We start from the raw sequence: 72,089 nt of genomic DNA, 5'->3' as shown, positions 1-72,089 counted from the left end.
AATATGCACCAGCAAGAAAAGGTAAAATAGAATTGACACACTCACTTTATCTGCTGTTATCTCTGGGAGAGATTCCTCGATGCCAAGTTCTCGCCTCCTTTCTGCTCGAACTTCTGCATAACTAAAACAGCAAACCAAGTATGAGCGCTGTACCCTTCGCTGAATGAAAAAAATACACCTAAAAAGCCAAAGTCCTCAGACACAGCTGCTTACAGGATATCTCTGCAAGATTGGCAATGATTCTTTGTACCACCATGATATCTCAACCCTGCTCTCCTCCACCAAAAAGTACCAACGATACAGTCCCCATGCCTTTAGAATCTCCCTTATTAAAGAATTTCCCTGTATTTTAAAAATAACTTACCTTACAACAGTGTGTGTGCAGACAATAAACTCAGGCCGGGAATTCCACTGGTGGTACGTGATATAGTAATGTGTTTGTAGCCAAATCCATTGCTGTCCCTTTGTAAGGAATCTATAGTAACATGACTTCCCTTTCCCATATTGCATTACTAAAAAGTAAAGAATAAAGTTCGCCATTTTTCTAGTCAGAAAATATTATGATTACATAATTAATATTATTTCTCAAACTCATACACCTCAAATCTATTTCCAACCTGGTACTTCGACAATGATTGGAGAAGCTTTAGGAAACTATTTTTCTACAAGAAAAAATGTGCAGCATTTACCAGAGAACTGCAAAATTCGAAGTTTGTTTAGGGGGTTTTATATGCCTTAAAGAATTTATATGCAAAAAAAAAGAAACACAGCTTTACTTTATAAAGAAATTTAGAGTTAAATAACATTTTTCTCTGTATCATGTTTAGGCATAATAAATACAATTCTTGTATTTATTAAATACCACAGAATCTTATAAATGCTTTTAGAAGACCTAGAGATGTATTAGTCAAAGTTCTGAAGTTTCCACTTCAGTTGGAAAGCGATACAGAACTGGTTCTGTAAATAAAAGGACAGGGACAATGAATGAAGAGAGGCAAAGAGAAAACTGACAGGAAGATGAATGCAGACAAACAGTGAAGGGAGTGAACTGAAAGACTGGAATCAAAAAGGAGAAAAATACTGAGAAAAAAAAATAAAATTCTGAGAAAATGCTAAATTAAGAAAGAATAATAAAGTTATAAAAATGAAACTATAGTATAAAACTTTTTCACAATTTAAGTAAGATTTAGCTCAGCTGTGCATTTCAATTAGCCACAATTATGGATCTAAATTGCAAGAAAATGTTAAATCCTGCAGTGTATGTTGAATAGGAGGGCATTTTAACATGAAATATGTCACAATATTTCACTACTACAACAGCAGTACAATTTAACGAGTTTATAATCGAACATCTCTGAGACAAGTATGGTCTTGTAGCAACTGAATCTTACTTACAATGCTCGTGACATTTTGCCAGGTTATCTAGATCATCCACGTGATAATAATCATAGCCTGATGTTCCCAAAACTTCAAATGGAAGATAGCCTATTATTGGAGGTGCCCTAATTAACACAAAAATTAATGTCATTATTTTCAAAAACAAACAAAAAAGTTTCATCACTTAAATTCTCATTTACAGTATGAACTCTGAAAAAAATTAAAAATTCAACCCAACACAAGCTACGAGTAGTTAATGCTGATTAGTGAACTCTAAATATTACAGCCATTGCTATGATTCAGCTACTATTGCTGCTATACATAGAAGGAATTGCACCTGTGATCCAAGAATAGGAACTTCCATTCTAAGCTATGTCTAGATGTGAACTCTTCATTGGGTTCTTCAACAGTGCACATTTCCTAAAAAGTAAAAAAATAAAAATCTCTCTCAAAACTGCTCTATTCTAATTCATAAGCTCTTTTGAAATTCAGACTTACCTATTAGTTACTCCATTATAGTTATAACGTTATTTTTAGATAGCCTCATTGTTTTTGCATGTTTAGACATGTAACACTGAGGTAGAATCTAATCTCAGCTCTGCAAAGCCAACACTTGGTTGATTTTAAATGAGCGACCCTAGTGCGGGATCAAACCCAAGTCCAGCTCCTGCCACGCTGAAGCGCAAGCCCAAGTCAATGTTCTTGCAGTTAAGCTTCTACTTCCAACAAGCAAAAGCAAAGACAAAACACTCCCGGCCAGATACTGTGATTAAAGTGGCGGACAGCACTCATGAACAAGAGAACCTTTGTATTTCCACTATAAAAGTTGATCGTTGGGATATTCTGCGCGTTAACCACCTCCCACCCATCGGCGCATGTGTGGCTGGTGCACGTCAATCGATTTCTGTGGCTCCTTCAAAGAGGTCTCGATGCCCTGCCAAGCCCTGTGCCTCTTGCTGAGGCAGTGATGGAGCCAAGCACCCAAAGCCCAGCCGTTCTTCCACACCAAACGCCTCCCAAATGCACTGCAAGAAGGAAGCGGCCTTCGTAGCGCACGCACACCCACAGGGAGAGCCCTCAAAGCACTACACACGCAACAGAGATCCTAGGTGCTTCTTTCGGGGATGCCTGCACATGCCCATTGCACTTGCAGGAGCCTGCAAAGGCATTCCCGTTGGCAGGAAAAAGGCAGTCTCTCAGTGATCAGATACCCTACCAGGATCCTAAAGATTGCATAACATGTGGAAGCTGCTGCTGCACGGACATAAACTCATGAAAGTTGAGGATGGATGGACCACGCTGCTGCTCTGCAAATACCTGTAACTGACAGAGTCCTGAGGAAAGGTACATTAAAACTGATGAACTATGAAAAAGAGAGCCATTTAGACATAAAGTGAAGAGACTACCCTCCTACTCACTCCTTCAGATTACAATGCAAACAGTTAAAGTAGATGTTTACCAGGACTTCTAATTTTTAACACAAATGTTCTGCTAGAATCTTTTTGCCTGGATTACTCCTTCCTTCTTGGCAGGAATCAATCCATCACCAGCTGAATTGTGAGATAAAGGCTTTAAAGAATGTTTACAGGCAAATTTTCCCCCCACGGAAGGTATCAGGCAAAACCTGCAGCACATTTTGTCACAGAAAGGACAGTGCTGGGATCATATGCAGAAGGTAAGTCTGAGCATAAACTTTCAGAGACTCCTGTGGCTGTCTGTAAAAGCACTGCATGTCCTTGTGAGGAGAAATTCCAGGTAGAAAGTTCCCTAACTTCAAGCCACCTGAAGGGTGTGGAAGGGGTGGCAGACGAGCAGACCGGCTCCACCTTCCACAAGGCGACCAAGCACCGACGCGCTCGCCTCGCTGCCGCCGCCTCCAACAGCTCTGAGCTGGGGAAGGTCCTGCCGTAACGCTGCTCGCTGCAGCCTCCTCAACAGGATCTGCAGCTATCAACAAAGTCTACAGCAAACATCGCCAAATTAAAAATCTTGCCTCTAATTTTGAAGAGTCACAAGAAGACTTCTCAGAGGAATGGCATCACTTGAAACTCTTAAGAGGGTCTTAAAAACCTATTTAACAAACTTTATTTTTAGATATTGTAGGGTCAGAAAGTTCAGGTATTGAGGAAAAAAACTTTGGCCAGAATATAATCTGTAAGGACTTTAGCCCTCAAGAGGGGGAAAGAGACCTCAAAGAATCTAAATGGATGCTCCTCACGTTCCCAAAGTTCCCAAAAGAGGTAGGATACACATAAGGTTTCCTACAATGCATCCGAAACTGTGAGACTCTCGAGACTTAAAAAAACAAAAATATTTGCAAATACTGCAGTATTTTTCTCACAAGCTTTTCATGAAACCAAAGTCATACATCTAACATCCCCATCAACTCTAGGCATAACAGGAAGAGCAGTATTTAGACCTACAGACTTCTGAGTTGGAAGAATGTTAAATGAAAAGTTTCCACGGCTCCAGGGAAAATAAACCTTCTCTTCCTATATTCTGCATGACAGAACTGAGGAAGTTTATACGGCTTCCCCACAGGCTCCCACAGCACAAGGTATATGCACCATGCCTCCCGAGGCTGCCGCCACCCAACGTGGGCTGGACACATTCAGCTCACGCGCAGAGCGCCCAAGAGCTCAAAGAGGAGTCCTGCATGACAGGCAGCAGCAGGGCAACCATGCGCCATACACGTTTCATGGCATTTCTTTACAACCGAATTGTAACAATAAACATTAAATGCCAGACTATCTGCTCCTTAATACATTCATATATACACTCGCACTTTATTTTTTAACACACACACACACACGTGTTCACACACAAACATGCATTCCTGAATCACAGACTATCCCGAGCATTTATTTTGACTGACTTTGGGGAAGGAACATCTGGTAAATAAGTCTCGCATGTATCCGCTTCATCACTGTGCATTAGATAAGCAAGAGAGGTTCTCTATACTACTGTGTTATTCAATAACAACCAGCAGTGAAGCAAAACGAAGAGCTTTACTACCTCAAACCTGACTCAAAGTGACAAAGCAAGCCTTCATTAAGACCTACAAGATTTGATTCTGTGTCAAACTACAGTAAGACCATCAGCAGCATAGAAGTTCATATCCATGATTCAGTTGAAATTATTAGTTTTTTCCTTTAAGAGTCTAATCTCAATGTTATCTTTGCGTTTACAGTATACTCCTTGAATGTTCTTTTAAATATACTTCTTGTATATCAGAATTCTGATTGATTGTTTAGAAAAGGTGCTGACCATAAGCAACTTAATTTGATGCTTTGCATAACATTAAATCTATCCATTTGTTCATAAGAAGCAAAGGTACATTCAGTTTCATAAAATGAAATTCCTAATAGTTTATATTAATAATATTTGAAGTGTTGTGCTTGTTCACACACTTTCTCACAGTTTCTCAATTCAAGTATATTTAAAAGTTACTGAAAATAGTTAGTCAAAAAGAACTGTTTTTTATATCTTGCATAAGCAGAGGGACCAAGTGAGTGATCCCATTTGCATGTACCTTGATAAACTGAGGTGTAGCTAATCGAACAGTGGCTACGAAACAAACTTTGTCTTCATATGGAGGCCGATGCAATCGCTGAATGGTTCCTTCAAAACCGTTGTGCGCCGAGTTGGGAACTGCGGGGAGACGGAGATGAGGTCAGGACAAAGCACAAAATAAGCACGGAGGACCATGGCAGTAACAGCACTAGACAAATAACCCCATAGTTGGTGTTAGATCTAACGTAGTTTACCTACAATTTACCATGCATTAGGAAAAATGCTGCATGTAGTATCTATGCATACATACATAGCAATAGCAGCAGAATAGTAATGAGAACACAAACATCACTGAACCCCCTCTAAGGAAATTAAAACTGCACTTAACATAGACTAAAGTTACAGTCACCACAACAGTTCTGTTAAGTTAATAACTGTAATCCTTCTTGATAATTACTAAAAGTGACTGGAGCACATCTTCAAAAATGTCTTTTAAATCAGCTTTGGCTAACTTTTTCTTTTGAATTCTCAGGTAAGTATTTCTAGGCTCTTATCATACTCAAATACCAAGAGCTGAAGAAATAACCAAGTAATGGAAAAACTGAGGGCAGAGCGATTATACATATGAAAGAATCAGGACAGCAGGAGGAGAACCAACATATCCAACCTACTGAATCACAGGGCTGGAAGGGATCCCAGGAGCGAAGGATGGATTAGAGCTCAGAGCAGATCAAACTCTATCTTTTGGTGCCAGCAGACACCTGTTCTGCACATCCTTAAGAAGCTCTAATGATGAGGACATCAAAACTCTCTCATGCTCTTCAAACTCCAAACAGGCTCTAGTTCAACTCTGAATTAGAGCGTCTACCATGTAGACTGAAGTTTCTTTATGCAATTTAAACTTACAGTTCCTCCTTGTTCTTTCTATCAGATAAAGAGCAGCAGTATTTTCCTTCCTCTACCTTATCTCTTCTCACTCCTCTGTTCTTCAGTCTCTCTTACCTTTTAAGTGAATATTTTTTAATTTACTACTACTTTCATTGCTCTTCTCTAAACTCTATCCAACTGTTTTACTTCCTTTTACTTTCTCCTGTGGTATAGTGTCAAAAGCTCTCACAGATGAGAACATACTGGTGCAAAGAAATGCAGAGGCATTATTTCACATCTTAGATCATATTTTGGAAAGCTTCTTTTCATTTGCACAACTATTTGGTAAGTACTGATTACTCATGTTCAGCCTGCATTCTACAACAATTCCTTTCTCTACAGGACTGCCACCTACGTGACTGTAAGCCTCGCCCCTGCCCCGGTATATTTATTTTTTTCCTAAATGTAGTTCTTGCATCTGTTCATACTTTGCAGCTCTATTGTTTTTTGCCCCCAAAACAATTTATTTTCTAAATTTCAGATCGGATTCTTATTCTGTTCTCTAGCATTCTTACGGCTTCTTGCATCATGGCACAACGTGTGAACTACATTTAATTATCCAGAACATGACCGAAAATACTAATTAAAAGCAGAGAGTGAATACTAGTAACTTTTGTAACCAGTTCTGCAGATACACACACACACACACGTATACATATACATATATGTGCCACTTTAATGGGGCTGAAATTACTTACCGTTATTTAAACACTTGAAATTTCCTATAAATTTTACATATTCATATGTAGGTTGCTCTTTTGGATCTATCGTTCCTCGCAGCATATGGCAACAGAATTCTAGTTGATTTTTTGCTGAGAAAAGAATAACCAAAATTAAAAGGCTGTGTGGCTGATGATGCACATAAGCAAAATGAAATAAAAAGCAGAAACAATTAAGTTGCATTTTTTTTGATTGTTACAAATGTCTAAATAGCCTCTGCTTTTTACCAACTTGGTAGTAACTAACTTGAAGGAAAATTATTTTAGAATTTTTGCATGAAGGGAAAGAATGTTAATGCTGTAGAAAATTGTTATAAAAAAAAAAATCCAGACACAGCTGTCCCAAACATAACTTTGCTGCAACACACGCCAGTACCCAAGAGCCTGATATATTTTTTTTTCTCTTGACACCTGCTAGAACTTTATAAACAAGTTATACAGACAAGTATTTCTTAATATATATGAAACTCAAGGAGTGAAACAATACAGGATGAACATCTCTTCAGAGAAAGAGCACAAAATGCACATCCATTCAAGCCACATGTTTCACTCTGTAAGGTTCACTTCTTTATTTCTGCTTAAATAGTACAAGAAGAAAGTATTGATAATACGCAATACAGAGCAAATAGGCTTTAGCACTATTACTTACATTTTAAGTACTCTGGTGTCAATGAATCACTTTCCAGCAGATGAGAAGACAATATTTTATAAATTTCTGAATGCTCCCCCTCTGGGATAAAATTGAATATACTCTGATCCACAAGATCAGACTGAAATAAAAAGATATAATTACGCAAGCCATGCAATGTCACAAAGCTCACAACTTCAATGAAAAAAAAAAAAAAGAAAAAAAGAAAAGAAAGAAAAAGACAAACGCCCGCCGCACAGGTCAGATTCAGATAAACAGCTATAAAACATTACTGACCCAGAAAATTTAGCTCCTGGGATACACATGAATATTATGCATGAAGAAAAAAAACAAACTATTTTGACTTGACACTAATCACTATATCACATTAAAGTACACTGGAGTTTATATTAACCTCCACAGGATTTAGTAATTCCAAGGAAAGCAGTATTTGAATCAGAAATTTCACAGTGTTGTTTTAGTGTCAGTGGTGTCCAACACACTGGAGAAATACTTCAGAACAAAATAAACAATCTATCCTGTATGCTACATAAGTTACTATGTTGCTAGTAACTACATACAATTAGAATTTATCTTCATAATAAATTTTATAATCAGTTCTGCAACTACATACACAGAACTGGCAACACAAGGCCATAGACTCCACAGCAAATGTGACCTCTAAAGGGTATTTTACATTCAGCTCTGAGTTATCTCAGTTACGTTAAAGACAGATATTGACGCTGCTCATGTACTTCACAACCCTTCAGCGTGTCAGCTGCAGTCTGTTTCCAAAGGAAAAGTGTAATAGAGGAGACAAACCAACAGCAAGGAATTGTCTCAAGGAGAAGAAGGCAGCTTCAGAACCAAACGTACACGTGTGCTGTAACGCCAAGCAGACTAAAGCTCACGGGCACCCATGGCCAAACGCCACTCATTGACAAACCGATACGCTGAAGCGGTTCATACTTACTGGCAAATGTTCAAGTAAGGGAGTTACACTTTCAGACACATATATTATGCTTCCATCTGTCATAATTGCTAAAAAAAAACCATCAAGAGCCTGAAATTAAACATAATGGGCAGTTAAGTTATATTCAACACGGAAATAAATTTAATCAACTTTAGTTTATTATAAAAATGAGAATACCTTTTGCTGTTGACACTTGAGTCTTGTTTCTAAACTAACATTATAATTTCCATTCTGTTACGTTCTTGCATGATTTCTTAAATGTTTTCAGAAGCAAAACTTTAGTCCCACACATCTCAAACATCGTTTTTCCCATGTCCCACCCTATCCATAGTTTTTAGTTCTATAATCATTTTAAATAACAGAAAAAAAAGACGAATTATCTAAAGGCAAAGGCAAGAAGAAGATGGAAAACTAAAAGGGAAAACCAATTTCAATATTTAAGGCTTCAGTAGTCCCAATCTCACTAAAAGAAACTTACAGTAAGATTTTTATTAAAACTTAAAAATTGTAAGATCCAGTTCTCACTGCTTCATCTTCTACTTAAACCTATTTTCACCAATAACAACAGGACTATCTCATCTGAGTACTATCAGACATAAAAGCATGATAGAATCATATTTCTAAAGGGGAAATTTTAAAGCTCATGTGTCTTCGGAAGAGCATTTTTAATTTATATGACCACATTCTGACTTTATAGTCACTACCTATATGAATGTGAATTTTGTAAAATAACTTGGTGAAAAATATCAAAAGCAGCTACAAATCACCTCCTATAGCAGAAGCAATTAGCTTTTTGGCGGAGAAAAAAAAAAAAATCAACACAGACATTTTAAATACAGAAAATTTGGAACTTCTCACTTTCAAAATATTTGCTTCAATGAACAGGTTTAACTCTGGAATGAAAATAAAGTGTTTTTCCATTTACTTCAATATTTTTCATGTAGGTATTATTGTAAATTGTTTTAATGGTATGGTGCATATCACTTGCTCTCATTTACAAGGAATCAAGAGCTAAACCTGAAAGCTTGTTTCTAATAGTAACCCAACATGTGATGTAATCTTTAGCAAAGTAATATTCATATACTCTGCTTTCCGAAAGTGTAACATGCAAAGAAATTAAACTTTTTTTTTGTTCAGAAGTTGCAGTGGATGTGTTGAACCATTTTCATAGTTAAGATTTTCATGTAAGCCTAACAGTTTTTCATCTGACTAGTACTCTCCTTACAGTGAAAATTTAATACATCAATTTAACTGTGATGGTAAATACATATATTATTGGACTTGCTCTGTTATAACACTTCCTTGAAAATACACTTAAAAGTGCTATTACATATAACCCTGCATAAACAGAAAATCAGGTTGCTCACCTTCATGAAAGCATGCAATTACAATTAAAATATGGAAGTGAAAAGATATCTCATTAAGCAAAGATCTCATCATTTTAATCAATCCCTCTTAGGAAATACCCTGCTTCGAAGAAAACAGAAGCAACGTACCTCTAACATTAACTGTGTGAACTCTTCATTACTAAGGAATGTTGGTTTCCAGTCCTGCCGAATTTCACTGGCATCTGATTGTGCAGTGATTTCTATAATTAAACATACAATATAACTATTAACACTGCAAAAAAATCATTATTTTTGTATTATTTATATTTCAACCTACAAAACAGTAGGAAAAAGCAAAAAGTTTCCACATCTTCTCCAGTTTTCACTCATTAGGTATAATGATCCTTAAGAAGCTGCTAAGTATTCTCTCTACTATTTCATCAGGAGATTGGCCTCCTCTTCCCACCTGTCAGATTGTGACATGGTTTTATCAGATGCCAAGGTAACACTGAAGTTAATGACAGTTAGAACAGTGTGGTAAACAGTAATTTTATCAAGGCAAATAATGCATTCTTTCCTCCAAGACTATATAAAACATTGTTGAGTTCATTAAAATAATGTTTGTTTCAAAGATTTGCAAAACAAAATGACCCGAACTCTTGAAGACCCAGTATCTTGGGCATTCTAAGCTTTATACTAAAATCCTCCCTGTCCTTCCTCTTCTTTCCATCCTTTTCTGAAATCTGTAAAGAAATAAGGTTGCGTATAAAGGAAGTTTAATAAAGAAGACCCTTAGAGAAGGACAACATGAGAGATACCCACTGTGGGACTACTGCGAGTCAGTCTGAAGGGATGCAAAGATAAATTTTGATGTGAGCAGAGATTACTGTAGCCTCTTTACTTCTCTGAAGTGTTAACTTCCCACACATGGGTGAAAAGCAAATGCTGCTAAGCAAAACTAGGGCCCAGGTGCCCAGGCGTAGGTTCTAAAAGCTGATGCTTCTTTTTCAGACACTAACTCAACCAGTAAGAACAAAACTGTTTACCAGTGCTGTTCTGACGAGGAACAAGGTTATGACAGAAGCACTGGTTGCAATAACAACCTTGAATTGGTATCACAAACGAAACACTTACATGAAACGAGAGATGAAAAGTATATCTCAGGCTTTTGATTTTCGAAAAGAAACCTATACAAAGTGTGAAAAGGTGGCTTGTTCGTTCACGAGGCTTTTTTGGTGTTGTTTTTACCTCAGTGAGAAACAGAAGCTGCACTTGGCCAGCCAACAGCTCTGTTCCTCTGGACCTCCTGCCCACATACCAACCTTCGCTGATGCCACAGCAGTTCAGAAAAAAATACAGAAGCAACTCAGTGAATCAGAGGCTGGTTGCTGAACAGGAGGACTTTCAACAGGAAAGGAGCCAGTCGCAACCAAGCAATTCCTGCTAGGGTCACTTGCTTTACCACTACAGTCCCAGGCGCCCCAGGAGGTGAAGCCAGCTCCTGTCCCAGGTGTTTCCACAGGAAACCCTGCAGAGCGATGCCAGTTGGCACAGGCCAACTTCAACAAGAACAGTAATGCAAGAGCTGCACTGGGGTATAACATATGAGGCATATAACCTCTCCTAAACGAATAAACATGCTGTTCATAAATATGCATCTATTTTAAACAGCTTTGCTTATTTTCTCACATAACCTAGTAGCTGCTCCCTTTGTTCCTATTGTTTTCCAGGTAGTATCTGTACTCAGAAATTACTTGGGGAAATAGATAAAAAGCTTGTTTTCCCGAGACAAAAAGGAATTTGGGAGCTCATTTCTGACAGTGAACTAGTTCAGAAAGTGTCACACAGAGAACAGAAGTTTAAGGAATAGGGATTTTACAGAAACATCTGTAATAGCCATAAGAAAGTGTAAGCTTGGTGAAAGCACATTTTTTGGCAACCCAAATAACTATCTAAACAATGTAAAAACTGAGTATCTTTCTTCAGAAATTCTTTAAATTTTCTGATCATTTCCTGAAACAGAGGAGTTTTAAAATGGTTAGTGTTTCTTTGCAGTAAGTGAATATCAAAAATTAAGACCATAAAAATTCTTTCTTGTTGCAAAGAATTACCTTTGTGCTTCCGTAAAAAGTCAATGCTCTTCTGCAGTACAGTGGATTTGTCCATCTTCCGGGCATTCCCTGGAAGCATGGAACCCAGCTCTTTGATAAGTACATTAAATTGATCTCTACGTTTCTTTTCAGACTTGTTTCTAGACACTCTGAAAAAGAAAAGAGAAAATGTTGTATAACAACTATGACTTCTTATAATAACTACTGCATACTACTAACAGGTTTCTAATGCAAATTACCCTTTAAAATCTGCTGTGAGAATTGTTGCAAAAATAATTATTTTCAATTTATTCTTAAGCAACCATTTTTGAAAAACAACCTCTTTGTTCTGGTGGAGGGATGCATCTGAGCCTTTAGAATGAAGTATGCTTTGATTAAAAAAAAACTGAACTACAGTTAAAAATATACAAGACACCAGAAGTATAACAGTAAAGCAAATGCTGATGAATAAGATGGTTAATTATTTATTAGGCATCATATCTTTAGCCTCTCTAGAAACTTTCATTGTAATCTCAGGTGTGTGAGTACAAGTCTTTGCATTAAGTAACTTGAAAACTTACCTTTTTGCTTTATCTTTGTCATCTTCTTCCACCAGCCCATCAAAAATGCTCCCATCATTCCTGAAAAAAAAAAACCACCACCACCAGAAGGAAATAACGTCAGTGTACAACGTTTTCCCTTTGCAGAGGCAATTACAATGAGGAAAAATTACTGAGAAAAGGCATCATCTTGAATACAACAAGAAACAGAAACACTTCATTTCTTGTGTTGTCCTGCAAGGCCCATCACCAGCAGCCTGAACCCAAGTCTGCTATAAGTTCTCTTTTTTAGAATGTTTAATGAACAGACAGGAAGGGGGAAAAAAAAATCTGTCATTTTTGACACAAACCAGGTAATCTTCAAAACTGTGTATTTTTATTGAGAACTCAAAGAATCCTATGTAAACATTTAAATTCTTCAATTTTATTTTTCCATCTTCTTATGTGCATTACCTTGCCCTTTTGAAAGCATAAGGGAGGACACAAATCATTTACTATTTTTATATGCTGTGGTACTGAGAATGGAAAGCTGAGGAATATACTACACATGTATAATTACAACAAAGTAATTATAATTATTCATTATATTTGATTCCTAACCAAATATCACAAAAATTCTTCCTCAACTTAACAACTGTCCTTTCCGGCACTCCCAAAGAGATCTTAATATATCAGACTGAGAATGTATGTTTCTTTCATCCCCTCCAGTTGCCTCAGTGTGCTTCTTGCATCACTTTTGTTTCCTTTTATTTTAAACGCCAACACAAAACTGTCCTGGTTTCTGAAACTGCTATATAATAGACTTTCATGTTTTATTTCTCTGACTTCTTCTGTATCTGCTTCAAATCGCTGCAGCATTGTCCTCTTGCTAGCTTCGTGTTCATTCTTAATTTTTCATCCTAATGTCTTCCTTTCCTTGAGGCAAATAACTGTCTTTCTACAAAGCTTACCTCATCTCTGACCTACACCTGACAAACCATCAAGCAATTGTTCATTACAATAAGCAGGAAGTAATGTTATTGCACAAACCTAAAGCTTTCAAAAGAAATTCATATATTCATAAAACCAAAATTATAGTGCAATTCAGCACATAAGGAAGTAAGAAATCAGACATGCAGTTTAAAAGTTTCACCATTCAGTTGCCTTTGTTATTTACTCAGAATGGGCTCAGCCTTCAGCAAGTTTGATGGAAACTTAATTTTTTCGAATTCTCCAAAAGGACAGTACAAGGCATATTAAGAACAGAGGCTCACCTAAGCTGCTGAAAAAGACCAGGTCACCAAATCTAATAGAAACCAGGTCTCCAGCTATTACTTTTCCACTGAAATAGGTTATCAGGCCACTTTACTGTCATATGCAACATCACTAGTCGTTTAGAAGCATTTGTTTTCCCTAATTAAATACTAAATACTTCATTTTTAAAGTTTGCTTCTTTTTTTTTTTTTTTTATCTTGAATTAAACAAATACTGTTCCATGGTTCAAAACAAGTGATGCATTTTAAGATTCATCTCAAAGAGAAAGAACCACTGCTTCCTTACCTGTCTGCAATGGAGCTCATTTTATGGGTGCTTATGGTAAAGAACATAACATATCACACTTTAGTCTTGTGGTAGACATTTGTACGTTTGCCTGTGAGAGAAGAAAAAATAGAATAAAAGCATGACTTGGAAGAAACAATCATGCTCTTCAGTAGAGTGTATTAATGGCTACATTGGCTCAATAAGGTGCTCTTAACTTTCTCCCCTCTTCCAGCCATCTCTTCTGCTCTCCACCTTCTCTAAGGCAGAACTCATTAGCATCACAGTCTGAACTTGAAGTTTCACTCTACATGACAGAGTTTGAGAACATTGTTTCATTACATGCCACGATGAACGAACCTGGACTAAGTCAATACAAAACCGTCTTCTAACTCTGAATTCAGGCAGAGCTTTCTGTCTTTAGTATTTGTTTTGTTGTTGTTGTTTTTTTTTATTAATATACAAAAAACTTGATATAATTTTGAAGGTTCAAAAGACAAAGTAACCTCCTCAGAAGTAACACACTTCATTTCAAAACTATGCAAACAGAAAGCATTTGGGGAATACTATTTTACAGGTAATATTTATTTCATACTTTAGTTTTTTCTTGACCCCATTGTTTGACATGTGAAAAGCTGACACTAAGATACCTGCAAGAACGTGATCTCTATAAACTGTGCCAATGTTATAGTTCAACTAGTCATTTCTTAAAGCGGCCATTTACTGATAATAAAGTTTCAGCAGGAAAACTGAAATATTCTCAGCACTTATACAAGTCAATGGATATGATTGCAGAAATAATTCCAATGAAACCAATAATCTTTAAAGACAACACAAAAATGACTTCACGTATTTCTCAGAATCAAGGTCTTTCATGTTGTGGGGAATAAAAATAGAACTAAACAAGTAAACACACACACTGCTTCATCATTGCTTCCCAACCAGTGTTGATGATAAAAAGCCGTAGGAATTTCTAAGATATAATTTTACCTTTTACACTTTGTGGTTGTTAAAGTGTGATGTTCACTGATGAAACGCTGCCTTCGGAACACTACAACAGAGTTAAATGTATCCTCTTCTGCAGAAAAGCATTAAATCCTGAACTGTGGAAAATCAAAAAGGAGAGTTTAAGTTTTAAATTAACAGTTCCAAACACACAATTTTATTTGAAAGTGAAGAGTAATTTATAAGTGCAATGTACATAAATAAGTCCCAACTACTACCCTAACAGAATGCACCTTGCTTTAAAGTCTTTCTCTTTGACAAGCAGAATATTCTGAAACAATTTCAGTTCTGCCTCGAGCTCTCACTTGAACCTTGAATCATGTTTACGCCTGCACTCAGCGTCTCCCACACCACCTAGATCTTCAGCCCTGCTTGTTACGTTCCAAATATTGCTTTCCGCTCTCATTTAAACACCTTTTCTGCCGCAATTTGCGAGCCCAGCAAGGCAAGGAAGGCCCAAGCGAGCCTCCTGCTCCCGAGGCTCGCGCATTCCCGGCTCTCTGGGCGGAGTGGAAGCTGCTGCCGGCAACCAGCAGAGTCGCCCAGCCGCGCTGCTGCTGCTCCCTCCGACACAACCACTAACTCCTCCTTTCAAAACCCAGCTCAGAAACACTTAAATATTTATTCCAAATTCACCCGGCAGATGCACTCTTCCTGCAATAACTCCTCCACAGTTTAATTACCACCAGCTTCCAGGCTATTTATGTCATTACTTTGCATGTATATGTGTTTTCTTTTAGTTTCTTCCCTTGAATCAAGTTTCCTTTTAAGCAAACTGAAGGCAGTTTTTTTTCCTCCCCTGTATCCCATTTCTCTCTGCCTTATTTACTGTTCTAAAAATAAATCTTATGTTTTCTATAGAACATACTTCTACCAATACCTTTACAAGTTTTAAAACACATTAAATCTTAAAAATTATCCTGGGCTCTAAAACTAAGCTTATGCTACTCTTAAGTACTATAAAATGCTAATTTTACTGAAAACACTGATTTTACTGAAAATGTCAGAATTGCTTCTTTAAAAAAAGAATATATATATATATATATCTTTATTTGTTTAGAAAAGTCATGTTTCTTCTTCCCCTGCACCAGATGAAGGCTTTTAAATGGTTAACATACTGATGAAAATATTAACATAGGAAATTAAGGCAGAGCAGAATGATCTGAAAAACAATTCCAGCATGATTCAGTGAAGTCACTTGTGCTTTTCTGGCCAAATAACCTGCTGGCCCATTGACCTACTTTTTTGGGTGCTTGCAGCCTCCTCTCCTATTTTGTTTTGTTCTGTTTGACAAGTGCAAACATTAATAGCGACAAAGAGTCCCTTGGACGTGGAGGTTACAGCGATTGCAACATGAAACCTATGTTTTTAAACAGCTCCGAGTAGAACTCTGCCAACTTTCCCAGAGCTCATAGCAGAGTTTTAATGAGGAAAATTTCAGACCTCATCTCTGCAGAATGTGGAGGTATTTTTTTTTTTAAACCACAATTAAACACTTAAGCTAAACAGCACGGAGTGTAAGCACAAAAACATACTCGGTAATGTATAAAACGGAAGCCAAAAAAGAAAAAGGGGTGGAAGGGGGGAGTTAAAGGACATTTCAAAAGGGAATTTAAGAGCAGAGGAGGGAAATACGTTCATGTCATAAATGCACATAAGCAAGCTTAACCCAGACTAAAAAGAAACCTAATCACAGTGGAAAAGCTTCTGCAACCAAAGCCACACGGATCTCCAAGGCGGTAGGAACAGCAGCCCCATGAAAGCGAGCAGGAAGGCCTGGACGCTGCAGCTCAACACCACCCCCGAGAGCCACGAGGGCTCAAAGGTCACGAGCCTCTCCAAAACTTTTCTATTTTTTTTTTTAAATGCACATAATGCGTGATTTTGGTTTTGGTTGCTCAATTTTTGTACACATTCAGTGAATGCTTTCAAACTTCTCTGCAATCAAGAGGACCAAAAACAGTATTTTCAAGAAAGCTTAGTTCCTCAATCAAAACACTCAGCAGCTGCCACGGATATACCAACTATTAATACACCACATTGCTACGAGTGCAGCAGCAATCTCAGCAGCCAGCAGCACGGCAGCTTTTGCATTTACAACTTGCCACTCAGAAGGGCACCAAGGCCCTGGATAGCCAAAGCAGCAACGTCCTGAATCACAGACACAGAGCGAGAGCCGCCACCCCAAGCAGAAAGTCTACAGCACTGGACACACGTTTAGAAGGAATCAGGAACTTCAGTCTATTTTGATGTCTAGATCGGTATGAATATCGGCAATATTATACCTTACAAAAAAATTCAAGGATTGAACAAACTGAAGCTAAACCACAGCCTCGCTCACAAGAGATGTCCTGTCAGCACTAGACTAATAAAGGGATGAGGCAGCAGCAAACACGGTGCCTCTACTTAATTTTTGCACAAGGTTAGTGACCAAAGGACTTAGGTCTCCTCTACTTCACGTTATCAGTAGCACCGCTGAATGTTTTTGAGAAAGAATCTATATTGTCCTTATATTGTGCAAAGATTTTTATACAAATGTCTGGATTTTATAAGCAGTATTTTCATAAACTTACATTTTACAGCCGTTAGACAGGGGGCTTATACTATTAGGAGAAATAATTTTACCAGGAAAAGATCATAGGAAGAATACAAGAAACAATAGAGTTTCCAGCACCAGGTATATTTCAGCAAACAGAAGAAGATTAACACGCTTAATACAACCTGATCTCTGCACCATAATCTTATTTTGCTAGGGGAACAAACTAGTGATTATAACCAGTGCGGATTAGCTTTAGAGAAGATCTCGTACAAGAACCAAAATCACAGGGCACCACAACAGCCGACATTTGCACAGCACCTTGTGTCACGGAGCAGCAAAACACCCTCACATTCCTGTTGCGTGCCCTGGTAAGGAGCCAAGGAGCAACAGGAAACAAAGAAAAAAGAAAAATAATCACACCAAGAGTCAACAGCAGAGCCAGGAACAGGCCCCGACCATACAAGCGCAGCACCATAAATGCTGCTAAGTACAAGCCTTCTTGCTGCGTCTCTGCAGGAGCACAGAAACGTTACCTCCTCGGGTAACTTGGACTGGAGACTGCTGGGTTCTCCTGCACCTCGCACCACGCTGGGCGGGCAGAGACGATCCACAATCTCACGACCCCATTGCTTTACTACTAATCCTCAACCCCCGTTAGTGCCGTTTCTCTCTCACCTTTTCTGTTTTGCTCTTTCCCTCACAGATATATTTCCCCCCCACACACACTATTTTTCTCTTTAGCATATTCTCTTTTAGAAAACATGTGGAGGAAGGGAGAAGGGAAATTTGTTTCAGTTTCTTTCTGGTAAGCACAAACTTTTGGAAGAGAGTGAAGAAATCTACACCCAAGTTAGCCACAACCTGCCCTCGAATCAGGTACAGGTTGGTCCAACAGAACAAACGGGCAGATTGAAGGGAGATGCGTGCTCTTTTGCTTGCAACTGCGCACACTCCAGCAGAAAGCAGATTAGGGTAATGACTGACTGATCCCTTTTCCTCTTCTCACTAATCAAACGCAACCTGTGATAATGTTATCATGTTAAAATTGACATCTGTTGATGTCCGTTTCATTTTTTATCTCAAAATAACATGAGCAAAACTAAACAAACAAAAGATAGGGCTGAAAAGAACCTCCAGAAACGTCATCCAATTTATGCAGACAGAAAGGTTACCCTGGCAGCTGGAAATAGCAGCATATTGCAACCTTTTCCCTGCCCCGCGAACAAACCCAAGGTGAACATCTGGCACTGCAGGTCTGCATTTCTGCAGAAGTAGTGATATAGCCCTTCTTTCTTGCACAAGTGATCTGTCCGCGCCAAGAGAACCAAGGGGAAGGGGCAGGGGGACGATGGCTGCTGGCGTGGGCTGCCACTATCGGAATTAACCATCCCGACCCGCTCTGCTCCTGAGACTTTCAGGAAAGAGGACCACTGGTCCCCTTCCTTCAATAATATATAAAGTCATTAACAAGCATGACAGAAATATTGCTTGTACATCCTGCAGAACTTGTCTGCACAAGAGAAACTGCGGCTGCACCTTACAATCCCACTTGTATAGTTTTACTTCAAAAGCTCCACCCTACTTCTTGCCTATTTTCCTTGACTTTTCCTGGAGGTTTTAACCCCTTTGGCTCCAGCCACATTCAAAAGCAAAATTGCGAGAGGATGCGTTTAAACCACCCAACCAACCTCCCACAATCGCAGCTTTAAATCTAACCTTTATTACGTTGTTCATATTATGTTCTTGTCAAAAAACATGCTTTCTTACACCCTTGAGAATTGGCAAGGCTGCTGAACAGGAATCTCTCGGCTGAACTTGCTGCTGCTGGAATTGTAATGATGAAGCACAGGTTTCTCGTAACGGTACTTGCACATCTAACCACGCAAGGCCTTATCAAACCTGACTGAAAAACATAACTACAGCCTCCTTACACTGTGCTAAGCCAGAAGCAGCTTTTCACAATGTGAGGTAAGACAAATACCCTTATGGTTTTAACCAAGAGAAACGAACTTGTTAATTTTACAATTCATAGGTGAAAATCTTTGTGTGTGTGCAAGTCTCCACTTACTTTAATGGGATTCTGAGCAGAAAGAACAGCCACCTGCACACGGGCAGCTCAAGGCCAGTGTCTAAACAAACATCTCCCAGGCTAAAGTGAAAGGCTCTAGGCTGTGTAAAACCTGCATGTTCTGCTATTAAATTCTCTCTCACGCGAGACATCAAAACTTGGAATATTATACAATGAGCAAATAAAATCGCATGCTTCCAATTCTTTTAAATAGTACTAAGAATGGATAATCGGCAGTTTGTTTTCAGAAGTTCAAGTGGGGGGAAATACCATACACATGCTCAAAAGCTTAAATTGGTGTCTGCAGAATAGAGATTGCCACACATACAGTTTCTATTTTCTTCATTTGAAGATATTTCAAAATTAACAGAATTTGAGGAAAAATACAGAATTAAGATATCAATCACCGAGGGTTAACAGCACTTTGACAGGATATATGTCCATTTACAATTGCATGTTTATGAAGTAGAAAACAGAGAACAATGTTCTACCTATTGCATTTCTAACGTCTTCAGAGAACCCAAAAGCCAACAGATGCTTACCCACTGTGGGACACAGCCTATGCAGGTTATTTCTGTGCACCAGGCCTTTATCATGGGAGTCTAATTTCTACAAAAGGGAAACGGCTTTTAGAGGAGACACAAAGATTTATTCCTAATTTGTGGACAGGACACTCATCTAGGATAAGGGAGAAAGGATTAACTCCTTTCCCCGAGTCAATCTGCAGGTAAAGAATTAACTCATCTGAACGACAGCAAAGCCAGTATTTATAGGTCACACAGACAACTACGCACTTAGAGCTACCAGGCACTTTGCAAGCTAAGATTCTTGGTTTCTGAAAGCACCTTTATCAAACTCGTTGGCTATGCTGAAGTTTTTCATTAGCCTTTGATTATTATTTTGGCCACTCCTGTGTTAAATCCCATCTTTTGACAGCATTAGTATTTGTGTGACCATGCAATCAACAAGAGGTAAAACCTGTCCAGCCTAAAACCAACCCAGCCACTGCTTCATTTAGCTAAATCAGCTATTTTTTTTTGCCATCCAGCTGCTGAAAAGCTGTGTTGGCACAAGGGAAGCGGAAGCAATGAATCACCGGGTTAGACATCTTGTGGTAACAGTGCCACAACAGTGCTCGCGCTGACCTACACTGTGTGTTAAATTACAAGCAGAGAACAAAATGAGGAGGAATGAGATTCAAACCTGTAGCTGCTGCCTAAGAAGCCTATTCCATATTTAGATGGAGCACCTGTACAAAGTCTCCCATGCACTGCTGTGTCTCATGTAACATCCCGTGACAAACGAAGCTTCTGCACAGCAGTTTGTTTATATACATAGATCAGGCTCACAAAAAGCCTCTGAATATGGAAACACAACAGAATTCATTCCTAGAGACAAGGGGAAACTTGAAAAACCTGCGAAGCAGAAGCCTGTATCCTTGATAGGTGCTGCTAAGTAGTCATCAACGTGTCCAGCAACACATCAGCAAGGGCTGGGATTATTGCTTTACACGATCCTTAGTACAGATCTTTGTATGGTGACTATTCATCTAAAGGTAATTGGAGGGAAATTTAATAAAAGAATGAATTGTACATCACCTATCTGTAACCATTAGGGTAATAGAAATGAATGAATGGATGCAGAAAAAAACAGGACATTGGCTAACTGGAAAAACAGAGGTAACCCAGGAAAGAAGACCCGTGTTGCAGAGAGCTAACGGGCTGTCTGAAACTTACTAAACCTCTGAATACAGCTGGATTTCTGAATGCTCAATAAACACTGTGAAAAGGAAATACATTGTAAGTATGAATTAACTATAACATTTAAGCAACTATTTCCTAGTCCTTTGGTTCTAAAACACTAGCAACTCACGCAGATATCAATTTGTTCGTGTTTTTCTTCATTCCCCAGGGCAACAAGAGCAGGCTCCTCCTTTGCGGCTTGCTAGCGAAGCAGGCAGAAACTTCCAGAGCTTCTGCTGACTAAGGTGTTTCGAGAAAAACTACTGAACTCACCTTCTCTGACAGTCACCAGAAAAAGAAAGCGAAATAAAATTAAAAAATAAAAAAATCACACCAACAAATTTGTAGTTTCCATAGACCAGAACAATCTTCAAAACCTTGAGCTCAGCCAATTTAATTATATGTTAAGTTGATAAATTATGATGGCAAAATCTTTCAAACCTGGTCAAGAAATTTATTAAGACTTTCTGAACTTTGCAGTATAATTTAAAATATTCAGAGCAAAAACTTTTCCTCAACCATTTCCCACTCCCCTGACCTTTTAAAAACAAGCTAAGGTCACAATATTTATTGAAAGAAAATATTTGTGAAATTTTTAAACCAAGTTTTTAGGCTTTGTGGTTACCATGTTTGTGATGGGGATTTTAAAACTAGGTTTTAAGCAAAAAAATAAAAAAGGCAATTTTCCAGCTTTAAAAAATGAAGCATGCAAGTACCTGCCCTGGTAGGTATACCTGCCCCGGTATAGGCAAACAGAGAAAGTTTCAAATGAGCCCTTGAAGTTACTTACACTAGAACTGGTCTTCTGCATTATCTAAAGTACTCACCACCAAGTCACAGCAGCCCTTTGGGAACACATCCAGCTGTGACTGATTGAGGTTTTAGACTTCCTTCAGATTTTCCTTTTCCTCTTTTACCACTTTTCAAGCTTTTCTTTCACAGAATAATCAGACCACTCTATTTCTACATACCAAAACACGTCTCCATGTGCTTGCTTCTTGCCCCTTGCCTGCCCTCTCAAGTTCTCAGCACCTCCCGAATTAGTATCACCATGTTTTATTTGCAAACACTCAGAGCCTTCCCTTCCAGGTCATTACTGAAGATGCTAAAATTAGAACTGCTTAAAAACCTGCCATCTCAACTGGCAGCCAGGAGCTAGTTAAACAAATAAGCAGGTTTTGTTAGACTTCTTACACAGTTAATACTTCCAGATAGGGCAAATGAGTTAATTCATTGCATGTATGCTCTTTTCTCAGTCTATTATCAGAACCTGATCCAGATCAGCATTTCAGCATTTAAGTCCCGAAAAGTAACCTGAAAAAGAATGTATACAGGCCTACAGGTTCAACTTTTCAGTTAATACACATCAGTTCACAAAGAATAACAATCACATTTTCTTTTAAAGCGATGACGCTCTCCTGCTCAACAGGACGCTGTGACGAGGGTTTCAGTGGCCTAGAATATTCCTATTTACAAGACCATTTATTTTTCTTCCTTCCTGGCAACACTGTTATCGAAGAATGTTATTACAAATATTCATCCAAAATCCTGAGTAGTCATTGAGGCTACCTACTAACTCTCTAGAGAAAACAGTATTATAATTAACTAAGGCCTGAAGCAGTTTACTTGCGTCTAACCCTAACAAATTTGCAGGAGGAATGATAACGGAATATAAACTTGAGCAGAAGAGGGAAGCATTCAGAGGAAGGCAAGAGCACTTAAAATGATGAAGCCCCCCCCCAAATCTCATTGGTTTACAAATCTCACATTGTGACTTTACAACAATTTTCTTCATTTTAAAATCGAGTCTCATTTCTCTTTCAAGAGCCACATTAAGGCTGACAACTAACAATAGTTTTTAGAAATCATTATAAAAATTTGAATGGAGAGATGTTTCAGCCCGAAAGAACAAAATATGCTATTATGTTTTTGCTAGTTACAATGTGATGGAATAGTTTAAGAAATCTATTTAAATTACACTGCAAAACATTTAATTAAAAAAAAAACACTGGCTTTAATAAAAAGCAAATTCTGAAAAACAGATTGGATAATTTGTGCTACTGCACTCCAAGTTATTAAAAAAAAAAAAAAAAAAAAAAGAGCTGATGTTTTAAACAACCTTATCTGTAGAAATCCTACTTGAATTTCTGGAAGAAAAATGCCTAAAGCTAAGGCCTGGGTTCTGTAAAGATCTAATAAAGAAGAAATGTAACTCTCTAGCTATTAGTCAGAGGATGCTATGCTAGTAGTCGTTGTGCAAAATTATGGAGAATCGATGAGACTAAAGTTGCACTTTTATATGGGACTAAGAAGGAGAACTCTGACAAATATTACTTCAAAATAAAATGATTTACCATAAGTTTAAGTATTAAACTTAATTTTCAAAACTTACTTATCAACTTAAATTTTCAAAATAACGACTCCAGTTAAAATCCTAAACTGAAGAATTCTGCCCAAGGGGGAAAAAAAAAATCCTCTCTTGATTCACAAAATCTTAGTGTAAAGAAAGAAACTAAGAAATGCCATTATTTCTGAAGGCAACTTTTCTTCTTTTTTAACTCTTGCTCTCACTTGATAACTGCTACAAAACTCCAGATTTTTTTGCCAAAGCAGATCAGCAACTAAGCAAAACAGCTGGGATAGGAAGCATACAAGCAGTAACAGTCTAAAAAAAAAACCTAGCAAATTAAGAGACTGATTTTAACAACTTAAGAAAAAAGAAACAAATAGAATAAACATAATCAGAATTTAAGGTAATTATGACTTAGCCACCTGATTCACTGTAATTTGCAGTATTTTTCTGCTTCCTTGAGAGTCTGTATTAGCACAGGCTTATAAAGACCATTCAGGGCATTTAGAAGGGTGTTAATATTAACACTGCCACTTACAAATATAACTGGACTTGGATAGGTTGGTATACATCCCAGGTTTTCATTGCCCTTAGCTATTGACCAATAAGTAAACAATTTTGGCTCTGCCTACCTTGGCAAATAATCTGGAGCAGAAGAAATGGATCAGTGGATCAAAGTATCTGGTGCTGACCTACATTAGCTCTTCAGAGGGTTTGTTTTGGATTAGATTTCATCTGGTCCACAGAAACAAACATCCCCACCACACACGCTGCTCGGCTTTCCGGAGGCTGAATTATGGATCCAGGCTGTACGTGCCCAGGAGAACAATTTGCCTCTGCAGCAAAGCTTCCAGATTAGTTTTCTGGGAAAGGAACCTGGTTCAAATACACTTAACCAGTGTGCCCGAAGGGAGACCTTTGAGAGGGTGTCTCCAAAGCAGCACCACTGCCCCAAACCAAAATGGTGATTTATACACTGCAATTATACCCTACCTTTTCAAGGCAGACTAGCCAGAGCTGGTGTCATCTCCCAGAATTGGGTACTTGAGGGCACTGAGAGATTCCTAATGAATTCTGTAAGCTTTTATTCTTAACTTTATATATATATATATATATATATATATATGTATGTATATGCCATCAGGTTGCCACAATGGGTTTGTGATCTCCCTATTCTAAAACCCAGCAGAAGGCTGGTTAACAACTACCATTAACCTTCATCGCTTTTCATCGTTTTCATGTCCATCCTTTTTCTTGTTTTTTATTTCTTTATTTCCTCTTATTAGCAGTGCTATTAAAAATGGCAACAGCAAATTGAAGTTTTTGGCATTTTTGAACTTGGCCATCAGTTTTTGTGTTGCAATTCACACTGCATAGGCTGAGAAAGTCACTTAAGCACTGCTACTACTTATATTTTGTTTGCCTGAATGCAAACTGAGTTTAGAGTTTTGCTTCAGTTATTCACACAGATCTCAAAGCCTAGAGCTAAACATATTCTGTGTGAACGGAGAAAGAAGTCAGATTAATGATATAGGAACATTAGTTTACTAAGACTGAGATAAGGCTGTTCTAAACATCTCAGATCTGCCACAGAAACATCATGACAGATATTTTAAGGGAAACTAATCAAGCAATTAGTACTAAGAACTTTATTATGGAAACATTAGATAAAAAGCATCGCCTATACAGAGCTTCTTACCCTAGGGGTAAGTCAGAAAGACAATGCACAATCTTTAACTCATTTTTTTCTGAGATATTTCATTTGTATGTATAATAATCTAATCATCTAGATTTCAAGTTAAGTTGTCTGAGTCTTCCTTAGTCTTGTAAGTCATAGACAGGATTTAGTCACTTACAGGCAACTCAGTAGAGTTTTGCTTAGAGTTTAACATTTTGCTTAGAATAAGCAAAATGCTCATAGTCACCTAGTTTCACTGATTTTCATTTTACAGCACTAAAATAAGCTTTCCTAAGATTTTTTTGAAAAACTAAAGAATGAGCTTCACTCTGCATTTGCTGAAATTCAGATGTAAAGAAAACAAAAACAGATCCCACTGAAAAAATTAAGTACAATGCTGATTCTTATTATTTCAGAAACCTCTTTCCGTATCATCTGTATTTCAAAGCAAAATATCATCCACACAGCTTACAGGCAATTCTTGTTTTAATAACAAAACAAACAAACAAAAAACAGATATCGGCAATTTTTATCAAAATTAAATACAATTTACTCAATTGAGTTTAAGTAGCTAGAAAGTTTTAACCTGAAAGCTATATTTTTAATCCACAAATATCTAGAAAGCAGTAAGTCATCTCATTTCTATGCTGAACAAAAATTTCATCTTCCCTGTAAATGATGAGTATTACACACACTTCAACAGCACAAGTGAGTAAAATATTTGAAAATGCACTGCAAAATACACTGTAAGCAAAAGGAAAGAGGAAAGGGAATGCCAAAATCTCCCTCCATGCTATTGGTTCTAGGTTCAGCAAAAGAGGGAAGTCTCTAGCCTGTTTTATAAGTCTGTGTTACTCTGTTTTATAATCTGAATCTTCAGCCATAAAGAAGTTGCTGATTCACCTCGGCCCTACCTGCCTGGCCCTGTGCCTATCTTTGCTTTGGTCAGCAATTCTGCTTCTCTTTTTCATGAACTTAAATCAATTCCCCAGTCCAAATGTAAAACTCAGGACTCACTTTTCCATAAATCACAGGCAGGAATTAAGTAACCATTTTTCAGATCGTTAGCTCTCTATACGCTATTTAACAAATTTTGACTTAATGAGCTGCAATTTTCCTTCACTGTGATGGGCACAGCAGACCCAGCAATTATGGCCAATTTAACTGCACTCACATTTCATATTTTCCATATCCTATGGGTGGAGTCCAGTAGCGTCGCTGCTCCTTCTTATTCCTTGCACTTCCACGGCAGAGACACAAGAACCAATGGGATTAAGATACCGGCTTGAATTTGTTATTCCTGCCGATTAAATGTGTTTTGCACAAGCAGTGACACAGGTACATTTCTAGAGAAGTGCAGACAAACGAACACAAGCTCTGACACATGCACAGAAGTTATGAGAAAATCTTTATTGTTCCTGCTATTTCTACAAGTTAGTATTAACTAACTCTCCACTTTATGTGTCTTTTTCTTTTTCAAAGACACATAAAAAGGCAAGTGGCTAAAATTATAGAGAGGATTTTTAATAGAAATAAGCACAGAACTTTGTGACTCAGAAAAATTTCAAATTGAGTAATTTCAGCGTTTTTATAACTTGGAAAGAAACCCAAGCAAAAGGAATAATAAAAATGTTAACAGAAAAGAAAACAACCTAGTAAGGCACAAGCAGGAAATAAAGCTGAAATATACCCTGCAAAATGCAAATTATTGCTAAAATAAAACAGGTGTCCACAGTGCAAGAAAGTTCCGTGAAAAGCAACACCAAAGATGTATGGTGTCCTGCAAACTTCCAGAATACTCAAAGTTAAATCTCTTGCAGTTTTTAACCAGATGCAGAAAGGACAGAGCATTGTGGAAAATTATGTATTATATAAGTGGGTGTATGAGTTTTTTATATATATATATATATACACACACACACACACATTTAACCCTTTGGAAAGTATAACATACTCCATGACAGAGAAAAAAAAATCAAAGAAAAAAATAGATCAAAGTAATGGAAATATATTACTCAAGGAACATTTTAAGAACTGCAACTGAAAGGAAACATTAGAATTGAGAGAATGTGCATCAAGAACATTGACACCAAACTTAATTCTCTGTGCAAAATTTAAAATCTCAAACTTGTGGTAGGTAACAATGTTCATTATACGTAACAAGAATACAGAAATATTTGTGCCTTTTCTAAAATGATTAAAGATCTGCCATTACCTGACTTCTCATTCCACACATCTTTTTAGTTACTAGAACAATTTGGGCAGCAATGCACAAGAGTGCCAAGAAAGAACACAGCCATAAATCAGAGTGAGCAGTTATTCATTCTGACGGCTCAAAGAGCTCACGAGATAATAGTTCAGACAAACTACCCAGCAGATGCCAGTCCACATAGTCATTAACTTAAAGACAACTCAAAAATGAATAAAAAATTGGGACTGAATTAAAAGCAGAACAAAGGAAAATGAAGCACAGGGAAATCTGCCTTGTCTACCAAGCAAAGGCAGCAATCACATCAGCAGAAACCTACTGACATAACCAGACGAGACTCAAGCAGGCAAAAAACAGGAGCTGTCGCTTATATAAGCATCGCTTCAGACAAGAAACTACAAATCACTCCACGAGCAGCACAGCTAATTAAGGCAAACGTCCTACAGATTTGTGACCTCTGTGTCTTAAAGCTGCCCTGACTTTTCTCCAACAGTAACTGCAGCTTCTGATTGTGTCCCCCCGTCACTCCTACGGGGCGCGATGCAGCAAACGCTCTAGTTCCAGGCAGCGTGTGCGCTGCTAGCTGGAGAGCACGCGTGCTGCCGGCCAGAGCACTGCTGCTAAACTGAACTTACTCTGCTGGGCTTTACCTGCCTTCCTCTTAGCACGGATATCAGTTTGGGTATCTCTAATGCACACACCTGCTGAGTACCACAGAGATCAGGAGAAATCAAAACTTCTACACTGCTTCCAAACACGCCTGAAAAATAAACGAGCAAGATGGACAGAGGGAATCCACCACATCAGCCTGACTGCATCCAGAAATCTTTACATAAATCTTTTCTCTAATTCTTTCTATCAAAAGATAGCAGTGGATGTTTTCTTCACAAGTCACACTTGCCTGAATTCTTGAATAGAATTCTATGATTCTTACCAAATAACAGAGTGAATACTAAAACATTCTCCAAAGAGTAACCAACTAAGCACTCGGCACCTACCGATACATTCAGCTCAGTTGGGATCATGTAAGAAGGTGGACTTGCAAGTCCCAAGTGACAAAGGGCAATAAGGGAAAAAACAACAGAAGACTTTGACTCAGTGAAGTTATATACCCTTACAAGTTACCACAGCTATTGTTGATTATCTCAACTCTTGCATGCAAACTCTGACCTATATCACAGCTATTAAAAGTCCAACATAATAATACATGGTATCTTTATTAGTTTCTAGATGTATCCTATCTTCCTATATAAAAATCACAACATATCTCAAATGGTGTGCTAGCTCACTTAGTGTCGATATTTCAGTTTCCCACCTAAAAAAGATTCTTGCTTCAGTTGACTGCTATGAAACTAATTTGATTCTTGCAAAAATGCAGGCTGCACAGCTAAAAAGTTAATGACAAACCCTCTGCCTCCCATCAGTTACTGTCAGCATCTGTTTCCTTTCCTTCACATTTACAGCAGCCCCTCAACCTCTGCTTTCTACCTCTACAACACCCTCCACATCTTATTCTCTAATTTCTATTTTCTCAGACCACAAGGAAAAGTGTGGAGAGCACTGAATAGAGTCCCTGTACTCAGTGTTTTTACCTAACCATACAGCAGTGTGGATGAGCCCTGTTTACTTCCCACACCCAGGCTAAAACATGCTCAGTAGCTCTGCGGCCTGGTTAAAACAAGAAGGATTGGAAATTATCTACTTCATCTGATTTAGATGGATGACACAGATTAAGGCAAAGCTTTGAGCTGGTACAAGCTACATTTTCCAGAATGTTTATCACACCATCCCACATAAGAGCTCAGGATGGCACAAAACAAACAGTCTGATACTAGAGCATAAAAATTTCAGATTTCTCCAAAACCTCCATTTTTCTCCTAAAAATTCAAGCACTTGGCTCTGACATATGCAAGTGCTCTCAATCTTTCTATTGGCAAGATTTTTATTCATTTTATTTTAAGAAAACAGTATTTCTCCCCCACACCTCATTCTAAGATACAGACTAACTCAGTAAAGGCAGAGCCAAGGCACATCTGCAACACACAGAATTACTGCTCAAATGATTTAAGTCTTCCGGATAATGAGCAACTGAAAACAGAGTCCTTAAACAGAATCAGGTGGCATCCTTAACTGCAAGCACTGCTACCTGCAACTCCATTCACTTGCCTTCACGTGCAACCAACCATCTCCACGCACGACACACCATTAGGGATGTCAGAAGGTTTTCTGTTGTCAAAAAGAAATAATTTGTTTTGAGTGAAGACTAGCACAAAGTCTGTTCTGTCTAGAGTGACTTCTTTTGTTTGCTTCCATTTTCTACAATTCTCTCCAATAATTCCTCATGGTTGGTCCCACTGAACAAGTTTAAAGGTTACTTCTACTTGTAAAGAGAAAACATATAAACAAACATACATGATAGTTACAGGAAGCCCCGGGTGGGAAAAAAGCTGTGATCCTCATGATATATCAAATCAAAAACCCACTCACAAGATATGAACTGTCTTGTATGTTCTGTGCTTCTTTGCATGGCCACAGATGCACAAACCCTCCTGCAAGGTAAGACTTGAATATATTGCCCAAAGACCACACCAAGACCAAAACTGGCATCACCTGGGCTGCCTTCAGTTGGAGAGTACAAAGGCTCTAATTAAAGTGGAGAGTGGCAATCCTTTCATAAACGAGATTGCTACTTGAACCTATTCAGATATATTCTTTCACTTTATATATGTGTGTATATATATATATTCATGCATTACTGTAACATTAGGGTTATCTCTCCTTCAACAAGAATGTCTGCAGAAAGAAGACCCCCACGCACAGCAGCACGCATTCATTCACCACATACCCTCCCAGAGAGATATTAATTCAGGCTTTGGAAACAGTACAGCCACATTCATATGGCACATTGCCGACACCAGGACTGAAAGGAGTTGGATTTTATCCCTAGTAGTTTCCAAGATCGCGATTCTGCATTCCCATGTGCAAGAGGAAAGCTTATTTGCAGCTTATTCTTGTCCCCACACAACATTAACTTCAATTTCAAACGAAATGGAATGTCAGCCTTGCCTGAGGTTGAAAAGATGCTTCTGTTTAAAACATTACTGTGTTAGCAGCAGTAAAATCTGCCTACTTACTTGAATTACCTAGAAATCTGCTGTGCCTTGTAGAGTGGGTGGATAGCATAAATAGTCCAAATGTGATGTCATCTGAGCAGAAGTTTTCTTCACCACAGTCCTCTGAAAAACAAAAGAAAAAAATAAGTTTGATAAAAATGAATCCATTCAAAACAACTTCTACTGATAGTTATATTTCCTCTCCTGCCACTTCAGTCCTTCTATTTCTACTCTTGAACTGTCCACAGCTTCACTCCCCAGCTCCTCTATGCCACTGTGATGAAGTGCACACGAGGAAGAAAATCTTCTAAGTCACATATCAACTTTACCTAGCTCTCCTACTGCATGAAATGCAACAGCAAATATTAACATTACCGTTTTAACACTGCTTAAAAAAACATTAGTGTAGTTTAAATTGCTATAGGATGTATTACGCCCTTTCAAAACATTGTTTACCTACCCTGGTCAAAATTCTGGAAAGAAAACATATCAACAAAATGCTGGTGGTTGTAAATGCCGGATGTACATTATGGTTCAAACAGAACATGTAAGCCACCTCTGAAGATAGTTTCAAGCTTTTGGCGCAGGGCATAGGCCACCATAGAAGAGATCTGCACCTTCCCTTCTCTAACGAACAGCTTTCATTTCAGTGAGCTGTACTGAACAGAAAACTACCCAAGAACAACTTCCCAGCCACTACAAATCACAAGTTCCTCACCTCTGTATCCAGGGAGCACATTTTGTGCACATATGCACCTACCTGACAGTCCTGCAGAGAAGACTACTGCTAGTCAGCATGACTCCTATTCATCACTCCTGGGTGGCAAACTACATCCTTTAAGGGGCACATGAATTTCCCTTTGGCATTCAGAAGGACAGACAGATATTTTTTGACACAGGGTACCAAAAAATGGAATTCCAAGTCCCTGTTCTTCACCACCTTGCTCCCAAAATACATTAGATGGAGGGAAAAAAAAAAAAAAAAAAGCTGTCAAGCAGGAGTCAAGGAGCCAAAGAACGTCAGTATTTGAATGAAACCATCTACTTCAAAAATGCATTTTGTTGGACAAGTCTAACTTGCTAATGGCAATCCATTATCATCTGTTTATGTACTTTTCTATGCAGTGAAAGGAAATATTCTAATGTCAGAAACTGATATATTGAATAAAATTCAAGTACAGATATGGTATATCTGCTCTATGAGACAGGGATCGAGTCTATTTTGAAAAGCAATTTATACAAGTTTATGACATGTTACATTTTATTTCCTATGTCAGCACTGCAAAAAAAAATAAAATAACTCAATATAAACCAACCATAAATTTAATTGTACATATAAAGGTAGTACCAGTTTCACTAAAATCATTATGAAAAGTCATTTCAGTCAATCCAATGAAAAATCAGTTCATGATCCTTTTGACTTGGATAAAGTGGCAGTGACTCAATCATCCCTGATGCCAGAGGCATCTACAACCCCACCTCAGTTGTACTGAAACTTGTAGAAAATCCTCCAGCTTTTACAGACACTGGCAATGGGAATCAGAGCAACAGAGCAAAAATTTAACTTTTCAGGCAGAGTTGCTTGTTCTTGTGCTGTTCATTCTACTGGCAGCCTAAACTGACAGCTGAATTTCTTTGGGGGGGGAAAAAAAAATCTTAGGATTAGAGCATGTACCCAGGCCACCGTGCCAAACCGATCACACCAGCACATTCTCAAGTCCTTTTCCTGTCTCGCCTCTTGTTTTCTTCCAGAAAAGCCAAACGCATCAAAGTAATTTATAAGTTTTTACATATCTTGTTTGCAGCTCCATTTCTTATCATCTTCTAACCTTCACCTTAATTTAGGCTTCTTTTCCTGATTTTATTATGCCTTTCGAACCTCGCCTAACAAGACGCTCTTTTCCTTCAAATCCCTCCACTACTTTGGAGTTATATTATGCAGTGTTTCATTTCTCCGTTTTTAACCTTTTCCTTACTGATCTAGCTTATTCACAACTTAAAATATTGACTTGTTCAAATCACTTATTTGAATCCTTGTCCCTCTTTCTGAGTTCATTTTCCTCATTTTCTGTGTGAGTGAAATTCAGATCACATGCTCTTCAAGGCTAGAACCATATCCTTTCATGCTTCTGAACTGGAAAAAATACGATTTGAAAAAAAATAACTATTGTAATTTAATGAAAAAATCATTTGAAAATTCACATTCATTGCTGTTAGATCAGAAAACCACATTAGAAGCAAAATTTCTGAGATGACAGTGAATTACCATAACATACGCCGAAAGTCTAGTTTCATCCTCAACAATACAGCTGCTGGTAGCAGCGTGATCACACATAACGAATGCTGCTGCTGCGAATGGCAAGAAAAGGTTTATTAAAGCACATTACTACAGTAAAGTTGACAGCAGGAACGCGGGGGGGTTTCTGCATTCCTATTCTGACAGTTCTGGGAAGCTCTGGTTCAGGCTGCAACTTGCTTTTCAACTCACAGACAGAAGGAAATCCGGTTTCCTTTAGAAAAGCACAAAACAAAGCTGTGTAACTACTTTGTGGTTATGGTATTTTAAAACTGAAAGTGAGTCCAAACTATGTTTGAAATTCATGAACTAAAATTTGTAAATACTGTGAAGTTTGTAAACTGTTTAACCACTGTGCATACTGGTTACTGAAGGCTTGCGAAATATATCTGACATTACTAAATCCAAAATTCTCTGGGAACAGCAGAAACAAGCTTACAAAAATTTCTTCAATTTCCTTTAGAAAAACTTCTGATAGACTTAGCAGCAGGATGCACTCAAACTTGCCACTGAAATTTCATAGAATCTTTCAAGTTAACGTAATACGGTGAACACCAGTCTGAGGTTGACTGTCATGAATAACTGGAAATGATTGTATGATTCTAGCGAGAAGACCAACTCCTTTTTCTCTTCAGGTGGGAGACCTGAAGACACAAGACAGGAGTGGGCTTCCAGGAGGTGCCATCTTTTAACTTTACTTGGAGAGAAAATCCTAACCTTGGGCTGTTCTTAAACCAGTTGAATACAGTAACTGATATTAACAGAAAACCTTAAACTGCACTCAACCATTTTTTTCTCTCTGCTGTTAAAAGCACGTATTTACTATGGCCAACTCAATACCTTTAATACGGAAATTTCTTAAGTTAAGGTTATATATTTTTTTCTCTTTTCCACCAAAGGCAAGGTCAAAGTTCTGGGAACACCAGGAACAGGACAGCCCGAGGGTCCCGTCCCTCCTGCACACCTGGCTGTAGCCACTCAGTGATTTCAACTGCTGTGAGGTGATACCCAAGAAAGTGACAGAAAAAAGAGCAAACTGCATAAGCTGCTTTTCTATAGAGAACCAAGCTAGAGAGCTCTCTACAGCTTTCCATGCAGGAAACTTGGTACTTGTTCATCAAGCCAAGGGAAATGAGCAGATTCAGGTGAAATAGCAGATCCAAACACACCTGACAGAGGAGTAAGAGCTGCTAGTATTTCTCTCTGAGATAATTTTGCACCGCAAAAGCCAACATCCCATCTCTGAAATTAAGCGTGTAAGAAAATGAAACAGCCAACAATTGCTTTTAAGTGCCAGAAATGCTCATTTACTCTACCATTAAAAACTTTTACCATCTTGGATGCAATTCATAGAACATAAAAATGGCAACTTCTACTTTATTTACAGAACCTCATACTAATTTCCCCGAGATCTTCATTTAACATGTAAAAATTAATATTTGCCATTTTATATACATTCTAGAAAATTCACACACTCTGTCCTATCTCCTTCCTTCGAGGAAGGAGACACTTGCTCCAGGTCACCCTCTAATACTTTTATGGCTATTTTCCCCCATGATATTTATGAGAAAGCACTGGGATTTTCTGGATAACCACCAGTTCAGCAACTAAAGGGATGTTTTTGGGATCTCAAACTCATATTTTGAAACAACCAAGATATGCTGAGCCAAAAAAAGTCAGGTAGATTTTATCCACAATATAAGGGGCAATATCTTGTTAACACCACTGCATTCTGCTATAAAACAACTAAAATCCATACATTTTACTAGATGATCAGCCCATTACCTGTCCCCTTTCTCGGCCCAGCATCCTGCAGCTCCACCACTGTCACACAAGCAGTTAATGACTAAGTGCCAGGGCCTGATCCAGAGGTGTTAAGCAACACTGCCCTAAACTACAGTCTTCCTCAAACAGGGATTACAAGCAGGGCTCAAAACAGGGTTTTAGGGAACGCAATAAAGAGCTTGACCGAAGCCAGGCATCCCTCACCAACACATTGGGAAAGATTCTTAAGAAAGTGAAGGTAACCAGTGAGGGCTGCCTCGAGCCTTCGCCCCTTTCCAAAGGCCTGCGGCACAGCTAAAGACAGCGCTCGCCACCCTAAGCTGTGGAGGCTTGTTCAAAGACAATAGTACCTTGTTAGCAGATAGTTAACCACAAGGGTGTCAGTCTTTGCAGCAGATGGGGGACAGAGCCGAGAAAGACGAGGACTGAGGAACACCTCCCCCTGCCTCGTGTGCGACGTGTCTTGCCAGAAGAAAAGAAACAAAGCCAGACAACCGCGCAGGTGGCCAGATGCTGATTGGTTGTGCGCTTTGCAACACTTGTGTTAAGAAAGTATAAAAAGAAGTCGGTTTGGAAATAAAGTTGTCTCACTCTGCACCCCAGACTGAGTCCGTTTCTTCACAAGGTGCAACAAATGGCGCCCAACGTGGGGCTCGAAGACTAGCTGTCTCTCCGGTTGCACCGCCCAGCTGAACTCCCGGGAATCACGCTGAAAGGAAGCGTAAGGATCAAGCTGAAAGGAAGCTTACTTTGTGTGCACACTAAAAGCCTCTTGAAAGGAAAGAGGTAAGCGGCTGGGAACTATGGGTTCATACCTAATGAAGGAACAAAAGGACGATTTAGAAGCTTCTCCTAAAAACTTGAAACCGCAAAGAAAAAAATTAGGTGAAGAAGAGCTGCAAAAGGTTCTTGCATGGGCTTCTAAAGACGATCCTTCGGTGAATAGTAAGAATGTTTTTAATCTGGAAAGATGGGACCAAATTGGGGTCCGACTGTGGGATAGTGCCACGCGCGGTGATAAGGCTGCTGCTAACCTGTTGCCCCAATGGCGAGTTGTATTCGAAATATTGAAATCTCATAGTGGGTTGCAGTCGAACATAAATGACGGGATCGGGGCCCCTGCCATCCCCTCCGCGCCTCCTTTACCTCAATCGTGTCCTGATGAGAATCAGAAAAGAAAACGTGCTGCAAAAGCCTTTGCGGTACTGCCACCTGATGACCAGGACGATGATCCTTTTGGTCCGGGTCCTATTGACCCTGGAAAGGAGCCAGACCTATACCCCCCGGATCCTCACGATAAATGGGCCTCAGTAAAACGAGGAGCAAAACAGGCGGGGGATGTGGGCATGCTGAAAGCCTTTCCCGTTATCTGTGCACCAGACCAGAATCCGCGTTGGGAAGGTTTGTCGTATAATCTTATTAAGGACGTGCGACGTACGGTGACAGATCATGGCCTTGGTGCACCATATACCACCCACCTTATACAATCTCTTTGTGATTCTTCGGTTTTTACTCCCCATGATTTTAAAACTTTGTTTCGCCTCATTATGACTGATATGCAATACACGATGTGGGAATCGAAAATGAGAGAGCTTGCTCGAGCTCAGGGGGAGGAAAACCAGCGGCTGTCGAAAAAAGGTCCTTTACGGGCTGTTACTGTGGACGTGCTAATGGGGGAGGGCGATCACAGTGCTACAACAGCACAAGCAGAAATCCCCCCTGAGGGCCTGCAACAAGTTAAGGCACTTGCTCTCCGGGCCCTTAAGGCCGTTCCGGAGAGTGGTAAACAAAGACAACCTTTTGTTAGCATAAGACAAGATGCGAATGAGCCATATATGAAGTTTTTGGATCGGCTTAATGAGGCTCTGGAGAAACAAATTGATAATGAACAAGCACGAAGCTACATTTTTAAGCAACTAGCAGTTGAGAATGCTAACCCTGATTGCCAGAGAGTTTTGCGGCCACTAAAGGATCCTACTATTGATGACATGCTAAAAGCATGTATTAATGTCGGTACCAAACAGTATGAATATTCACTGATGGCCGAAACATTTGCAACAATGTCTATGAAAAGGCCATGTTTTGCTTGTGGCCAATTTGGGCATATTCGTAAATACTGTCCGAAAACACAAGCAAACAAAGGAGCGCCTGGACTATGTCCGCGCTGCCACAAAGGACAACACTATGCTAATCAGTGTCGATCAAAATTTGATAAGGAAGGTCGACCGCTAGCCCCTTCGGGAAACTTCAAGCGGAGCGCGGCAAGGGGTCGCGCCATGACGGCAAATCACCCCTCGGAGTGGCTCCCACCGGGAAGCAGCCGCCGCTTGTGCGCCAGCACAAGCGGCGGCGCCGGGGTGGACCTGGCCACTACAATAGAAGTGCTAATTACTGATACATCAGTTGTGCTAATTCCAACTGGTGTCCACGGCCCCCTGGGGCGAGGAATGGCAGCACTATTGATTGGGCGATTTTCAACAACGAGACAAGGGCTGTTTGTGTTACCTGCAGTTATCAACGCAGATTTCAAAGGAGAAATTAAGATAATGGTATGGACTCCGATACCACCCTGTACTGTGCCAGCAGGAAGCCGAATAGCACAATTAGTATACTTTTTACCACAGACACCAAACGCTGCAAACATTAACCATGGCACAGGCTCTTTTGGGTCCACAGGGCATGAAATTTTCTGGACTCAACAGATAACTATGAATCGCCCGCAGATATCCTGTACGCTACAAGCAGGACTGATAAAATTTAATGTACAAGGAATTTTAGATAGTGGAGCAGATGTTACAGTCATCGCTGCCTCACAATGGCCAAACAGTTTACCCCTAGTTAAGGCACATACATCGCTTTCAGGAATTGGTGGGCAGAGTACTCCAATGCAAAGCAAAAGATTGATAAATATTATTGGCCCAGAAGGAAGAACTGCAAACATTAGGCCATTTATATTGCCTGGATCCATCACCTTGTGGGGGAGAGACTGTTTGAGTCAATGGGGCATGCAGTTAAGCACGGATTTTTCTTAGGGGTCACTATCCAGCAGCAGGTCCCACCCATGATTTGGAAAACGGACAAGCCAGTGTGGGTAGATCAGTGGCCCCTTCCACAAAATAAACTGCTGCAATTACACAAGTTAGTAGATGAACAATTGCAAGCTGGTCATATAGTTCCTACTACAAGCCCCTGGAACACGCCAGTTTTTGTAATTCAAAAGAAAAATAATTCCTGGAGGCTGTTACATGACCTTAGAAAAATCAATGAAGTCATCGAAGATATGGGAGCCTTACAGCCTGGACTCCCTTCTCCAGCAATGTTACCTCAAACATGGACTTTGATAGTAATCGATTTGAAAGACTGTTTCTTTACCATTCCACTTGCACCGCAAGATGCACCTCGGTTTGCATTTTCTGTACCTTCCATCAATGCTATGGAACCGCATAGCAGATACCATTGGAGAGTTCTGCCACAAGGCATGAAAAATAGTCCTACATTATGTCAACAATTTGTGGCAGCAGTTTTAAGCCCAATACGCAAATATTTTGATAATGTCCTCATCTATCACTATATGGACGATATATTGATTGCTGCAGAGCAAAAGGAAACAGCAGAAGAGGCTCTGCATCAGATTACGCGAGCAGCATCAGCTGCAGGATTAAGAATTGCGGAAGATAAAGTACAGGAAAGTCCGCCTTGGCGATATTTAGGATGGAGAATTTCTGATCATCAAATTCGACCACAATCATTGACCTTAAAGACAGACATAAGGACTTTGAATGATCTTCAAAAACTTTTGGGAACTATTAATTGGATCCGTCCCTCCTTAGGGATTTCCACAGAAGATTATCTAGTTCAGTAAATCCGTTCGTAACCTGTCTAGTAGGACAGCCTGTTGATGTTTGGCATATTTCGTTTATTGTTAGTGTGCCTGCTTTGTTTCTTGTTATGTGTTTAAGGATAGATCATTTAATTAAGTCATGGCTGTTCAAACAAAAACAAATAAAGAAGGGTGAGATGTGGAGGCTTGTTCAAAGACAATAGTACCTTGTTAGCAGATAGTTAACCACAAGGGTGTCAGTCTTTGCAGCAGATGGGGGACAGAGCCGAGAAAGACGAGGACTGAGGAACACCTCCCCCTGCCTCGTGTGCGACGTGTCTTGCCAGAAGAAAAGAAACAAAGCCAGACAACCGCGCAGGTGGCCAGATGCTGATTGGTTGTGCGCTTTGCAACACTTGTGTTAAGAAAGTATAAAAAGAAGTCGGTTTGGAAATAAAGTTGTCTCACTCTGCACCCCAGACTGAGTCCGTTTCTTCACAAGGTGCAACACTAAGCCCTATCCTAGATCAACACAGCCTTTCCCTTGGAAAGGGCAGTAACTCAAACCAGCACCACACTACCAGCAGGGAAAGACACCTTTGTGTGAGGGGTTCCAGCATGGGAACAGGGAGCAAAGGAAAGGCGAGAGCCATTCCCTGCTGATGGAAGGGGGGGCACCTCTCAGGCGGCTCCACGTCCTGGCCTTGCGGGGACGTTCTTTGGAGCATGCAGGGAAAACGGGCAGCAGAGCTGTGCGGGAGCGCGCCCGCATGAAAGCTGCGCGCGCGTCTACGGGGGGAAAGGGCTCCCAAAGAGGGAGGCAGAGGCACTGCGGTTTCCAGTCCCTAACAGCACAAAAATTTATATGGAAGAAGAAGATTCTGAAATCGCTTCTGGGACAAAGGCTTGAACCCCATGCCAAGCTTTTTTTTTTTTTTTTTTTTTTTTTTTTTTTTTTTAAAAACCACCAGCCAACTAGACTTTAATCATCTTGCACACAGTGCAAAAGCCGCAAAAGCTCTTCCCGCACGTTCAGGGCTTGGGGGTTTATTTAAGCTCTTTAAAGGAGGCATCAAAACCTGCTCCTGCTCCTCCTGCCGCTCCGCAGGAAAGCGGGAGTCCCGGCGGGGCCTGGACGGGGCGGTCCTGCAGGGGCGGCCCAACACGCCTGCGGGCGAGCGAACGCCCCGCCCGCACCTTGCCCAACCCGAGAGCCCCAACCAGATCCGCACGCCAAGACGCCCGATTTTGACAAGAGTAGGGCAGTTCTGAGTAAGAACAGAACTTTACGGCATTTGGAATAAAATACTAATGAAAACCTAGGACAATACAAGCCTAAAATTTTATTTTAGGTTAGATATCCAAAAAACATCTAAGTCCTAGTTTTGACCCCCTATATTCCTTTATGGATTTGACCATAAACCAAAATCCAATTTTTAATGGCATTCTGAAGACCTATGCACAAAACAAGGCCACATGGACCCGCTTAAAGTGGATTTTAAAATGGCCACACTTTGATCGGGACCATGAAAAACGTCCACAGCACAGACTAACCCATAAGCTCCACTATCCAAATAGTAGTCTTTATGAGACACGATTCTGCAAGAGCCTACATTCTGATTTTAAATCTATATTTAATGAAACGTTAATATTGCTAAAGAGGATTTTACAATATACTCAGCAACGCTCCTCTGAAACCTGTGCAGAATAAGAAAACTGATTCAATGACTTTAATGACGAAATGTAACAACGGGAAGGAGTCCCGAGCGTGCAAAGCTAAACAGCCCAAAGAGTCCAAGACGCAGCGCTGCTTCTACCTAACATTAAATGTATGGGAACTGCAGAGTACTGACAATTTTTACATACCTGATTACACATTCCAAAAGGAACTATAATTAAGAACGATACAACACACAATAAGTCTGGTAATAGAATATTAAGGCTATAAAATCAAGCACTCTGGCCAGAGGCATGCCAATACCGAGGTGGCCTTTGCCTCACCAAGGAGTTTGTGGCAGGGGCTGGGAATGCCACCCCTCAGGGAAGCCCTCAGATGTGGTCATCCTGAGTCTCCATCCTCTGCTGCACTTTTGCACTTTGCATCTTTAAGTCCTGCAACAGGCGAACTGGGAAACGTACAACAACCGACCCTTCCAAATTACTACACCAGCTCACTAGAAGAGCTACCAACACAAAGACCCCAACAGCAGGTTGTTTACCCCATGTGGGCCAACCCCAGGAGCAAATGAGGCAAATTCCCAGAGGATCTGCACAGAGGATCTGCCAGAGCTGCCTGCAGACACCACAGCGCATCCTTCATTCCAGGCCTCAGTACGTGACCAAAGGGGCACTTCCTAAGCCTCTTTATTTTGAAGCACTATTAAATGCAAAGCAGCAATAACAGCAACAACTCGGTATTAGCAGAACCTTGGGGACAACAGGATGGATTGGCCACCGTTTGGTGACAGCCGCACAGATTCTGTAGCGCCGCCAAATGACAAATCTACTTTAAAGCAGCTCGTGCTGTGGCAGCCCTGGTGTCACCCATCCCGTGGCCAGCGCAGCCTGTGGCAGGGAGCACCAGCAGCACAGCCAGGCTAGAAAGTACCCAGCAAGGTAAATAAGGAGGAGATAAGGATGGCAGGAACTGAACTCCAGCGTTCGCATGGAAACTATCACCAAAGTGCTACACTACAAAGGCCAAAACGCTGGCGCCCGCTTTGCTTTACTCCAAACCTGCCAAACCCCCGCCAGCCTTTTACTTGAGAAAAACTAATTCACTAGCATGTGACGAGAAAGAAGACACCACCTTTGCTATGATTTTGCTTCATCCTCCAATTTCATAAATATGGTATTTTTTTAATCAAAAACTGCATTAGTTTTCTGTTCTAGCAGGAGTACTCTCCATATTCCCCAAGCTACAAGGTTAGGAAGCCTCACCTCTTCAGCAGTGACAGACCACAGGTTGCACATCTCTTCCTTAAAGGGAGCACAGCTAAAAAGCAACAGTTTTCAGAAGACAAAAAGCCCTTCATTTTTGAATCAGAACTATTTTAACTCATACTTTTCATTTTTAATAATAATTTAAAAAAATGACAGTTTTGGAAGTTCGTATGAATATTTCACATAAAGAATGTCTGGAGTGGGGAGGAGGTGCTTCTCTACCACAGATTTGTAGCTTCTGCCTTTTGTCCAACTTTTGAGCATGGTCAAAGAAAAAGCAAAAGTTCATAGCTCTGAAAAGCAAAGATCTCCTCAGCAAGATCAGCCCATCCACGAAGCTTCACAGCTTCCTACACTACCAGGATAATTAACCAACCCTGCAAATAAAGTTTGAAGTAATTACAAGACAGATACTTTTTCAATTAAGCATAAAAAGTGCAAAATTAGCCACAAGAGGGAGTTTACGCGGTCCTTAGAGCATTAAGAAAACATTAACAAGTATATGTAAAAAGATAAAGGCAAAGCAGATAGACCCCTCTTTATAAGAGCATAAAGTAGAAGAAGCGAATGAGACACTGCTGAGCGATATCTTAAAGCATGAAAGATCATCCCAGGAGTTACTTTTTTCCTCTTTGAACTACTTCTTAAGAGGAAGTAACTCTCCCCTTATCAGCAAAGTTCTTGTACCTTGAAGACACTAGTGCCCAGAAAGCAAACCACAAAAACCTAACCCAAACACTTATATTTGACAGAGCTGCAAGCACGCTCATTTTCCTTAATACGTTCGCAATCTTGTGATAAAGTTTCTTAAATAGACACGTGTTTGGGAAAAAAAATAGCAGCTATTTAAATACATTTTTGCAGCGTGACTTACCGCCAAAACAGAAGCCCTCTCCCACATCAGCCGGATCCCCCCTAGCCGTAAACCACGGCCGCAAGCCCGGCGGGCCCGGCACACGCGCGGCCCCGGCGCTCGGCGGGGCTTGGCCGCCTCTCCCCGCCGCTCCGCCCGCCCGGGCATTTGCCCAGACACCTCCCTCGCCTCCCGGCGCACCTGCCCCGCGGAGAGACGACCTGGGTTCAACGTAACCACATCAAAAACGGCGCTTAACAGCGGTTAATCTTAACCGGGGGCGCGCGGCCGGGCCGCGGCCTCGGAGGTACCGGCGCGAGCCACGAGCGGGGGCCGCGCACCGGGGCCGCCGCCACCTGCCGCAGCGGGGCCCGTCCCGTGCCGGGCCGTGCCGGGAGGCGGCGCGGGCGGGCGCGGGGCCAGGCGGGCAGCGCTCCCGCCGTGCCCGGCACTCGCGGCGGCACCGAAGTGGGTCAGCGGGCCTGGCGGCTGCCCCGCGCGCGCCGCCGGCCCCGCGCCCGCCCGCTCGCCGCCCGGGGCCGCACCGCTGCCCTCGGCGCTGTCCAACTTTACCGGCCGCCCCCTTCGCCGCGGCCCCCGGGGGGCAGCCGGGCCCGCGCGCTCCCGCGGCGCCGCGCTCCTTACCGGCGCCCGTTGCCCGCTCGCCGCGGCTGGACGCGCTCCGCTCCGCGCTCAGCCCGCCGCCAGCGCGGAGCCTCCTGCAGCGGCAGCGCCAGCAGCCGGGCCCGGGATTCCGCCGCCACCGCGCGTGCGCCGCCGAGCCCCCCGGCGGCGGCCGCGGCGCCTCGCGCCACCGCGCGTGCGCCCGCGCGCACTGCAAGCCGCAGCGCGCCGGCCCCCCCCCACCCCGCGGCCGCCCCTGCGCATGCGCAGGGGCCGCCCGGTCGCTTCCCGCCCGCCGCCGGCCCCCGGCGCGCGTGCGCGCTGGACGCCCCTCAGCGCCCGGCCGGGCGCTGAGGGGCGTCCAGCGCGCACGCGCGCCGGGGGCCGGGGGCCGGCGGCGCATGCGCACTGGGGCGCCGCGCCCGCCTGACCCCGCGCGCTCACCTCGCCTCACCCCGGCGGCAGGAAATGGCGGCGGCGCCGCGGAGCCGATTTAAAAACCCTGATTTACCCCTTAAAATAATGCAACGTTTTCAAGCAGGAATCTGTAACCTTTTCGAGCAGCAGTGTCCGCTGCTTGTGGCGGACAGCTGCTTGATCCTGCCAGCGCGGCCCCGCACGCGGCGGCGCACAGCAGGGAACCGTTTGCTGTAAAACACATTACTCAGTAGTGACAGTATGTAAATATTCCCAGTCCTCTTCCGCAGTTACAAGGATGTTTATTTTTCAGTCGGTCCCCTAAAGTATCTGAAAATGTAATTACAGATGTGTATCTGTAGAAGTTAAATCAGCCTTCTTCCCCATGCCCCTCCAAAAGAAAAAAAAAATGTGTGTAGAATGAAGTAAGGAACTTGATCTGACTGCAAAAATCTCATGGATTTTCCTTTCTGGATTATTTTTCAGGTAGACGTTTCCTGAATCACCATGTGACTGTACAGCTTGAGCAGAGGTAGTGGGGGGAGCAGGAGTCTCTAAGTAGTAACACTGCCAAAGAGCTAAACATAACCTCAGTTTTTCCACAGGAAGACTTTTTTAAAGGATTAGTAAAACCACTTGATTTTTGTTTTTTCATAACTGATTCATAATACTTTCTGGCTTTCAGTGAAGGAAAATGTGGTATAAACAAAATCAAATATTTCGTAACTCATGCAAAGGATAATACTCCTGTGATGAAATGCAGAAAATATAATGGTATGCACCAAGAATGGAGAAATTGCAGGAACAATTTCAGCAAAACTGAAATATTACCATAACTAGAATATGGCCAAGAAAGCCAGAGGCTGAAAGCGGCATCAAGCTGTGTATGTTACGTAAATGTCATGCGATGTATTTGCAACAAGATCTTCAGTAAACAGTAGTAATTCTAAATTCAGTAGTAATTCTAAAAGTCAGTAGTAATCATGATAGGGATTTTTTTTTTCACCCAGAAAGCTTTCAGACACTGCAGAGCAAGTCTTTTGTGAATCACTGAATACTGGAACCAGATTTGTCCAGAAAAGCAGAAATTTCCGTAACCACAGCCATGTTCCCTACCAAGCAATCAACGTCTTGCACTTAATATACTTCAGAGCGGTAGAACAATCACCCACTCTGAAAGTTCCTTTTTGATCCTCACTGGCAAATTTTTAAGATAATCTATCTGAAGATGCAGGTTTCGAATCTAAATTCCACATTTCTTAAAGACAGCACTAGCACTTGTGCAATTATATATTGTGCTTGTGCGGGTGTAACTCCCTGGGGGCACAGGAGGGAGGCAGAAGCGAGCTCCAGGAGAGTAAGCTCACAGGAGGTGACACCAATACTAAACTGAAGGGACAGGGGAAAGCTAGCTAGAATTTTTGATGACCATGCGAACTTTGTTACTGCCACGTTGGAGGATACACTGCCCAAGTAATTGGTACAGCATACTCGTGTGCGCGTGATCCACCTTAGAAAACACATCTCAGAAAAAATAAGTGGTTTGCATTTGCTCATTTGTTTTTTCTCAAGCTGGAATGGCTTCCCAACCAGTTAACCATATAGTCTTATGAAAAATATTTCTTCCAAACATTTCACCTTCTGAAACCATATTTTAATCCCCAAAGTTTGTCTGCAACAGTTGGCAAAGCCTATGGTCATCACACACACAGAGCAATCCAGGTTACACTTAAAATTCATGCGTCTTAGCTAATTAATCCAGGTTACACTTAAAATTCCTGCGTCTAGTTCTAAGTGGCAGATGCATTGCTGACATGCTGAGATACATCTAGTGATCTCCTTCAATCTGCAAAATAAATGCTTCTTGTAGTGATTTCTATTAGTAGATATTTATTAATAACCTAACTGTGCAAACTATTAAGTGAACTGTTTGTTCCATTTTTGTTCCTGCATCCTGATGCCATAAACTGCATCTAATTAAATCTTCATTAGTACATACAGTTTTTTTTTTTTCAGTTTAGTCACTGGAAAATAACATTAATAGTATACAGTTCAATTTGCTCTTCATAATAAAAATAAAATGCTGAATAAGAAGCTTGGTCTCTTCATTCATTCGCATTGTTTCATTTTGCTTATCCACAGTGGCACTGTAATCTGTTTTGCTAATTAGATACTTACTTTGTTAGGAAAGAAGAAGCAACCCAAATGTACATATTCAAAAATAGTGAGAAGATTATCCTTGAAATGGGAAAAGATTACTGCATAAGTGTCAAACTAATATATATATATATATATATGGTTAATGGATTTAGGGCCAACTCTTGCTTTTATGTCACCATACACCGCATTCTCCTTGGGCCAGCTTTTCAGTGGGAGGAACTGAGAAGGTAGTTTGCAAAGCAGAATTCTATCACAGTCAATCATTTTACTAAGGGAATTAATTAACTCAAACTTGCATGCATCCTGGAGAAAAGTAGGAAAAAAGTCATGGAGCACAGCCCACCATCTTCCCTTTTCAATTCTATTCAAGCAGGGTTTGTATGAAATGGAGTATCCAGGTTCTCAGTGTCAGTAGGAGCCTCTCTATCTATCCAAAGCTAAATTTGGGGGTTATTTACTCATTTTTCTTCAAAGAGTCAAAACTAAAAGCATACAAGTGAAACAAGAACTCCTTGTATTGTTCCAGGTTTACAAAAAGAGGAAGGAGCTATTTAGTGCAGATGCACTAAAAATTACTGCCTAAGTAATGTTTGGTTTCATCACATCACTGCTTTTGGTATTGGTGTCCTTGTGAGCAGAAATATTTTGCATTGAAAATGTCATCATATCCATAATGTCCTTTTTAGGATTTTCTTCTAAGTCAGTTTTTATTGCTCCAACTTCTGCTAGTTTCCATTCAAGCTCTGCAACAAACAACATTTATTGCAAGAAATGAGTACAAAGTACATTTATTCAAAGAACATACAAATTATTTTAAAAATTTAGACAGTTGCTAACTACATTTTCATACTGCATTAATCAGAGCTGCATAGAAAGGGCCAGGTGACTCTCAGGAGACAGCAAACCCTCACTTGTGCTTGGGTGGCAGTGCAATGGGTATTGCTGGTAAGAGACAAGGGACTCCAGTTTCTTCCTCCCCTCTGTCTGGAGACCTTCCAATATGAAGGAAGATGTTCCAAGCACAGTGAAAGTATCCCGAGTCTCCCAATCATCGGGCAAGTGCGGAAACAGAGCTTTTCTTTTTGAAAGCATCTGGATTTTTTTTTTAAGCATAAAATATTCTAATTTTAGCCCCCGTTTTTTTCCCTAGAAATACATTATATAGTCTTGTGGTAAGTAATTTTGGTTCATTTAGAAGAGTAGAAATTTACTCTTCATGTTTTTCAAGAAAAACTTCCAAATATGAACTGATACAATATCTATCCAATGAAATCAGTAACAAGGAAAATTGGAGCCATACTAGAAGATGTTGAAGTGATGGGTAGTGGAAAGTAGGCAGTTGTGAGAATAAACAAACATGAAGATATCAGGTTAACAGAACCATATATGTATAGTTTTGGTACATCAGCTACAGAATGTGTTTTAATAAAACTTGATGTGATATAATCCAGAATTACTTAGAAGAGAGAACAGAAGAATACAGAAGTTTGTAAAGCCTCTACAAACCTTAGATCAATACATAGACAATACAATTTTCTTACAAAAATGTTTTAAAATTTTTTCCAACTTTGAGCAATGATTTTAAGTTTTGATGATTATTAATAACTGTCAGATTTTCTATAAAGGAATAATCTAAAAAAATTTCTCTTACCTTCCACTTTAAGATTTATGCCCCCACATTCAGCTACTCCAATGAACCTGCCTTTGATTTGACCAGTTTTATACACAAATATTGTGGGCAAACACCTGTCATGGTAATTCTGAATGCAGCTGTTCACAACAGCTTTGACAAACTTCGCTTCTGGAAACCTTCGGGCTAGCAGGCCAAGATGCTGGTTAACTAGTAAACACATTGGGATGCTAAAAAAAAGAAATGTGTTTGATGACACTTCCAGTGTAATGATTTGTAAAACAACTAGAGTCAATTAAAAAGCAAAGCTCTGAAGAATGAACATATATTTACATGTTGTTAACCTCTGCTTTAGTTCAGGATAGGATTTACAGCACAGATTTTAGCTTTTTTTTTAAGAATATTTTGGCTTAAAGAGCTGGCCAAGTTAAAACTTTGAGTACATATATAATAGGCAGTATATGATGTATGTCTTTAAACCTACCAGAAGCTTCAAGCATTCTGCTTCAATTTTGTTCTCCACTAAGACTTTAAAACTAATTTGTCATTTTTTCCCCCAGATTTTAAAGGAAGTTTTAAATTGATAATATGACCTTTACTGTAGGTTATTTAAATTGCTTTCCAGTTCAACATTCAATGACTTCTCCAGTCTTTTAGTACCATCTGACTAACTTCAAGGAAGCCTTTCAGTACTCATATTATGACCTGCTCATTACTTTCCTAACCAGTGTTTATGATGCAACAATATATTACCCTCATTAAAAAAAAAGCAACGTTTTTGTTGGTTTCTCCTTTAGCCTTTTAAAATTAGGATCTTTATTGTAACAGACCATAGTTCAGAATCAGATTGATCATAGGAACCTCAAAGAGTTCCAGCAGTACCCTCTGGTGGCCAAAGACAGCTAGGGTTGCAGTTCTGGTATAACAGATTTCTTATTTTCTACCCACAATTGGCTTGGGAGATTTGGTACTCATTCCTAAGGAATTACAAATTTCCTCAGAGACTCATATTTATTCACTGATGAGTTGATCCTTCAATAAACAAAAATTAAAAAGCTTCTATTTTGTTTCTTCAGATGCTCAAATTATATTAGATTATATTTTTGTAATTTGAACAATTTAATTTGACCTATTCCTTGCTGCTGGAAAGAATGCTCCATTCCAGTCAAATAAAAGGGGGAAAAAAAAAAACCCTACCACCTCTCACTTCCTCTTAACAATCTTAAAAAGAAAGAAGAGAGAAAGCTGTTCTAATCTGAAAAACATGTTCAGAAGCATTCCATACTCATTCTCAATGCTTCTGAAATTCAGGACATGGTGATAAGGATACACCTTAAAGAAATTTTGGTACAATGATGAAGGTTGAAGGCATTACCTCTCTCAAAATGAGTTAACAAATCAAGGTAGGCTCACTCTGGGATCATTTTCCAGGGTTTCACTGGCTCTGAACAATGACTATTTCAGTAAAGCTTATATGTTTAATTTTTCTTGGTATTGCCTTTTTTTTTTTTTTTTGGAAAAAAAAAAGCAATTACCTTGATCGATAAAGATGAATTATAACCCAAACATCTTCTGGAGCGTTTGTAACTTCCTTTACATACTGCTCTCCACTAATTTCTCTTAGCTCCCCATACTTTTGTCTCCGCTGAAGATGCTTCCATTCTTGCAACCGCTGCTGCCTAATAAAAAAAAAAAGTTGCTGAAAAATTTGAAATACAGTTTATAATAATATAAAGTGCAGTTATTTTAATTCCTTTAAACAAAACGCTTTGAATAATACTCTCTAGTTCAGGATCTTTTAGTATCAGCAGAATATTTCTGAGTTAGAAAGGCTCCTCTGCTAATTTTTATTCAATGGGATAGCATTAAAATGCATTTTCTTCTTCTAAGTGCGTGTATTAATTCCAGACTTGGTAACTTAAGTAACAAATACTACACAAGAGTTTTGATATGGAGACACAGTAAGAAGTATTAAGGAAGGTGTGGGTTTTTTTTATGACAATGAGATTAGTTTGAGTGAGAATTACCAGTACTCTTTGTCTTAATATTATACAATGTAATTTGAAACAATTCGTGGAAAATGTAATGTTAAGACAGTAGGTGGCAGCCTTCAACTCTAAACCTATTGACTACATAGACAATGAAAAATGCCTTAAATTCGCCAAACTAAAAAGTCCTTGATTTTCCTACAGAAGTAGCTTTCTTCTTAAAAGGTTTAATAATATATTTGTAACATACTATAGCAAGAATGCATGATAATTTACATACACAACTTTCACACGATGAATTATCTTTTCATGAGAATACAGGACAAGATATACAGAGTTAACACTGGAATTATTTTAGTCATTTTAAAAAACAAAAACACTGAGTATGGGCAGTCTAGACAGAGGAAACATTTTAAACATTTTCATCATTTCTTTTTCTTTTTAATTCTGCATGTACTGCATATCTTATTTTTCTTAGCGACAGCACCAAGTTCTGCAGAACTAAAAGTGCTTCAGAAATATCTGGGAAAAAAAATACACGTGTGAACATCTAAAATAATTAAGATTACTAAGTGTCCATGTAAGCTGCCGAAGTTTTTTGAGCCTGAAATCATAAAACATACTGATTCTGCATGACATTATAAGTAAAAAGATTGCTATAATCATATTAAATAGTTTGATGAGGATCTGGGTTGTTCTATAGTTATGCTTTAGTATAGTGAAATGTATATAGACTTCAAAACAGCATTTTCCTGAACTAAGAAACAGAAAAGCCATTAAAATGAGTATTAGATTAAAATAATACAAACATCAAGTTTTATATTGGAAGTCCACAGCTGACTTATCAAATATATTTTTAAAATGCACAGCATTATCAACTATCAACAATTCTAGCATAGAAATTGCAGTGTGTGAATTATAAAATTATAATTTATAAAAAACTCTACACCGCATTTTCATTCTGGTAGTACATTTGGAAATCATAATCTAACAGAAATCAGTGCTACCTAAAAGAGATGTATTTTGCATAAAACACTATTTACTAGATTAATTATTCAATTATCAATTGTGAACATAAAGTTTTATTCCAGCACATATTCTTTAGTAGCACGCCACCCTGAATGCAAGTCCTTTTGAAGGTAGCATGCACCTCACGTGCACAAATTCAGTAGCCTTTGAAAAACTGGGGCGATCCATGCACCCTGTTTCTCCTCACATTCTTATGCAACTTGGGATTCTGTAAGAAAGAAGCTCCCAAACAACTCCATTTCCTCCTGATTTGAAATGTACAGAAACTGATATCCAGGAGACAAGAGAAAAAAAAAAAAGAGTTACAGAACTTCTTTCTTTGAGTATTCATCAGCTTTGCTCTAATTCCTGATAACTGGCAGAAAGTGGCACTTCAGAGTGAAGAACAGTTGTGAATTAGTCATGAGTTGTGAATTTACTTGTGTAAATTAAATGTTGTAACTCAGATGTGTATAGAACACTTCAAACGAGCAATGCTTTTCTGCATTCCATGGTAAGGTGTATCTTCATTGACCTAATGGTGGTCTCTTCCTTTAAACACGCAGCTTTGAGAATAAATTAAATATTTTAAAAGGGAAATACACTTTTAAAATGTCAAAGCTAACTACAGTGTAAATTCCCTCTCTTTGCTATTGTGAGTCAGGAGGAATTGGGGGAATTTAACGACATGATCTCCAGAGGTCCCTTCCAACCTCACCCACTGTATGATTCTGTGGACATGTACAGCAGTGACACATACAGGAACTGTATATTCCATCTAAGAATATCTTACTATACCTGTACATTTCAACAGCTTTCATATCAGCCTCGTCAAAGTCATCTTCAGCTTCCTTTAATTCTTTAAGATTCATTCTTTCATAAGGTTTCACTAGGACAAACAAAAAAAAAGTTATCTTTTGTTCTCAAAAGGATAACACTTTAAATGTTTTTATGAAAATTATTATGCAGATACAGAATTAATGAAAGAAAAAATGTAAAAATAATTTCAGAGATTAGCCAATTTTGCTATACACCTTTGCTTAACACAGAAAAAAGGAAAATATTTAACCATATCTGGTATTTACTTGCTTAGGTATTTGAATATTATGTCCTTGGATCCAACTACATCTATCCAACTGCACCAGATTTAACTTGCCTCTCATTCTGGAAGCCTGGAACTTGTCAGAAAGTGAGAATTACTACAGAACATTTAAACAAGAGCCCAAGTGGCTCTATACAAAGCTGCTTGCCTGCAGGAATGAAGCTGCTACCAAAAGTAAGTTTTACACAGAGATGCTACTCCCAGTTCCTACTATGTTTTTAACTTGCTGTGCTTCAAAGGGACATTGTGCTATGGGAAGCCACAGTAACAATTTTCTAATATATACAGGTATCTGCAAAGATTTTGTTTCATGCTCACTGTGGATACAACATGTATGTTTTCATGCCAATAGCTAGGTTTGGACTAAAAAGATACTTGACGTACAAGATTGTGATGACAAATGTAAAAGATTGTCTGTTAATTTGGGTCATAAATCACTAAATATTTCAGAGAAATTGAAAATATTAATCATATGAGGAGTCTTCAGTAATGGAAAACAGTTACAAGAAGGAAAATATTTTGCTGCTGGAAAGGGAGAAAGCAGTTTTAATGAAATCCACATGTTCTTACTGAATTGCAGGAGTGAATTACTACCAATTTGTTTGCATGTGAATCTTGCTTACACTGCTTAGTCCCTGTATTAAAATGATGTAAATGAGTTATCTGTACATTAGTGACAAACATTATGGCATCTGTTCTGGTATGGTATGTTTAATTCAGTATTCTTAAAAAAAAAAGGTGAAAATAATTAAAATAAGAATTATTATGCACTATTTATGGCTCAAAAAGCATTACTGCAAATACGTCACTTTTCAAATGCAGTTGTTTGATTTTACTTGCCTTCTGCTTCTTTCTGCAAGCGTAAAACCATTTCTTCAATTTCATCTTTTGGCTTTTCTTTTGGAGGAAGAATTCCAAAGTCTCTCAATACGTCATTCCATTCTGTATCTTCATTTGGATCCTGTTTTGGTATTATAAAACAAAAATAAAACAATAAATTAGTCACCCATGCCTCTTTTTTTCAAGCCCAAACTAGCCCCTTTTCCGTTTGGCATATAGTAAGGCCATAACAAAGGCAAAGTATTACTTAGAGTCTGCTATATCTTCATGGACCATTCGCTTACCTATAATGAATTTTCATTTAGCATTTTCCACACCTGGACGGACAACAACAAGGAACAGACAGGAGGGGAAAAAGCACTCAAAAATTAAGCATAATTAAACCTATAAGCCTCCAAAATACCTATTAAAGTTTTGTCTAGAGGAAAGGTTCCTTGGAAACTTTCCTCAGAAACCAAAAATGAACCCAAAATGTCACATATACTTACTTAGGGAAATATAGTCATGTACAGGTATGACTTTTGTATTCATATTTAATATTACTAAAACATTTTATTTTAAATGTATGATACTAATACTAATGCATCAACATAAGTTACCTGATATACCATGTTAAGTTACATCACAGGACTCCTGCATGTATATAAGCACATACAGAAAGATAAATAAAGGCTTAAGAATAAGTTATGTGTTCTTCTGTGATTTAAAACCATAATCCTTTGGTAAAAGTAAAAGAGAAGGTCCACATATAATCTCTAAAATAGTCACTAATGGAGAAGGAAAAATCTAGGTGATTTACTGCAGTTAATCTACTTACACCAGAAACCGTCTTACTGTTTGTCTTGTTGCAAGTTTCAAATTCTTCACCAAAGAAGTATTCTTACTCAGATACAGTCAAGATACCAACAAAAAAAAAAGCCGCAGAATTAAGACGGCTACCCTAGGGAATCGATGGAAGAAACAGGAGTGACACACACACACATCTTGGCCTCCATACAAATGTTCTCATACACAGGTTTTCCTCACTTAGGTTGGGATAAATTCTGCTTCACAGAGTGCAAATTTCTCTTTCTACCAGAAGAATTATCAAGGGTTTTGAGACAGAAACTTCAAAATAATCATAACTGTACAAATATATTTCAAAATCATACAAAAGAAAAGGACTAGTGAGACAGCGATAGAGTGTAGGTAGCTTTAAACTAGAAGACAAGCTATGGTCAGTGTTGGTAGGAAAGATTTCAACACCTAGTGTATTTCTGTACCTGTACATCCTAAATTAAATCATCCTAAATTAAGTCTCTCTACAGAATTTTACTTAAGCAGTATATACTATTTCTATTTAATAAGTCTCAACAGGTTTGTGAATTGATTAACTGACTGTACATTGGACTTTTTCTAGGTGCTTTTACATGATGTAAAAGAAGAACTGAATCAAGAAAACTACATTTATCATCACAGTAACATAACAGAGATGCGTCTCTGAGATAAAACCCAACTCCAGTGTGAAGGAATATCAGAAGCTGCCCAACTTTCAACAATTTTTAACAAATGGAGTTAAACCAATGTGTAAGAACCCAAATACCAACACATTAGTTTAAGGGTGCAGTATATGCACAGAAGAAGTAAATTGTGTGTCAAAAACTTCAGTAGATGTTTGACCATAATTGGCAAAGGACTTAAGCAACAGCAAAAATGATCCAACATAAATCGGTTTCAGAGAGAAACCTGGACTACAGAATTACTATTACTGATTTATTACGCAGTATTACTCCACTAGTAGGTCCCAATCCCGAGCAAAACTTCTCAGGATACTTCTTGTTGCTGCCTAAGGTAATGGTAAGGTAATGCTGGAAATACCACCAGCTTTGCTAGGATGACAGTCAGCCATATTCAGTTTGGAACCCCTAGGCTGCGTAATTTCAGTTCTTGGGTGTAAATAACACTCCTAAGCTAAATTTAAATACTAACTTGCAACTTCCCCTTGGGCAAGTGACGGGATGCTTTATAGTATGCTATGATTACCCAGCTACCAAAGTGCAGTACTTTATTATTCTTAAAGGATATTAATGATTAAACAAAAGAATACTGATGATTAAGAGAACTGCTAAAACCAAGGTTATTAAAAATACCACATGGTCTCCATGACGTACGTCCAGGAGAAGCCACTCGCCCGCTGCCGCTCTGACCTGCCGCCTCCCCGGACACCCCGCGGGGCCGGGAAGGCTTCACGGCTCCCTCCCTTGGCCGCCTCGAGGGAGCCCTCGGCGGCTGCCGCCTTCGCCCCTGCCCTCCCGGCCGCCTCCTCGCGCTCCGGGCCCCACCTGCATGGCCGCCGCGGCGCGCGCTCCCCTCACGGAGCTCCCACCCAGCGGGAGGGCGGCAGTGGGGGCGCCGTGGCCGTTGGGGCGCCAAGGCCGTTGAGGGAGGCGGCTCCGCCAAGGTTCTAATTCTAGGTAATTCTACGGATTTTCATCACTGCGATATCTGTATTTTTTCAAAGCATGGCACTTTTGGTGCTTTCTCCTACGCTTTCTTCCTCTGTTCCCTTAATTTTGTCACAGCACAGTAGTATATGCTGTAGTAGAGCAACAAAAAAATGTATCTCATGACTTAGACTTACAGCAGGATTTTACCAAGCGCAAAAGCCTTCATGGGACTTCTGTGGGATTGAGCTCACTCTTAGTCCAGTGGTGAAAGAATAGATGCTGATAAAAACCCCAAAGTCTGCACTGCAAACATTCTCAGTAAAGCAACTCTAACTGAATGCCTTTATTCAGAAGGGAAAATAAATGCACATATCAACACTGTTCGAAGCAATGTGCATACACTGCAACTTTTTCACAGTTGCATTACACAAGTCATAAACATAACACTAGGAAACAAGGAATTTTAATATGCTTTTAATACATTCAAGAAAGTAAAGAAACATTTCAATTCTTAACTGAATCCAATTTAAGAACATTTACATTCTCGTGATTTTTGAAATGTACATTGGTAAGGAAAATTTTTGTAAAGAAAACAGTATGTCCATGGACTCAGCCTTCCTGCAGCATTAGTTCTAGATCAGGAATCTAAAATCCTGAAAAAGGTAAGAAAAAGCTTTAGTTGTTGATACAACGTAACACTAAATGCTTAAAGTATAATAGAGTGTAAAATGTGTTAGATAAGAGATCATCATAATACTGCCAAAGAAAAGCTTGTTTATGACTCCAAAGTGCTGAATTATTTGAAATTAAATGGAGAAGTCGCTGCTCAGTTTCAGTGGGAGTTTCTTCTGTGTAAGAACAGAAGGATTAGCTCCAGAAGGTCAGCTTACTTCCCAGGGTATATTTGACAGGTTCTTCCTGACATACACATATCATTAGTAATTTTCCAAACTATCTACAAATCCAGGTGTTCTCTGTTTCCTGCTGCCTGAAACACTTCCAATTTCTTTGTTGCAGGGAGTGAGCACCTACAGCTTCTCTTCTTTTCAGTTGGAGGAAGGTGAATTTAATGGACCTGGAAAAATCTATCTGCAGAAATCTAAGTTAAAGCACAGTTAAAGACTTTCTGCGTTAAACACCTCTTCTGAACATAACTATGTGGCTGTTTATATAAAGATAAACATATTTAAACAGAGATCTTTATTAATAACATTCAATTAATACCTCCTTAGCGAAAATCCACTGATCTCCTTCCATTGCGTGGCTGAAAGACAAATATTCAACAAACAACCTGTATAACTGACCAGTTTCAATAAGAAAGCCCCACAAAGCTCGGTATATGTAAAATTTCATATGTTTCTCAGTTTTGTCACTGTGATCATCATTAAAGATAAACCTGAGATCCATTATCATTTAATGCATATCCATATTCGGAGGAAAATTACACAGTAACATTTCAGCTTTGAAGTTTGAAGAATGAATTATATTTGTCCTGTATGATTTTGTGAGGCCACAAGAAGTCTAAGAGACCATTACCCCTCATTCTTTTTGTCTTTACCTAAGATGTGCTTACAAATTGCTGCAGGTACATTATAAATGTTTGTGGCAATTAACAAATACATAAAGTTACTTCTGATTATTTTATTTTTAAACTGTGTTCTTTAACATAAGTGAGGAGTTTCTCCTTTTTCACCATGTCCATAGCAGCAAAATTTTGCATGACCTCGGAACTTGATTCACTTTCTACTAAAGCTTGTAAAAAAGCTCTTGCTGAGCTTAATAAGTATGGGCTGCTTATTCTGCTATAGTGACTGTATCATGGATTAATTCATTATTTAACCATGGGTTAACATAACTGTTAACTTTGGCCTATCATGAGATCTTTATGATCCCTGACACATGAGAAATATGATATACAAACATGTCTTTTTTTCACTGTGATTAACCAAAATTAAGAAAATCACTGTTAAGTCTGACTTGACATTTTTTAACTTAATCCATTTTGGATGAACAAAATGAAAAGGCTCTATGGCATGAAAGCTGGACAGAGTAAGGTCATTCTCATGAGAATTGTTTTTATTTATTTTCCAAACTTACTGGTGAAAATAGAAGGAAAATGGAAGGTCGGGCCCAATATCTATTATGGTGGAGTAAGTAAACATGGCATTGTGTTTATGTAATGTATAAACACACTGTTGAACAATACTTTAGAAGAATGTCATATTTTCCATATTTTCTAGAACTTTTCTGAGAATTATACATATAATAACCAACGATTTATCAAGAAATAGCATGGCATCATGTACATATATGTACAAAACCTTCCTACTATGTCTTCTGTATTACCAAGAAATTCCAATCTAGTCCTGCTATTCTTAAAACTCTACAAACACAGATTGTGCCATGCGGAATGCACCTTGTAAAGTCTTGGAAAATGCATTGCTCATCCTTGTAAAAAAAAAAAAAGACAAATATCTAGAATGGAAATACTTACAGTAGGATACTGTAAAAATACCGAAAAAAAAAAAGTTCCCTCATACATTCCCTCAATTCTTGTGCTTACTTTGAAAAGAAAGACAAACAAACAAGCAAAGAAATAAACATACCCTGAAGAAAAAGTAGCCTCTACTTTGAATCCCTCCGGGTCCTTGCAGTTCTTCCTGAAAAGCAAAGTATTTCAAGTCAGACCTACTCTTGTGACTGGGTGCATATGGAGAGGCTGTACATGTACTTATCAAAGCTCTGTTCAGTACTGCCATATACTCTTGCCTCTTCAGGCTCGCCTCATGTATGTTTCTCCATGTCAGTAACAACAAAGCTCCTATTTTCATGCAGAAACTGCCAAAAACACATGAACGAGGGCCAGATTCCACCTCTAGTTCTGGCTCAGTGGAAGGTGCTTTAGAATTACAGCAGGAATGATGAGCAGTCTTCATCTTTCCAGGTTTCATTACTCAGACCCAACCTGACTGTTTCCATAGAAAAACAGAAAAGACTGTTCCTAAGGACATAACAGAATCAGTCTTTGCACATGCCAGGAGAATAATGCAAACCTTCCAAAGCAGAAATACTTGGGCTCCAGCCCGCGAGATCCCACACTATTCCTAGAGATTTCATGATGAGCACCCCCAGATTTAATCCCAAGGAATAGACCAGTGCCTATGATCTTCTGTCCTGTTCATTTTGCACACATTGAGAAACAGCTGCTTATCCATACAGGAAGGGAAGGAGGAGGGAGAGAACAATGAATAAAACAGCAATGCCACTTAATTCTAACAAGTACAGGGCATAAGGTGGCTGGCTTTGAAGACTGGCAAATGCACAAGACTGAACCACAGATCTGTCAGTGTCTGTGTTAAAAGTCAGATTGTCAGTGAGATGACTGTCCTGTAGAAGCAGAAACAGGCCAGCTCAGGAACAAAATAGCGCAAGCCTGTGCCTAGCAGAATGTCACAGAATGTACATGGAATTAATTGTATCCTCCCCTAGCAAGGATGGTAACTCTTAATTAAAACCCGAGGTCATGCAGTGTCTAAAGTTATGGTCATAACCACAGTTGTCTAAGGTAGGAGTCACTTCATGCTCTATTGTAATGCTTTAAGAATTGAAAAATAGGATGCCATCCATCATTTCCAAACACTTAGGAAGGAACTTTCAAAGAAAGTCAGGCTTAAACTACACATCGCTACAGAGTCTTGCCTATCTTAATTTTGACTGCATTTTGAATTCCTCATATACCACTATACCAAGTTTCTTTGCTGTCTGCAAAATGTCTGCATGATTTTTATTTATATTGACCACCACCTTCTAGTATTACCTAGTTTTGAAATACCTGCCTCAGATCTACAACTTATTCAATATTATTTTTTATTTGATAAGACTAAAAATTTGTCTGTCATTGGGTTTCTGTACATTGCCATTATCTGTATTCTCAGATGACACTCTCAACTGAGTGTCTTATAGTTTCTCTGTTTCAGTGTTTTTCTTTCTTTATGCAATGTATGAAGGAAAATAAAAACATAGAAATAAAATGTGCAACTGTTGCAAGTTAAGGAATTTTTGCTAGAATATAAAAGGAATCAAGAGTACAATTAATAATAGGAATTCTGATTTATCTGATAGACTTTTAGCATGCTAATATGGCGTTCTCAACTTCTAGCCAGGCACCTCTTGGAGACTGTCAATTAGTTGCCCTCTGTGATTTCATGTCATGTGTTAGTATTAAAAAAGAACTAAAGCTAAAGTTTGTCTTCATCTTGGCACTTTTCTTTCTAAACTTAAAAGTGTTTGCAGAAATTAAAAAAAACTAATATGTGCAGTAGCATATGTGAGTGTACATTCACAAATCTGTAGATTTGCATAGAGAAATATATATACTACTTCATTTTGTAGACCAGAATGCCTAATGATAGAATATTCCAAAGTAAACAGTCACTTAAAATACATATCAACAAAAATCAAATGCTGTTAATGATTATTAAATCACTATTAGTCATTAAATCCATTAATGATTATTTCACATAATAGTCCAGATGCAGCCTTCAACTCAGAATGTCTCTAAAGGTAGCTGCCAAAAGCCAGGAGGTAACACAGAGGAGCAGTCACTCCCCACTGCTTGTAAGTGTCACTCTGATACGACTGCCACAGCTCCATACTCCATTCCTCTTTTACAAAATCCTAGTTAGACAGACTCTAATTTTGCTTTCAGATTACTATCAAAACATAGTATCTAGAAAAGAAGTCCGCACAGAGAACACAAGCTCTCCCAAAGAAATAATGATCTTAAAAGTTATGCATGGCCTTAAGTATTTAACTCAGCACAGGAACATAAGCATAACATAATAATGGCGAGTTAAAGCATCAATGTTATTGCACTGCAGATTGCTTCCAATTCTAAGTGTTATTATTTCCATGTGTTAATAATCACAACTATAAATAAGAGAAAGACTAACGACCTTTAAAAAATCAGCTATTTAAATTAGCTATCATTGGCCACGATGGAAACACATCATCATACATTCACTTCTAAAATAAAAATCTAACAAAAATGAGATGCCTTTTATAAATATGCTTAATGAAATACTTGCCTTTAGCCCCAGAATTTAATCAGCCTGCTTGGGGTTCATTCAAAAATCATTCCAGCGTTTTGAGGGTTTTTTTTTAAAATTTCCTTTGGAAAAAATACTGCCCTAAAATTACTTTTTCTTACCCCTATGTTAATATTAGCATATGCCCAGGCTTTATGTCAGATAGCAACTATTCTTCTTTTCCTAAGGATCTATAAACCATATGGACCTTTATGTTTTTTCAATGTACAAAAAAGCTAAGACAGACAGAAAAGGAGGAGTGTTCTGGTGAATTTTGTTTGTTTGTTTGTTCATGGATAGATAAATAAACCAAATATTGTTATAACAAGAACTCTGATTTGTTATTTCAAGCAGGATTTACTTTCTGAATCAATGCTGCAAAATTTTTCTAATCTCTGTGGTTTATTTAAACGATTAATCAACTTTCAAGAAATTGATTCCCTTAATACACCAAACTGCCTGATCCCTAACTAAATGTTTCTGTAGGATGAAGCCATCCATAGTTTTCTGACATGTGAAAGAAGAAGATGAAGAATCTTCTCCCTCAATTTACATTTTTCTATCAAAGAATGTTTAGGCTTATAAAACTATTTAGGCACCATGATTAAAATATATCAATGGTGGGCCAAATCATCACTGTTTCTCTAAGTGGACTGTCATGCACTGTGTAAACCTGCTCTCAGAGACTCTCTATAGTTACTCAGCGGGATCCGAGCCAATATCATACATCCTGAGTAGTTTGGGACGCTGGGAACCAATCCAGGAGTGCCTGGGTGATTCGGTTGATACTGAGAGCTTTCTCATCTGTCTTTGACGTTGTTTGCTCTGACAAGGGCCCCCCTTGTATTTTTAAAATAGATTGCCCTCTTTAACAAAGATCTCTTCCAACTTGTTCTTGCTTTTTTCTTTTTTGCTACAAGACGATGAACCAACTGTGGATATGGATTTTTTTCTTTAATATAACTTCACATAACTTCCTGAGATTTCCCGGGAGAAAAGCATATGAGACAAGTTCTTACAGCCAAAACTTCATAGGAGAAAAGCTGCTGGTGATAAACATTATGAATTTTGTGGAGTGAACGTAAGTGATAAAGTGTGTTTAGCTGTTTGAAGTATTTTCCAGAACATACCTGAAAGTAGCAGAGTAGGAAGGAATGAACAAATTATGAAAAAAAGATTTCCAAAGAAACGGTTTCCAACTAACAGAAAAAAAAAAGTCTAGTGAATGATCAAAAATAAAACTGTATTTAAAAAAAATGTATTTCATACAAAATGCTATATGTATGCTATATGTATGCTATATGTATTTTCATTGAAACATGACTTTCTGAACTGTTTTTTAAGAAGAGAATAAAAAAACTGTCAAACTCAGCCTGTATCTACTTAATCAAATTCTTCCTGAGTGCTATACATGCAGCTGAAAACATACTCTCCAGATTGCAACACACCTCTCTTAAGATAGACCCAAATTATATAGCTCCCTCATTCATCAGGGAAAAAAAGAAAAAAGAAAAACTAAAATTTCCTATTGCTCTTCTTTCTGCAAGAACAGTCAGGGGGGTGCTCATTCTTTAATCCCATACTGAAAACGCCAAAATAAGAGATGTTACCCTGTTTTTTTTTTCCACGTACTCTACTCTGAAATATATGCCTTTAAATCAAAAGTTAATCTCAATTTATGCTACTTGAAATGAGAAGATATATTTCTTTTCTCATGTTTTGTTTCTGTTGATGCTAAATTAAGTAATAATGCAGTTAAGGGAGTTTTAAAAGGTGTGAGAGAAAAAATATATTCTCAAAGGACTCATTTCTACAGCTCATAACTCAGAAAGATAAACTTTGTGCAGAAGTTGTATCAAAGAGAACTTTCTTACCTGCACCTTAAATCATAATACTGTCTTTAAGGTACTTGGAAATTCTTAATATTGTAAGTCACAAACAATATGTTTCTAATTAATTGATATGGTTTTAATTCCAAATGTGAAAAAGAGAAACCTCTAGAAAAAAAAAAAAAAAAACAATTCAATTGCATTATAATGGTAAAGCTGAATTTGAACGTATTCTTCATTTTATAAATCAGCTATTAGATCTACTTTTTTCTCTGTTCTACCACTCTCCCACATCAAGATGTATTATTTTAGTTTTCCTTTTTTACATGTTAAATATGAGCAGGGTTATTTCACACGAATTAAAGAATAGCAAAAAAGAAAAAAAAAAGATATTTCTAAGGGAGGTACACTAGTGCAATATTAAATCTTGAAAATAGAAGTGCTATGAGCAGAAGGGTTCTAAAAGGACATTTTCAGGAGAGCTAACGAACCACAGGGAGTGCAATTGCAAGCATGCATAGTTGAAGATTACATACGTCCACTTCGTATCTCTTCAGTCTTCTCTCATTAAGCTGGGGAACGAGTTGCAGCAAGGGATGCAGGACAGACGACTGAGAGGACACGAACACAGACACATGAGCAACAATGAAATCCTGACCTCATGATGCACATCATGGCTCTTCCCACGCTGAAGGTGTTAACTGAGAAACTCATTTCTTGAACACTCAGAATTGACAACATAAAGGCGCCAACATTTATATTTACACTATGAATGTGATGCACACAGGGATGGAGAGAAGAGCTGTGCATCCTCACCTTTATGTCCTGAAAGTTCAGCACAGTTCACAAACTTATTGCCCAGCTAATTGCAATTATTCAAACTCCAATCAGCCTCTGTGAGGCTACAGCAAACATTTCCCTACACCACTTCTACTAACTTTTCTATGATTATCTGCTATGAAAATTAGCATCTTCAGTCACCTTTGTAGTGAATAATTCACTTTAAAATAATTTAAAACACAGAGGGGAAAAAAAAGGATGTTTTGCTAGAAAAATAGTTTACAGGAAAGAACCATTATCAAATAAATTTTGTAATGGTCTGCCATGCAGCATCACTTACACGAGAGAAAGAGGGCGGTCAGCTCTGCCCTGCAGCCAGTGGAGAAGGGAGAACGGGGCAAGGAGGAGGTCACTCACCTACATCCCAGCCCACACCCAGGGCTGTGAAAGAGCCACCTGGAGAGCTGAACCCCAAGGGAGAGCAGTAACCCCTAGGGCGGGCAGGAAAGGCTTCGGGATGGGGAGGAAGAGGGAGGCGGGAGCCTCTTCAGCAGGAGCTCCTTCCACTGGGCCCTGACTATCGCTAAAAGCTCCTCAGCTTTCAGAACTGCACTCCGAGCAGTTCTATTACGAAAATCCCCACTGCAGCATCAACGGTATTCGCCAGAAGCCTAGGAAACAGCTAGTGTCGCTTTGTAGGAGATGCACAGCATATTTCTGAGGAAATGCAGTGAACAAGGCAGTAACACTAACGTTTCAGAATGATTGTTAAGAGATGAGAAGACACGAACATGTTTAACCTCCTCAGTGTCATAGGACACACATACAAAATACCTGATGCACATAAAAAAACACAGTGTGTGCACTTTAAAAGCAAGAGTGGATCATCTTATCTATTAGAGAGTTACTAGTTTATTAATTAGAGAGTTATTATTTTTATACCAAAAAATTTAGGCTACATAAAAAAGCATGGTACTTATCCATAGAAAAATCTGAAATTTTAATTAGACTTTTATACTATTTTGCCTAACAGATATTTATGATTCTAATGAATTAGTAATACCATTTAATTAATAATTAATGCAATTCATTAAAAATAATATTTAAGGCCAGATTCTCACCTGGTATAAGTGAGAGTTGTTCACTGCATATGTTATGCTTACAAAACACCAGAAACAAGCAAGTGATCTTATTCTTTCAGGTTGAAACTACTTAAGATGTAGTTATGAAACCCTATTCAGTAGTTTTGGATTTGCATAAAGTGTTCATTCAGTGTTGCTGATCCTTTGCCATGTTATTAAAACATATTCTATATTTTGTACATAAATTTTGTGGTTTTGACCTTGCTATCCAGTAGGAGAGACTGTTAGCAAAAGGAACATTATCTTGTTTTTAAGTACAAGCACACGTGTACTCACAATGAGGTGCTCTGCAACTTACCATGAGGTCTGAGTTGCCTGAGTCATGAGTCTTAGAATAATGAAATAAGAACTGTTCAAAAAAATTAAAAGTGGGGTTTTACTACAAGACAGGGCAAGGAGGTTATGATTTTCTTGACAATTTTAGTTTACCATAAAACATACACAGAAATCTTACCCTTTTGGTGTTGTCTTTTTCATCTAAACCCTGTGGGAAAAATATTGGTAGAGAGGCTTTTATTTAGCAATGGCCAGTTTCAATTACATTATGAACTTTTTAGTAGTGGCTTGGAACATTTTCAAGTGCTATATATAGCTATATATAAATATATATATATATAAAGCTATATAGCTTTGCTTATCAATGTGAATGCTCTTTTCAGCCCCTGTAGAGGCCACTGATTATTGGAAGAATTGATGGGTTTAATGGGATGCTTCTCTATACTCATATTGCCAAGATTGTGCCATTCCCTCCTTCCCATGGTCAAAAGAGATACATGTAATGTTTTGTTGTTTTGTCATATCTAGAATCTGTGTTTTTATGTTTCACTATGAACTGAAGCTCTAGTTCTAGCAAAAAAAAAAAAGGAAAAAAAGTTGGCAGCAGCAGATTATCCTAAGTAAATTTGTTTATCCATAGACAGCTGTATAATTTGCATATTTTTTCTCATCTAGAGCAATATAAACACCTGAAATCCTGTATCCAAACTGGACCTTATTCTCCAAACACTGGAATTTCACAATTTTCTTCAATACGTGTTTGATTAGGACATACAGTATTTCGGCATCAGAATGGATACTATTACTTCAGACAGTTTGGATATTGTGTCTTCTGAATTCACTGTAGACACTGGCACACTGAGTGAGCATGTTTCAGATACATTAAGTACTTTTCATGTGCTTTACCTGTGGTTTCTGGAGAAATCCCATGATCAAAAAGCAAAGCTCTTCCAGTGCACTGGAAGCCTACAGTAAAGAAACAATGAAATCAGACATCACACTTCCACTCTGCTGTATTTAATAAGTAATATTAAAAACACCTATCTAAGGTAACTCACCTGAGGCTGATAATCTGTGGACAGGTAGGTAGAACATGCATCATCTATCTGTAAAAGTTCACATAGCAGTTATTTAAAAAGCCATATTTAACATAAATACACAAAATATATACATTTTCTAGAACAGTTCAGTGCAACCAAAGGCATAGCAAACTTACCAACCATAGGGAATTCATTTAGGTGCATTCTTGAAATTCAGGAAAAACAACCACTCCTAACTGAATGAACAAATTTACACTTGCTTAATCTCAACACTCTCAACATACCTATCTGTATGCACTATTCTGAAATACCATTCACATCCCTCCTACTTATAACCTTCTCAGACACACTCATAATTCAGAGGCAGATTGTAAGCTTCCGAGGCACGGACTATGGACATAGATATCTTCTGGGATATCTTTTGGTTATATAAACTGCAAAGAAAATGTCAGTACTGAAGTGGTATCCTCAACTGCTGCCTTGCTGCCTGGATTCCAGCATCGCTGCAGGTGTATGACACACACCCCTCTCTCGAGCAATTCGGGTGCTTGCCAGCACATCTTACACATGCCAGTCCATTCGTGTGAGTCACCAGACAGCCAATCTCCAAAGTTTCCGCTGGTTTCATTGACAAATGAAAAGTCTACAGGGTCTTGTTTACAGGAGATGGGTCCCAAATCGCAAGACTAGTAAGATATATATTGAGGATGTTTCAAAGAACCTGAACTCAGACCAAAAAACAGTCACTGCCTTTGAACTTGGCACATCAGCACAAAATGCAACAGAAGTGACACAAATAGACATAACAACAGAAACAACATTCCCTCCCACCACCATAGACCAACCCAAGAAACCCCAGACCCTGCAGTCATTTCATCAGGAACAGAAAAAAGGTCCACTTAGCTCTTCATCTTACCTCCAAAAATGGCCAAATGTGGGCATGCAGGGAAAAGCTTAACAAGTGACCAACTACCTGGTAACAACAGTTCTCTCCAACCACCAGCAATGTGGAGCTCACAAGCTCTGAGTCAGAGGTCATTCCTTTATAATAAAGCTCTGTGGACTTCTGTGCATTTGGCCAGGATCTCTCTAAACCTTTGTAAACTTTTCCCTCGCCAGCATTCCACAGTAAGGCTCTGCTAAGCACTGCACAAAAGACCAGCACACGGTCTTGGCCAGTCCTTTCAAGGCCAGCTTCATGAGCGCTGCTGCAGACTTGTCTTGGAAGATGCCATGGTCCCTACCCACCCTCTCTTTACTATTCGTGACCATAATCATGGCCTCCTTCCACTGTCACTTTTCCAGGCTGAAAGGATTCCAGACTAAAGTATTTTCTGTGCAGTTATTACTCAGGAAGTAGAAAGAAATAGAAAAACAAAACAAACAAACAAAAAAAACACTTTGAAGTTATTTTTTCCCAGCTCAACTGGGGTAAAAGCTCTAAGTCTTTCATAAGGAAAAGAAATAATCACCAGCACTTCAGCTGGAGCTGCAAATTTAATAATAATGTAAAAAGGCTTAACTTTTCATTGTATAATTTAGGAAATGTATCAATAGCAACCCACATTAGAATGCACCATTTTTTTCCACTGAATATTTGATACTGTTAGTTAGATGCCAAAACACTTTACCAATCATTATATTGTTCACAGATTGTTGCAAAAATTTTTTTCACATGAAAAGTGCAGAATACAATGGTCCTTTAGGTTTATTGCAGATAAAAAGCCCTGAACAGCACTCTATAGTGAAGAAAACATTAAATGAAAAAAAAAAGCGATGAACAAATAGTGCATATCAGGGTACTTCAAGACAAGAAACGATTCATTTCTCAGGGGAGAATCGAAGAGAAAGCATTAGCAGGGGTGGTGGGAAAGGTTCCTTTTTCAAGTAGTCTTTGTTGGTAATGTATTCCTTTCTCCGTTCTCTTCATTTGATCCTACACTTGCTTCTCTCTGAGATCCTGACTTCAGCTTCACTACTAAACATTTGAGGTAAGAATATGTTACATAATTTCACATGGAATTTAATGTTTTATGCATACTTCTTTATCCACTGAGAAGAGAAGCTTTGCCTTGGCCCTCCAATAACTGTTGCAGTGAATCTTGCTTTAAAAAGCAAATGAAAGGATAAATGCAGAAATGTATAAGCCAGCATCTTTTAATACAGAACTTAACTCATTTTCATAAACTCTTCTAGCTATTAGGATATTACTTCCCAAGAGATAATTTTTCTCCCAGGAGATAAATATCTTCAGGGCTTGTGCAGGTGCCAGTGTGTTAGTGCTGGAGTCAGTAACTCTGAGGTGAAGGAAGCTGTCAATAAAGGAAGTGTGCCCAGGAAGGCACCAACAGCAGGAAATTTACTCTGTATACCCGAACCCCGTTCTTTCCGTGATGAGTCGTTTGCTTTCTAATGTTATCAGAAGCCACAGAATTAAACACCAAGACAGTCCTTCAAGATGACAGCAGCAGGAGAGCGGCGTGTTTCAGGCCAGCCCTCTCTAAGTGTTAAGTCCTGCGGCTCCATCTGTTCCAAAAGGGCATGGAAGAACCCGCATTAAAGCACATCGGAGCACAATGTAGGTTTAAAAGAGGGGAATGGAGGCTACAATAACCATCAGTGTTAACATTAGAGGAGATAACTGAAACAGGACATTACGCCTTACATAGTAAAGTAAGATGCTAGGATGTTATTAAATATCAGTCCTGTGTGTGGAACTGAAGAAGCAGGAGAGAGATTGGATGAATTGAAACAATTACTATTATCCTGTGCAGACTATAAAAATCCTGCATGGGACACTATTGTCTCCAGAGACAGTGACTGCCTGGTGACTGACAGTTAAATGACAACTGTCTTCAGCTCTCCATTGAGCCAAGACTTCTGTTTTTCCTGGGTGATACCTCACCACCCAGCCTCACCATCCTTCTGGAACTGTTCAGAAAACCCACACATTTCGTTTTTACTTCTTTACTGACACTGACATCAGGACAGGAGGTGAACAGGAGAGGTAGGGCTGGGAGTAGAGGCAGCACCTGAGCTCCACGTGTGAGAAGTGCAGGAGAGCGAGGTGTGAGAGCAAGAACTGGCACGGAAGACAGGGGAATATCCCACACAGCAGCACGCAGTGACAGTGGAGCTTTAATTGTGCATCCCTGGCCTGCTCACAGTGAGCTGCGGGAATCACTGCCAGCCGTCAGTCCCACGGCCAAGGGCTTCTACCCGCGTGGGCTGAGCCACCCTGCCTGCCATTCTTACCTCTTTCCACAGCTGCATATCCTGATCTGCCTGTAGTACTTGGGATGCCATCGGTGCACCTGGAAGCATGAAAAAGGGCTTATCAATACCATACAGAAAGAGTAATTTTTATAAGTTTCCTATTTCAGTGAATGAGAAAATAACTCTGAGTATGATACTGTATCTTTCAAGTCTGCAGGACCCTTGTTGTTGACAGTACAGAGAATTCGATGCTCTGAGGGCATCTCCCACCCCACGTTGTTAGAGTTGTCTGGTAGCTTCTGCCTCCTCTTGGTTACCTCAGGAGCAGCAAGTTCTCTCACAAGGTGACCACAGATAGGGACACTGACACCTCTTAGCAAAAAACAGGGTAGATATGAGCCTGTTTTCGCCAATAGTCAGCCTAGCTTCGGTCCGTTCTCAGCAACAAGCAACAGGAAAGAAAAATGTGTGCAGGAGCCCTTCAGCCTTATCTGCTCAGGAAAACACATTCCCATATTTACAGCTGCCAAGTCCTCAAGCTTTGTGAGAACTCAGCTCATCTGAAGCTGTTAATCTGGATCCTGTTACTTTGGTATATATATTGCAATTAAACATGTGCTACGTAGCCTATTTCAATAATATACACAATGCGCAATTTTTTGAGAAGGAAATACCATATATGTAATTGGCATTGCTTCTTCTATCTGGTGTGTGCTCTATGGAAAAGTTCAGTCTCTTAGAAGATTAAATGTGTTATTTCATTAAGTGGAAAGCTGGAAATGCCCTGAACAATCTGTTTTTTCCTGGAATGTGAAAAACAATAATTTGTAGGAGGCAGTTTGATCTGATCTGGTAGCAGGAGTTGTTAAAAACCACTTTGAGGAAGCTCTTCTGGGTGCCCCTGGGTGCCAGTTTTGCCTGGGGGCAGCTCCTCTTCTCCCTGTCTTCCCAGCTGGGATGCAGACCTGGACTTCACTACATCTGGGTCCCTCCCAGCTCAGCTCCCGGAATATCGAGCTTTCCGCATTGTCAGTATTTTATCTGGCATGTATTTATCTGGTGCATTTACAGTGACAATGCGCTATCAGAATCTCCGTAACTAACAGAGATGAGTGCCAGTGGTTTGTGAGAGTGCCCAGAGGGCAGGTCCCAGTGCCGCAGAACGCTGCACCAGCCACACGCTCCCGGCAATGTGGGAATTTTTGAAATCTCTGCAAGTTCCATGTGGCAAATGCTTCCTAATGAAAAAAAAAAAAGTGCTTTTTGATATTGGTTTTAGTTCAAAGAGAAACTGCAAACAAATTAAAGGTGTTACAATTCTTTTACTGTGTTTCCTATTCTTAATTTCTTAATTAATATCTTCCCATTGGAGTATTGGACTGGCGTCTGGTTTAAGGACCTATTCCGAGCGTGGGGCTGCGCAACACTTCAGATAAACACTCCATCCCCTGAAATCTTGGCTTCTCTGTCCCTGAGCGCTGCTGCTGCCATTGCCTCATTCCCAAGACCCTCCTGGGTGAACAGAAGAAATCCAATAGCCTGAAATCCAATAGCCAATAAAGTAGAGACCAGCAGGTAAGGAAGCCCAAATATTACAGCTCTTTTTCCTTTTTTTTGGTTTTGTTTTCTTTTCTTTTCTCTTTTATGCCTGGAGCAGCTTAAACCTTTGAACAGAGGAGATGAGATTATTCTAACAGCTCCTAAGTTTCCTTGTTGCAGGAGCAGTCCCGTCTGCTCTGTGTCACACCTGGCTCCAAGCAGCGCGCTCCTGCAGGGGTATGGACTGCCCCCATTCACATACCTAACAACACCAACACGCACGGGGAAACAATAAAGTGACCTTGCAAAATACACAGAAAAGCCATAGGAAAAAAAAATGGTGCTATTGAGGAAAGCCAATTCTATTTAAAAGGAACGTAGAAGAGAAAATCATCTTACAGACCATACACTGTCCATTGTATGTCTGCTCTCTTCTCCTTCAAGGCTGCCATCTGCTAAATCCTCAAGCTCCTCCAAGTCAGCACAATGACAGATGCAGATTTTCAGTAATTTTTCACCCTAGGATTCACTTCTTCAATCTTCTCTTCTTCCTCCCACTCTCTCCCTGAATGGGCTCCTTCAAATCTTTTCTCCAAGAACAGTGATAAAATACTGTGTAGCTATTGCTCTCCCTGTCTCTCCTTTTCCTTCCCTCCCCTCTTTCACAACTTTTGGCAGGTTATTCAGTAGGTTGAATTTAGATCTCTCTGCTTCTTCATATTAAAACAAAACAAAAATTCCTAATGAAAATAACTTACACATAATACAGGAAAACAGACATGCTCACTGCACATGGAATTTTTCTGCCATGATTATTCATAAATTCTAAATATTTCTAATATTTCTAATATTTCTAAATTCAAAATATACGGAGTGTGACAATAGAAATCGAAGTATATTTTGTCAAATGCCCATGTCTATGCCCATGCTCTATTTCTGCAGCAAACATTCAATTTCTGTCTTTTCCCACTTGAACAAAATCTATGTGCCAGCCCTCTTCCTAGTGTAACGATGCTTTCGAGCGGCTGCGCTGGGGATGCTGCCCGGGACAGCGCAACCGTGCGGGAACACACAGGGCTGCCCCCGCACCCTGCCCAGCAGCCCCTACGAAACCCCCTTACCGAGACGCGCTCTGCCCGGGTGCCCTGCGCTGCAAAGCCTGAGCAGGCTCCAGGCGGGAGCCTCCTTCCTGAGGAGTCGGGATGCGAGGGGCGCCGAGACCTGCTCCCGCCCCACGCGGGGACCCCGCGCGCCCTTCCCGCGTCCCTGTGCAGGCTCCAGGTCCGCGGCAGCGCCCACCCAGCCTCTCTCTGCGCCTCCTCCGTCTCCCGCAGAGCAGCCTCTGCTCCCACGCCGGCTCCGTGGGGAGGCAGCGGCTGGCGCGCAGGCGGCTGCCCCCGTGCAGGGCGGCTGCGGAGCGGGGCCCAGGGGCTGCTCCTCACCTCGGCAAGCGCACGGCCAGGAGGCGAGGAGGACGAGGAGGAGGAGCAGTGGGGACCCCGGCGCCGTGCTGCTGTCCCCGGCCTTCCTGGGGACGCGCAGAGCAGCGGCAGCCAGAGGCTGCTGGTGGCAGAAGATACCCATGATCGTGGAGTCTCCGGCTCTGCCTCCCTGCCAGCCTTCACTCTGGGCATGCCTCTCTGCCCTCCCAAACTTTTTAAATCTCCCCGACACGTGGATGAGCAGCGGCTTGACTCACGAAGGACACGTCAGCCTCCCTGCCCGCCCCTGCCTCCTTCCCCAGCACCCACTGCAGGGCCTGACCCTGTCACTGCGCTGGGGCGCTGGTGACTCAGCCCCGCTCCCACCGCTGGTGGCAGCTCCCCAGGTAACTCACGGTGGCAGTGCCCCTGCTTGGCAGCAAGGCGAGGGGACGCCTTTGTGCTGAGCTCCCTCTTGGAGAGAAAAAATCCCGCTTTAACACACCTACAACGTGCCCAGCCGTGTTAGCAGCCTCCTGACAGGGCGCACACAAGGTGCTGCTGCTCCCTTACTGCACTGGTCACACACAGTAGTGACGAGGGGATGAGGATGCTGAGCTCTCAGGCCCTGCCCTGTCCCAGCCTGGAGGGCAGAAGAGGCAGGAGTTAAAACAAGGCATTCGCTGAGGGCCCCGCGCACCCACCCGGGCTGCTCCCGCAGCTGAGCCCTGCCCTCGGCCTCACCTCGCAGCCGAGCCCTGCCCTCGGCCTCACCTCGCTGCGGCGCTTCATCCCCAGTGGGTGAAAGCTCCAAGCAACCGAGAATACACTACCCAAACACAGACCCGCTTCATAACCTGAGTCTGAGTGACTTACAGGACTGGAAAGAAGTAGCACGCACAGAGTGACACACCGCGAAACAGTACACAGCAATACGGTGGTATTTGGGGATTCAAATCCTAAAATAGTCACTTCGTGAGGCATTTTCCATAGGCTGCAGCTCTTCCTAGACATTATTTTCTATGTCCTGTCAGATCTCAGAGAGCCGAGACAACTCCATTATAGGATATTCAAAAGCAGTATCAGATCCCCACGGAGACCTCTTGGCAGTGCGGAGCAGCCACCCCGGAGGCGCAGCACAATTCCACCACTAATGGCAGCATCCTGCTTCTCCATCAGATTCAGTAGCGACTCTTCATTAATAAGATAGCAAAAAGAATTAATCTGTTTGTCAACGGGAACTGGCAACTTCTCAGAGTAGCACATAAATTAAGCAAGCCTGTATTTTGTATGTACTACTATATTTATATCTACCTAATTAAAAGAGTGGTTTTAAGCCAATCCAAATCAAGGAGCTGCATTTGGTTCTGGTTTCTGTTAATAAAAACGGAAGACATTTATTGAAAGGACATTATCCTAAATTAGAAGTCATCAGCCCCAAAGAATATCTCCCTGATCTCCATTCATCATTCAAATGCATGAATCTCTGTCCTGAGCACTGGCCTAAAGAAGCATTTAATTTGTTATATA

General features: G+C 39.8%; 3 protein-coding genes across 3 annotated transcripts in view; all 3 read right to left on the bottom strand.

Moving 5' to 3' along the window:
• Positions 1 to 14,668, bottom strand: part of CLOCK (clock circadian regulator) — a 23,247-nt gene extending 8,579 nt beyond the window's left edge. The window contains exons 1-13 of the mRNA XM_088524700.1: positions 14,624 to 14,668; positions 13,655 to 13,745; positions 12,137 to 12,196; positions 11,577 to 11,725; positions 9,634 to 9,725; positions 8,138 to 8,227; positions 7,186 to 7,306; positions 6,516 to 6,629; positions 4,910 to 5,028; positions 1,715 to 1,797; positions 1,396 to 1,502; positions 365 to 512; positions 46 to 121 (exon numbers count right to left, since the gene is read on the bottom strand). Coding sequence (XP_088380826.1) covers positions 46 to 121; positions 365 to 512; positions 1,396 to 1,502; positions 1,715 to 1,797; positions 4,910 to 5,028; positions 6,516 to 6,629; positions 7,186 to 7,306; positions 8,138 to 8,227; positions 9,634 to 9,725; positions 11,577 to 11,725; positions 12,137 to 12,196; positions 13,655 to 13,701 — 1,206 coding nt within the window. The 5' untranslated portion in view covers positions 13,702 to 13,745; positions 14,624 to 14,668. The remainder of the gene's footprint in view (positions 1 to 45; positions 122 to 364; positions 513 to 1,395; positions 1,503 to 1,714; positions 1,798 to 4,909; positions 5,029 to 6,515; positions 6,630 to 7,185; positions 7,307 to 8,137; positions 8,228 to 9,633; positions 9,726 to 11,576; positions 11,726 to 12,136; positions 12,197 to 13,654; positions 13,746 to 14,623) is intronic.
• A 31,018-nt stretch (positions 14,669 to 45,686) lies between these two features.
• On the bottom strand, positions 45,687 to 52,414 carry PDCL2 (phosducin like 2). Its single transcript, XM_010212308.2, has 6 exons — positions 52,403 to 52,414; positions 51,804 to 51,924; positions 50,660 to 50,750; positions 48,401 to 48,544; positions 46,887 to 47,095; positions 45,687 to 45,978 (listed from the first exon to the last, which is right to left on the bottom strand). Exons 1-6 carry the CDS (start codon positions 52,412 to 52,414, stop codon positions 45,815 to 45,817), a joined length of 741 nt encoding a protein of 246 aa, XP_010210610.1. The 3' UTR covers positions 45,687 to 45,814.
• A 2,424-nt stretch (positions 52,415 to 54,838) lies between these two features.
• NMU (neuromedin U) lies at positions 54,839 to 70,743 on the bottom strand. Its single transcript, XM_088524814.1, has 10 exons — positions 70,581 to 70,743; positions 67,639 to 67,697; positions 64,402 to 64,449; positions 64,250 to 64,309; positions 63,522 to 63,551; positions 63,366 to 63,416; positions 61,682 to 61,756; positions 56,836 to 56,889; positions 55,454 to 55,493; positions 54,839 to 54,882 (listed from the first exon to the last, which is right to left on the bottom strand). Exons 1-9 carry the CDS (start codon positions 70,720 to 70,722, stop codon positions 55,458 to 55,460), a joined length of 555 nt encoding a protein of 184 aa, XP_088380940.1. The 5' UTR covers positions 70,723 to 70,743; the 3' UTR covers positions 54,839 to 54,882; positions 55,454 to 55,457.
• Positions 70,744 to 72,089: the final 1,346 nt, after the last annotated feature.

The sequence above is a fragment of the Tinamus guttatus genome, unplaced genomic scaffold (assembly GCF_059628265.1).
Source record: "Tinamus guttatus ecotype Peru unplaced genomic scaffold, ASM5962826v1 Tinamus_guttatus_pri_ptg000213l, whole genome shotgun sequence".
In the NCBI taxonomy this organism is placed as follows: Eukaryota; Metazoa; Chordata; class Aves; order Tinamiformes; family Tinamidae; genus Tinamus; species Tinamus guttatus.
This window is presented reverse-complemented; position numbering and strand designations above follow the sequence as displayed.

What these genes read in the sequence shown, in the direction of transcription:
- PDCL2 (XM_010212308.2), bottom strand. An exon ending in CTTGCAGAAAGAAGCAGAAG is followed by an intron (nt 50,751 to 51,803) that starts GCAAGTAAAATC and finishes TGTTTGTCCTAG; the next exon opens with TGAAACCTTATGAAAGAATG. An exon ending in CATAAATCTTAAAGTGGAAG is followed by an intron (nt 45,979 to 46,886) that starts GTAAGAGAAATT and finishes TGTTTGTTGCAG; the next exon opens with AGCTTGAATGGAAACTAGCA.
- NMU (XM_088524814.1), bottom strand. Translation starts at nt 70,722, where the DNA reads ATGGGTATCTTCTGCCACCAGCAGCCTCTGGCTGCCGCTGCTCTGCGC. An exon ending in ATATGCAGCTGTGGAAAGAG is followed by an intron (nt 64,450 to 67,638) that starts GTAAGAATGGCA and finishes GAACTTTTACAG; the next exon opens with ATAGATGATGCATGTTCTAC. An exon ending in GAGGCTACTTTTTCTTCAGG is followed by an intron (nt 55,494 to 56,835) that starts GTATGTTTATTT and finishes TTTGTCTTTCAG; the next exon opens with CCACGCAATGGAAGGAGATC.